Below are 72,089 nucleotides of genomic sequence, written 5' to 3'. Positions count from 1 at the left end.
TAAATTCGGAAGACCTTAAGCCCCAAGGCTATAGTTTTTCAGGGAAGAGGCAAAGAAGAAAAGTCTTCTTTCTAGCTTTAAATTCAGTGATGTGACCCTATTTTGTATGCTCCAGGAAAAGTAATGATGAAAATTATTTCTTCCTCATCAGAATATGATATCCTAGAATTAAGGATTTTTTGATTGGGAAGTAACTTCTATTAAAGATGGATACCACGTTAAAAATTAGACTTAATATATCAGAGATAAAATTAGTGTGTTTATTATTTTATTTGTCCTTATAAATGACATTTTATTATTTTGTTCTGTTTTTATTGGTATAAATTTAGTGGGGACAAGTGCAGTTTTGTTACCTGGTTACATTATATAGTGGTAAAGTCTGGGCTTTTAATATATCCATCACTCAGTGGATACATTAAATTACTTACTGCACCCATTAAGTTATTTCTCCTCTCTCCCTCCCCTTTCACCTTCCCTTCCTTCTGGCTCTCCAAGGACTGCATTAGTCCATTCTCACACTTCTATAAAGAACTACCTGAGAGTGGGTAATATATGAAGAAAAGAGGTTTAATTGGGTTTAACAGGAAGCATGGTTTTAACAGGAAGCATGACAGGGAGGCCTCAGGAAACTTACAAACATGGCGGAAGGTGAAGAAGGAGTAAGCACCTTCTTCACAAGTTGGTAAGAGAGAAAGCAAGAAAAACGGTAAGTGCCACACACTTTTAAACCATCAGATTTTATGAGAGCTCACTCACTGTCATGAGAACAGCAAGGCAAAAATCAGACCCCGGGATTCAATCACCTCCGACCAGGCCCCTCCTCCAATTTGACATGAGTTTTGGGAAGGGACACAAATTCAAACGACATCACTGTTTTTCCACATTCTATGTCCATGTCTATACTTTATTTAGCTCCCACTTATAAGTGAGAACATGCAGTAATTGACTTGTATTAACAAATTAAAAAGTTGGTTCAAAGTTTCTTGTCTTCTCAGTAATGTTTTCTGTAAGTTACCCTAAATTGCTCATCCTATCTTCCCCATATCCCATCACAGACAAAAAGCAAATTTACTGCATACACTCAGTTAAGAGAAGCTAGTAAGGGCCTACCATGTGCCACAGTCTTTAATTACATCCTTTATTGAATTCTCAATACAGCTTTATAGGGGTGATATATTCTTCCTCTTTGATAAAGAGGGATCTGATGTTAAATAGGTTGTTTAGTAATATTGAAAGCCAAAAACCACGTTTTTGCCTGAGGCAACCCATTTCCTGGTTTATGGATGATGTCTTCTGGCTGCATTCTTCCATGGTGTAAAGGGTCAGTTAGCTCTGTGTGGTCTCTTTTTTAAGGGTGTTAATCCCATGAATGAGAGAGGATCCTTTAATACCTAATTACCTCCAAAAGGGCCTGTCACCTCACATCTTTTATTGATAAATATACAGGAAAATTGATGCCATGTTATTTGTTATTTTGTAACATTATGCACAGATCAGTGAATACATAAATGCTTTGAATAATGTAAATTTCATGGGCTTTAGGGGTTTTTGTTTGTTTAATGTCATTTGGTAAAAACATTTTTCTTCTAAATTTTAATAGCATTTAAAATTTTTCATTTACTCTTAGCCTAAGGTGTAGAACAAACATAAATAATAATTGAAAATTCTAGGTAATATAGATAGATGATATAAGTATAAGGTGTAGACATAAGGGCATCTGTATGTAATAGAAATATATATCAATATAGATGTAGATGTATACAGATAGAGACAAAGATAGAGATATAGAGATCACACTAACATTTAAATTCTGCTTACTAAGTGCACGGCATTATTCTGAGTACATTATACAGACTGACCTCTTAATTGTCCTAAAAACTCTATGAAGTAAGTACTATTTTCACCCTCACTTTACAGCTGGAGAAATTAAAGTAAAACTAGGTGTTATTCATTTCCTTTGGCATCTGCAGCAAGTCATCACAAAGTGAGTCATTTAGAACAAGAGAAATTTATTCTCACAGTCTGGAAACCTGAAATCCAAAATCATTGTCATTGGGACAAATCAAGGTGTCATCAGAGTTGCACCATCTCTGGGCCCTAGGGGCACATCGTTTCTTGCCTTTTCCAGCTTCTGGCTGCTCTTCTGGCATTCCTTCTTTGGGCCTGCATCACCCCTCTCTACCTTTGTCTTCACACTGCTCTCACCTTTGTGTGTGTGCCATTTGTCTTCTGTCTGTATCAATCTTCCTCTGCCTTTCTGTTATAGGATACTTGCGATTATAGTTATTGCCCAGCTGAAAATCCAGGACAAAATTCTCATCCCAAGATTGTTAATTCAACCACATCTGCAAATATCATTGTTCCTTATTAGGTAACATTTACAGGTTCCAGAAATTAGAAATTGATATCATTGGGTGATTTTTGTTAAACCTTCTCCACAGGCTAGGTAACTTATGAAAAGATCACACAGCTTGAAGTTTGGGGAGCCTGTCAAACACACAGTGCATATATTCTGTATATCAACAATTCTTATCAATGACCACCACCTATTATTTCTTTCTAGAATATTGCTGAGTATAAAGTGATTCTAAGAGAAATGTTTTTATTTTATAGTAAGTTAGACTTAAATTGTATCCACTTCATTCATAATGGCTGTGAACAACAGGTACCAATGCCTGCCCATAGGAAGCCAGACCTAATATTTGATCATTGGGGCCAAACTGTGTCGTGAGAACCCATTGCTCAAAAATTGATATTTGAGTCCTTCTGTGATGCCACAACAGAGTAATAAAAAGTAATCAGAATTTATTTCAGTCTTTTAAAGTTTATCTCAAAGGCACATTTTGATTCTAACAGCAAGCTCTTTCTTGCTTGCTTTATAAGTAATTATATCATGTGGTTTAAACATTTTCATAATTTTTATCTCATGGCAATATGAGGAAAACTTACAAAATAATCAGGTTTCTCAAAATAATCCAGTTCATTAGACCCCAAATCATCAATGCCACATTGAAAATAGTGTGTTTATGCTTTAATTTGTCCTTACAAATGATGTTTTTATTATATTGTTTTACTTTTATTGGTATATATTTAGAGGTGACAAATGCAATTTTGTCATGTGGATACATTATATAGTGGTGAAGTCTGCCATTATTATTATTTATTTTGTGCTATGGTGTTATCTTTGTGCTATGGCATTAAAAAATCATTGAGGATATTTTAATATTGATTTTCCCCAAGACCAGTGAAACCACCTCAAACACTGGATGCGTCCATCAACACTTTGCAATATAGGAGGATTACAAAGAACCTTCTGTTGAAGTTATTTAAATTCCTTAGTGACAGTGCTGCAATGGAAATTACTCAAGAGTACAAACGTAGTTAATTTTATTCTGTGTAGGCCGTCTGATATTAATTGTAAGGTATGGTATAACTACCACTTTCTGGATGGGTTGCATAATCAACTGAATAATATGTGTTTATACTCAAGAATACAGTTGTTTCATAGGTTTTCATTGAATATTACGACAAATTATGAATGTAAGAATATAATATAAAATAATATATATATATGTTTTGTTATATATAATATTATATTCTCATCTACCTTCTTACGAAACGTCAGTGAAGATTTGAATACAACTTAGAGAAAACTTGTCATTAGCACAGCATGAGCTGAGTGACACCGCAGAGCCATGGATATAGGATGGACTACAGTTCTAAATGTAAGATTGATTTCCTGGCTCTCTATTAATTACTGGGTATAGAGTCTTGGACACCTTGGTTGATCTCTCTTAGGCTCAGTTGCCCCGTGCCACCTATCTCATAAGATGGTTGCTTTGGTTGGAATTGAATAGGGTGTGTTTTACAGACTGCATGTCACCTTCAAGTGTTTTCTGCCTACACTGTTAATGCATCCTGGCATTTGGGGAGGGGAACCCTTTACATATGTGAAAGTTCCAAGGCTAAACCGGATGGAACTGTTGCTGTAGCAGGATGCCTAAGACCCATCCTCTATCCTCACTTATTACTGCTCACCTAACCCCTACATCTGGCACCTGCATAATGGAGACCCAGGGATCGGGGGAGTAAACCTATACACATACACTATATTATCTGCCCTTAAAGATAAATATTTTAATTCCTCTCTCTCTCCCTCCCCTATCTCTCTGTTGAACATATATTTGACTAAGTGTCTCCTCCCACTCTAGGGGCAAGGGGCAAAGTACAAATGGATGCCCACATTATCATATGTCTAAATAATTACCACACAAGCTAATATTTATTCTGTTAAATTAAAAAAAAAAAAATCTTCCCTCCTGTATTGAGACACATGCCTCTAAATAACCTAGAAAGTCAGGTTCAAACTGAAAATTTTCAGGTCCCTTGGAGTTCTGACCTCTGGTCCTTTACCCCCAGAATGTTCTCCCTCTCTTCCCATCTCCAGGTTCATCCATACCATGACAGGTGTTGTACACACACAAGTGGGCATTCCAACCAATGTGTCAAAACTTTATCCACTCGACACAGCAAAAAAGCTCATTCTATTCTTGATGACCGCTGTGGCCTACGGATGCCTATATTGGCAGAATGATCATTCCTTAGGACTGATCTGGGAAACAGGCTCAGACAGACCATGAGAGAGGGTACAAAGCCTTTGGAGCTTGGACTCCCAAAGCTGCAGGTCCTTGATGCATATGGTAGAAGGAGAGTATTGCCTATTAAATGAACATGTGTTCTTAGGCCCTGTGACTCCTTATCACATGGGAAAGGTAATAAGGAAAGGATTTTTTTTCCTCTTTACAAATCTAAAGAGAGAAGAGGGTTCCCAATTTTGACATAATTTTTCAGATGTAATATTGTTACAGTTGAGAGTTACTCTGTTGATCCAGGCATCTTTCCCTATTCACTTGCTCCTAGTAACTGAAATCATGTATTTGACCAGCCTATCATAAGGAAATAAAATTCTGAAGGCAAATTAGAGACAATTCTTGTTTTCAGCTTTGATAGTAGGTGATGAATTTGGGTGAATATATTAGTCTGCTAGGAATGCCATAACACAATATCACAGACTGAGTGGGTGGCTTAAATAACAGAAATTAATTTTTCACAGTACTGAAGCCTGAGAGCCCAAGATGAAGGTGCTGGCAGGATTGTTTTTTTCGGTGATCTTCTTTCCTGGATTGCAATCTTCTTGTTATGTCCTCACATGTCCTTTTCTCTATGCATGTGCATACCTGATGTCTCTGTGTCCCCTTATAAGGCCATCATTCCTATTATATTATGTCCCCATTCTTAAAACCTAATTTAAACTTAGTTGCCCTATCTCCAAATACAGTCACATTGGGGGTTAGGGCTTCAATATAGGATTTTATGGAAGGGAGACAAAATTCAGTCCATAACAGTGGGTCATATAGATTCCCATTAACAGCTTTAAATATCAGATACAAAGAACTGTGCTAGGTAATCTGGAGAATAAAAAGACCCAAGGGTTTTAGCTTCATCCTCTTACTTCCCTACACACTCACTCCCAAAACTTTGCAAGCTGGACAATCATAAAATTTGTGTTAACTAAAAAAGTTGGTCCAAAGTTTCTTGACTTTCCAGTATTGTTTTCTTGTAAAGTTAGCCTAAATTGTTCATCCTGTCTGCCTTATAACCTATGAAAGAGAAAAATCAAATTTATTACATGTTCTCAATTAAGAGAAGCTAGTAAGGGCCCACCATGTGCCAGGGTCTTTAATTCCATCATTTAATGAATTCTCGGTACTACTCAATACAATATAAAGGTGATATGTATCTTCCCTATAAAGAAGGAATCTGAAGGTCTTCCTTTAAATTCTTTAAATATTGCTAAATAAGTGTTTAGTAATCTTCGAAGCCAAAAACAATGTATCTTCATGTGTTTGAGATTCTATAACAAAATACCACAGACTGGGTAGCTTATAAGCAATAGAAATTTATTTCTCACTGTTCCAGAGGCTGGGAAGTCCAAGATATAGGTGCTGGCAGATTATCTGTCTGATAAGGGCCCATTTTCTGAGTTATAGATGCTGTCTTCTAGCTGCATCCTAACTTGGTGGAAATGACTAGTTAGTTCTGTGAGGTCTCCTTTCTACAGATGCCATTCATAAGAGAAGATCCCTTACAACCTAATAATCTTCAAAAGGGCCTGCCCCTTTTAATGCCATGACTTTTGGGGTTAGAATTGGATATTAATCATGAGAGGACAGAAATATTCAGGCCATAGCACTGTGTGATACCATCACTTTGTCCTGTCGCAGTAACTCTGCCGCAAGTATACTGAGATCTTCCTTCCTACCCAGCTCATAGTTTCCTGAGGCAAAGCAGAAAAAAAAAAAATGCTGCGCTACACAATTTATATCACCACTAATTCTTTAAATCAATGGTAGTAGAAGCATAGCTCCAAATCTGGATATCTCTATATTCTTGAGTTGACAATAAGAAAGACCTTTGTATGAAAAAAATAATTGATATAAATTTAAGGTAATTTTTAAACCATATGATTCCATAAAGTAAAACTTATCACAAAGTAATTTATCCTATTGTCTTTGTTTTATTTGTTTACTTTTTTTTCCTTCATCAATTCCTGCTAAGATATTATCCTTGATGAGAATGTGAAGCCTTCCTTGAAGGTAGTAAGGAAAATTTAACTCCCAATAATGGTAATCACAATAATGAACAAAGGAGGAACCCTAAAAATAGATTGAATTGAGAATATTACTTTGTTATTTTCTGGCAGTATTTTGATCACAATATCCCATCATTGCTCATTTGTGAGAAAAAGGGAGGAATTTAAGGCTTTTCTTTTAAATCCTTCTCTTCTTTGGAAGATAGTCACAGAGCAAAGCACAAAGCATTGGCTGCAGGAGACATTACTTGCCATAGCATTTATCTCTCCTCATGGCTCCAGATGCGGTTTTACTGACTATATTGGAATTGCCTCTGGTCCTGGGTTTTTGGAAGAGGATGTTCTGATTTAACTAGAAAACCTTTCTTCCTAGAAGCTGTTCTCCTTTGAATAACCTTCCATTTTCATTTGTAAACTAGGAAAAATATAAGTGAAAATTTTGGGGGTCTATTTTCATATAATAGAAATATAAATCAAGTCAAATAGGCAAAAACAATTTCATTTGACTCAGTTAAAATTGTGCAATTATAAATAATACTATAAATTATTGTTTCAGCAACTTTGGAATAATTCACTAAATACAATTGCTTCTTTTTTTATTTTTATTTTATTTTATTGCCTTTTGTGAAACAGATTCTTGCTCTGTGACCCAGGCTGGAGTGCAATGGTGTGATCTTGGCTCACTACGGCCTCTGCCTCCAGGGTTCAAGCTATTCTCAATGCCTCAGCCTCCCGAGTAGCTGGGACTACAGGCATGCGCCACCAGGTCTGGCTAATTTTTGTGTTTTTTTAGTAGAGATAGGGTTTCACTATGTGGGCCAGGCCGGTCTCAAACTCCTGACCTCAAGTGATCCACCCACCTTGGCCTCCCAAAGTGCTGGGATTACAGGCATGAGCCACAGCCCCTGGCCCGATTGCTTCTTTAAGGATAGATTTAGTAATGGGAAAATATATGTTTTGCAGGTATTAATTTTATGATCATTATTATTATTAACCAATTATAATGTTATGATATCAGAAACCTTTTTACTACTCTGTTATATAACAAGTTGTGCTTTTTATTTTTTCTATTTTTAAAATACCTATCAGGATAATTTTCACAGAAAAGACCAAGAAATGCAAGCATTCTCCAGAACAAGAATGATAGGAAGTTGAATGACGATAATAATGGGAATTAGATTGATCCAATATGGACATGTTTCATAGATCTTTAAACTATATTAAATTATCATAATAAATAAACTATTTAAATTTTTTTTTAATTGTCCATTTAAAATGTTTATATATGGGACAAGGATGTGAGACAAATGTGCAGAGCATGGAGCATAAAATGTAAATAGTTTGATACATAGTATGGAAACAATAGTGCCACAGAACTAGTCTTTAAGCCTACCTAGATGGCATAAATAATAGAATCTTCTGATTATTTTCCTAAAGAGATTTTTTATGCCTAAGGAATAATATTCAAATGAGATTGAGCTACCAAGTCATAAAAAGACCTGAAAAAATTTAAAAGCATATTGCTAAGTGAAAGAAGCCAATCTAAAATGGCTACATCTTTATTTTTCTAACTACATGACATTTTAGAAAAGGCAAGACTATTAAGAGAGTAAAAAGATCAGTGTTTGCCTGGGGTATTGGAGGAGGGTGGATGTATAGGTGAAGTCTAGGAGAGTTTATGAGCCGTGAAACTACTTTGTATGATACTATAATGGTAAATATATGTCATTATACATTTGTCAAAATCCAGAAACTGTACAATATGAAGAGTGAATTCTAATGTAAATTATGAACTCTAGTCACAAAGTGTCAGTATTGGATGATCAATTAAAATGAATATACCACACTAATGCAAAACGTTAATAACGGGGGAAATGGGGAGGGGGGATTTGTGAGGTGGTTGTGAAAACTTTTTCTACTGTCAGGTCATTTTTCTGAAAACTTACAACTGTTCTAAAATATAAAGTCTGTTAACTCAAAAAATAAAATCAGCTCCACTCTAATAAAAGCAATGATGGAGTATGCTGTTGGCATTCATATGTCCCTTCATACCACAAGAACATAAAGATGAGCATAAAGATGACAGCTCTGACAGATGTCAAAAGACAGCTGTGAGGGACAGGGAAATTGACAGGTAATATTCCACTACTGAATTCCAGTTGTTACTGAAGTCCAAATTTCTCTCTGATTTTCTTACATTTTTATTGCTCAGCTCTTCTTATGTGTGTTCTGGGATCAGCATACTATTCTTCCTTCTCAATGTTCTCACTAAAATCACTAAAATTAAGTTGTTTGTTTGTTTGTTATCTATAGCTAAGAGTGCTAGTACTGCCAGGGACACGCAGAGTGAATCGTACCTAATCAGCAAGCTTATCTATCATTGCATTTCAAGATTCAAATAGGCAGTTGTGTACTATTGTGCCAGCTTTTACCCTTACATTGATTATGTAAGTTAATTTTTAATCTTGCCGTAGCCCCAGAGAGAGCAATTGAAGACAGCACATCTTTAACAATTGAGTGCTTGCAAAATCACAGGAAACACAAGCAAAGTGTGGGCTTCCCAGTCATCTGCATACATTTACTTCCTAAATATGATCAACAATTTATGAAGATAGAAGTGCAGTAAAAATTTTAAAAATTAAACAGCTGCCTGTACCTAATATGTGAAACATGGGGTTGGGAAATAGAGTGATTGTAAAGATTTAGAAATCACTCTAATTGTACATGAGCACCCCCTGGATTTTTTTTTTTTTTTTTTTTTTTTTAACATCCAGTAGGACAAAGTCATTCACTTTTCTATTTTCTAGGCCTAAGAAAGTTAAATGCATGGTCCCAGTATTTCCATCATAGTGCTTTGAAATTTCGGCCTTGGGGGTTGGGCACAGTGGCTCACACCTGTAATCTCAGCACTTTGGGAGGCCGAGATGGGTGGATCACCTGAAGTCAGGAGTTCGAAACCAGCCTGACCAACAAGGGGAAACCCCGTCTCTGCTAAATACAAAAAAATTAACTAGGTGTGGTGGTGCATGCCTGTAATCCTAGCTACTTGAGAGGCTGAGGCAGGAGAATCATTTGAACCCAGGAGGCAGAGGTTGTAGTGTGCCGAGATGGTGCCATTGCACTCAAGCCTGGCCAACAAGAGTGAAACTTCATCTAAAAAAAAAAAAAAAAAAAAAAAAAGGAAAGGAAATTTAGGCCTTGGATAATTGTTGTAATTAGGTGTTCCCCAGAGTTGTCAATCTTTGATGTCATTGGTTTCAATGTTAGAAAAATGCTAGATTTTTGCAGAAAATCACTCATAAATACTGAAAGATATTGCCTACTGGTTTCAAAAGTTTAAAGTCTGGGATATATTGATAGGGTTCATAGACTCTATTCTACATATAGATAGAAAAATGCATGCAACATATTATCCTCTTCAGGTATTAAATCAGCTGACCAAAGAGTATCTGTGTTTCTTCTTTTAGCTTATATTTTTAAATGATTATCTCCACATGACTGTGTTTCCAGACCTAACAATGAGGAGATAAGTTGTACAGATTTGAAAGCATTTTATCCTACTTATGCAGTTGCAATAAATTATCTTTTTAAATTATTTATCTTCTCATATATATTTCAAACTGTATTATTATGTAGATTTTTCACAGCATTTCACATAATTAGTGTAACCGCGACCCTGATGTTCAGAAAAATTTGCAACCAAAAAATAATATTTTGATTTCTTAAGAATACTTTGCTGTACTTGGTGTAAATGAATAGAACCAGAATTCATTATTTTTACAAGGAAGCAATTCTAAAATATACTTAAAAATAGTATGTGATATCACACCACAATACATATGCATTTAAAACATGCTGGAAAAAACTGTTTTCAAATGAATAATGGTTAAAAATTGACTATAATATGTTAGTACCTTTATAGCATTTCAGATTGTCATTATATAATTTACTTATTTGTTCATCACAATAGGGTGTTTCTCCCCTTCCTTTTTATACATAAAAGAACAATGAACCTCAGGAACTTAAGTGACTAAAGTGCCCAGAAGTCAGGCAGACAAGCTGGGTCATGTTTCTGCTTGGACTTGAACCACTGTGTTCTACCCTTATATTCATTGCATAATCTGCTGGCCCACAAGAACAATGACCCATTCATTCACCAAGTATTTTGAAAGTACACTATGTAAGCCACATTCTGAGGATTTCTTTGTAATGTGCAAAAGTTATACTTTTCTCCATGGTTGTTTCAATTTAATGAGTAAAAGAGTGATCCAAGTAACAATTGAAAATGTAATCAAGGGGATCTTCAAGAGAGCTGACTTGAAGCATCTGCTACTCACGCCCTTCACAAGGAAGAACTAAAATAGAAAGTAGATAGCCACACTAGAATAGATTATTTAAGAAAGAACATTGGAATTCAACAGAGAAGTGAGAGGAAATACCTAAAGCAAGAAAGGAGAGGGAAATGAGCCAGCCTACTTGGACATGATAAGCTCAGAGCCTTGAGAGTCTCCCAAATGCAGTGAAAGCATAAGTAAATGACCCCCAGCAGACCATATTTGCACTGCAGACTTCTGGAAGTCTGCAGCCATGAGAAAAGCCTTAGACTCATGTGAACCCTAAGACTGATGTAGGGAGCTGCCTGGGGACTGTGGGAAGATATTGCTCCAAAGAGGAAGATCATCCTGGGTCCCATACACCCCCCGACTCGTGCTCCAAGCAACTACAGCAAGATGCCATTTGGAGAGCCCAGGCCCCATCAACTGCCATCCTACCTGGGGGCCAATAGCTTCTGTATCTCCACATCTCTGGAGTCACTTTGACATTTCCTGCCCTCAGCTGTTGTTGTCAGGGTTGAAGCATAAGCCATTGGCAAAGACCTTCCTATGCCTGGCAGTGACACCTCAGTGCATATTTACACACTTGTAGGGCAAGCTCCTTTGACCACAGCAACTGCTGCTGTGGGCTGCCATTGCCAGGGAGGAAATGCAAGAGAAGTGTGTGCTTCCCAGTCACTTGCATACAGCTGTTGCCACTGAAAGCAACCCCTCTCACTTGGAGCAGGGCTGCAGTGCAGCCACTGCCAACATGACCTGATCATTACAGCATAGGTCTAGTATCACCTCCCACCCGCACCTACTGCATGCAGCACGTGCACACGTCACCAGAGGCCCTGAGAACAGGTCTGACTGGTCTGGCTCCAACCCCCAAATGCCCAAGCACACCTTCTAGGGGCCAGATAATTGCCTAGCCCAGTCCACGACAATTGACACCTGAGAATTCCTCCCAGGTGCCTGAGTTTGGGCCCACCAAACCTGCTGCTACAAGCTACCTGTGGAACTGAGATTGGCCTGCCAAAAGCCAATCACAGTCACTGTCAGTACCAGGATGGACAACTTGGAAGCCATATTACTGGAAGTCATATTTAACATATCACTGGAAGTCCTAGCCAGAGCAATTAGACAAAAGAAAGAAACAAAAGTCATTCAAACTGGAAAAGAGAAAGTCAAATTTCCTCTGTTCAATGACAACATGATCTTATACACAGAAAATCCTAAACACTTCTCCAAGATACTATAATTGATAAATCACTTCAGTAAAGTTTCAGTTACAAAGTCAACCTTAAAATATTAGTAACAATTATATACACCAATAACATTCAAGCTAAAAGTCAAATCAAGAACTCAATCCCTTTTACAATAGCCACACACAAACACACAGATATGTAGAGATACATTTAACTAAAGAGATTGGTGAAAGAAATCTCTACACAAATACTACAAAACACCAATTAAAGAAAATAAAGGTAACACAAACAGATAAATATCTCATGCTCATGGAATGGAATAATTAATAGTATTAGAATATTAATACTGCTCAAAGCAGTCTACAGATTCAGTACAATTCCTATAAAAAATCAACACAATTTTTCACAGAATTCGAAAATAACAATTTTAAAATTTACATGAAATCAAAAGTGCCTGAATAGCCAAATCAATCCTAAGCAAAAATAACAAAGCTGTATGCATCACATTTTCCAACTTCAAATTATAATCCAGGGATATATTAACCAAAACAGTATAATACTAGCATAAAAATAGGCACATAGATGAATGAAATAGAATAGAAAGCCCAGAAATAAGTTATTTACCTACAAGCAACTGATCTTCAGCAAAGCTGACAAAATATACAATAAGGAAAGGATATCCTCCTATTCAATGAATGACACTGGGAAAATTCGCTAGCCATATTCAAAATAATGAAGCTAAACCTGTAGCTCTCACCAGTTACAAAAAAGTGATTCATGATGGAGTAAATGTAATGTAAGTAAGATGGAGTAAATGTAAGACCTGGCACTATAAAAATTATAGAAGATAACCTAGGAAAAAGTTTTCAGGATAGTGTCTTAGGCAAATAATTTATGACTAAGATCTCAAAAGCAAATGCAGTGTACACAAAAATAGACACACAAATTCAATCAAACTGAAAAACTTCACAGCAATAGTAATAATAATCAGCAGAGTAAACATATAACCTACAGAATGGGAAAAATATTTGCAAACTGTGCATCCAACAGAGGGCTAATATCTAGAACCTAGAAGAAACTCACACAACCCAAAAATGTAACAAATAACCTCATTACAAAATGGGCAAATGATATGAACAGACGTTTCTCAAGAAAAAGACATATCAACAGCCAACAAACATACTACACAATGTCCAACATCAGAGGACTGCTAATTAAAACCACCATAAGTTAGCATCTCACCCAGTCAGAAAGGGTGTTACAAAAAATGAAAAAATAATGTGGACAAGGATGAAGAAAAAAGGAAACACATTCTGATGGTGGGAATGTAAATTAGTACAAACTCTCTGGAGGACAGTATGAAGATATTTCAATCAACTGAAAACAGAAATACCATTTTATGCAACAACCCCACTATAGGATATATATAGAAAGAAAAATAAATTATTACCTCAAAAACACACCTGCACTTGCATGTTTATTGCAGCACCATTTACAATAGCAAAATCATAGAATCAACTGAATTGTCCATCAATGGATGACTGAAACTGGATGAAGAAAATGTACATATACAGAACACCATACGATCATTATGAAGAATAAAATCATGTCTTTTGCAGCAACATGGAACTGGAGGCCCTTATCCTAAGTGAGATAATTCAGAAGCAAAAAATCAAATACCACATGTTCTCACTTATAAGAGGGAGCTCAAAAATGGGTGTGCCATATGGACATACAGAGGGGTGTATTAGACACTGGGGACTACAAAACTGAAGAGTGGGAGGGGGGTGAGAATTGAAAAATTAGCTATTGGGTATAATGTTCACTATTGAGTTGATGGGAACACTAGATGCCCAAGCCCCACTACTACACAGTCTGTCCATGTAGCAAACCTGTACATGTACTCCTTGAATCTATAAAAATTAAAAACAAATACATAAATAATTAAATATAACTCATACAAATGACGAACAGATATAAGACCAAATGTTCAGCATCACTAATCATCAGATTAATACAAATCAAAACCTCAAAGAGACATTATCTTACCCACTTATAATGGCTATTATTAAAAGGAAAAAAATACTGGGGAGGATATGCAAAAGAAGGAATTATTGATGGTGGGAATGTAAATCAGGCCATCCACTATGGAAAACAGTATAAAGATTTCTCTAAAATAACAAAACAGAGCTTTCATGTGATCCAGCAATCCACTACTGGATTAATACGATTTGCCTCTGCCCCATCCAAATCTCATCTTGTAGCTTCCATAATTCCCACAAGTGGTGGGAGGGACCCAGTGGGAGATCACTGAATTATAGGGGTGGGTCTTTCCCATACTGTTCTCATGATAGTAAATAAGTCTTAGAAAATTTGATGGTTTTAAAAATGGTAGTTTCCCTGCAGAAATTGTTTTTGCCTGCTGTCTGTGTAAGATGTGACTTGCTCCTCCTTGCCTTCCACCATGATTGTGAGGCCTCCCCAGCCATGTGGAACTATAAGTCCATTAAACCTCTTTTCCTTTCCAGTTTTGGATCCAGTCTTTATCAGTAGCATAAAAACAGACTAAAACATGGATATTTATCCAAAGAAAAATAAATAGTATTTCAAAGGCATACCTGCACTGCATTTATTACAGCATTATTCACAATTGCAAAGATATAGAAGCAATGTAAAGTTCATTAACAGGTGAATGGATAAATAAAATGTTGAATGTATATGCCCAATGAAATACTATTTGGCCTTAGTGAATAATGAAATCATGTTATTTGCAGCAAAATTAATGGAACTGCTGGTCATTGTGTTAAGTGAAGTAAGCCAGGCACAGAAGGGCAAATATTGCCAGCTCTCATTCATATGTGGGAGTAGGATCACTATACCTTACAACAGTGTATTGTATATTGCAAAATAGCTAGGACAGAGGACTAGAAATGATTCCAATGCATAGAAGTGACAAATACTCAAGGACACCTCAAATACCCTGACTTCATCATTGCACAGGCTATGCATGTAATAAAATGTCACTTGTACCCTATAAATGTGTACAAATATGTGTATGTATTATGTATTTTATACATAATAATATTTTCTCAAAAACTTATATATGAAACTGTCATGCAATCTAGCATTTCCCCTTCAGGGTATAAACCCAAAGGAGTTCAAAGCAGGGACTCAAATATTTGTACACTGGTGTTCATAGAAACATTATTCATAATAGCCGAATGAGAGAAAAAATCCAAATGCCCATTGAATGGTGAATGGATAAGCATATGTAGTATATATGTACAATGAAATATTCAAGCTCATAAAGGAAGGGAATACTAACGGATGCCACAAAATAGATGTGCCTTAAGATGTTATGCTAAGTGAAACAGGTCACTCACAAAAGACAAATATTTATGTGGTTCCATTTTATATGAATAAGAATGTAAACTTGTGAGACTCTAAAAAACATTTTTTACAAATTTCAGATAAGCACAGAAACTTTTACAAGACCATCATTTAAAAATTTGCATATCAAGCATTATCTACGTCCCCAGTATTCCCAAGTGAAAAATAATTTGCACATTTCATTTAGAGAAAGACAGATGCTAGAGTTTAGGGTTTCAAGAATTATTCAGAAATGTCCATTTAGTATGAATACTTTATGTTTTTAGTAGACCACATGTAAAGAATGTGTCTTTTTTTTTTTTTATGAAATGCATTCTGGATTGCAAATTTCTTTTGTTTATCAATGGTCTGTAATCCCACCAGTAGCAGGAAACAATCATGGAGGCATTTAAATATATTTATGATAAATCCAGGTGATTTTTTTCATTCTAGCTGACAGTTCAGGAGGAAAGTTTCTTGGCTCTGACAGATAGCCCACTCCTCTGACTCCACGAAACACTGAGATACACACTGGGGAACAATGCATATTTTCTTGTTTTTTGTTTTGTTTTGTTTTGTTTTGTTTTTGAATTTGGAATTTTAGTTGGGTCATGAGCTTGATACCAAAAAGCAACCTTAGAGGAAAATACCTTTTATTGATTGCAATAGTATTGTGAAAAGTTTCAATCATGTGGATGCATGTAGACCCTACATTTGAAAATAAACATTCAATTGCAGTGATCTTATTTTGGTATTGGGTGTCCTATTAGGAAATGGCATAACTCACTGCTCAGTGAGTCATGTAAGTGGGTCAAAAGAGATGAATGCAAGTTTATGGTTTGGGACCAACCAATTTGATAGTGATTAATTTGATATTTCTTGAGATCAAGTTGACCATTTATGGTCAAAATAATAATAGAAAAACACAGTATGTCATTGTTCCTTGGCTTAAAAAATACATGGGCATTCTTTTCTTTTACCTGGCTTGTAAAGTAGGTAGAGCAAATCTGGAAACAAAGACACAAGAACGTGTCTGAGAACCTAAAATTAAAAGTATAAATATAGGGCATTAGATTTATCTTTGTTTTGGTTTTATTTTTAAATTATACTTAGAAATTGATAGATAAAATTTTATGTATTTACTATATATAACTAGTGTTTTCAAGCATATATCTATTGTGAAATGACAAACTCTAACCAATCAAAATCTACGTTACCTCACATTGTCATCATTTTTGTGTTGGAAACATTTTGCATAGGAGCATCAGATCTGAAATTTAAAACAAGTCTTCCATTGATCATTCCTAATCCTTACACATATTTTGAATGTATACATCTACTTGTCTTCACAAAACTTTTCTCTTTTACTCTAAAGTTTCCTTTTGGCTTATGAGTATGCTCCATAACAACTACTTCAGTGCCAAATCTATTCATTTTTCTATTTATTTTTTAAACTTTAAGTTCAGAGTACATGTGCAGGCTTGTTATATAGGTAAACTCGTGTCGTGGGGGTTTGTTGTAGAGTTATTTCATAATCCAAGTATTAAACCTAGTACACATTAGTTATTTTTCCTGATTCTTTCCCACCTTCTCCTACTCTTCCCCTTCCAGTAGGCTCCAGTGTCTGTGTGTGTCCCCTCTGTATGTCCATGTATTCTCCTCATTTAGCTCCCATTTACAAGTGAGAAGGTGGTATTTGGTTTCTGTTCCTTCATTAGTTTGCTGAGAATAATGGTCTCTAGCTTCAGCCGTGTTACTGAAAAGGACATTATCTTGTTCTTTTCTATGGCTACACAGTACTCTATGGCGTATATGTACCACATGTTCTTTATTTAGGAAACCATTGATGAACATTTAAGTTGATACCATATCTTTGCTATTGTGAATAGTGCTGCGACAAACATACATGTGCATGTATCCTTATGACAGATTGATTTATATTCCTTTGGTTATACCCAGTGATATGGTTTGGCTCTATGTTCCCATCCAAGTCTCATCTCAAATTGTAATCTCCATGCATCAAGGGAGTGACTTGGTAGGAGGTGATTGGCTCACGGAAGTGGTTTCCCCCGTGCTGTGAGAATGAGGGAGTTCTCATGAAATCTAATGGTTTTAAACTTCCTTGCTCTCTCTTGCTCTTGTCTGACACATGTAAGTGTCAGACCTTCCGCCATAATTGTAAGTTTCCTGAGGCTTCTCCAGCCATGCAGAGCTGTGAGTCAGTTAAACCTCTTTTGTTTACAAATTACCCAGTCTCAGGTAGTATCTTTATAGCAGTATGAAAATGGACTAATACGCCCAGTAATGGGATTGGATTGCTGAGTTGAATGGTAGTTCTGTTTTTAGCTTGTATAGGAACCACCTGCACTGCTTTCCACAATGACTAAACTAAGTTACACTCCCACAAACTGTGTATAAGCATTTCTTTTTCTCTGCGACCTCACCAGCATCCATTATTTTTCACTTCTTAATCATAGCCATTCTGACTGGTGTTAGATGGTATCTCATTCTGGTTTTTATTTTCATTTATCTAAAGATCAGTGATGGTGAGTTTTTTTTGTTTGTTTGTTTGTTTGTTTGTTTGTTTTAATATGCTTGTTGGCCACATGTATGTCTTCTTCTGAAAAAAATGTCTGTTCATGTCCTCTTCCCACTTTTTTGTGGGGTTGTTTTCTTGTAAATTCATTTAACTTCCTTATAGATACTGTCTATTAGACATTTGTCAGATGTATAGTTTGCAAAATTTTCTCTCATTCTGTAGATTATCTGTTTATGCTGCTTATAGTTTCTTTTGCTGTGCAGAAACTCTTTAGTTTAATTAGATAACATTTGTCAATTTTTGCTTTTGTTGCAATTGCTTTTGGCATCTTCTTCATGATATCTTCACCCTTCCATATGTCCAGAATGGTATTTCCTAGGTTGTCTTTCAGGGCTTTTGCAGTTTTAGGTTTTACATTTAAATCTTTAACCCATCTCGAGTTGACAATTTTTATATGGTGTAAGGAAAAGGTTCAGTTTGAATCTTCAGCATATGGCTTACCCCAGCACTATCTGTTGACTATGGAGTCCTTTTCCTATTGCTTGTTTTTGTCAGCTTTGTCAAATATCTGTTGGTTTTAGGTGTGTGGCCCTATTTCTTGGCCTCTAGGCCTCTATTCTGTTCCACTGGGCTATGTATCTGTTTTTGTACCAGTACCATGATGTTTTGGTTACTGTAGCCCTGTATCATAGTTTGAAGTTGAGTAATGTGATGCCTCCAGCTTTGTTCTGTTTGCTTAGAATTGCCTTGGCTATTCGGACTCTTCCGTGGTTCTACACGAATTTTTAAATAGCTTTTTTTCCTTTTCTAGTTCTGTGAAGAATATCATTGGTAATTTGGTAGGAATAGCATTGAATCTATAAATTGCTTTGGAGAGGATGACAGCCCTAAATTTAAATAAGCTTTTCTTCATAGACCTTTATTTCATGTTTGCCTATTCTATGGTTTCTCAATCATGGCACTACACACATTTTGGGCCATATAATTCATTGTTCTGGAGGTTGTCCTCTGCACTGTAGGATGTTTAGCAGTATCCCTGGCCCCTCTGCCCACCAGATGCCAGAATTATCCTTGCTTTCCCAGTTGTGACAACCGAAGATGTCTTCAAATATTGCAAAATGTCATCTGGGGTTTTAAATACCACCCAACTAAGAACAACCAATTTACGCAAAATGTTTATATAACTTCAGTTACTATTTGGATATGTTTGGATACTGGTAAGCCTAAAGATGCTTCCTTTAGTTCAGTTGCTTGCTCCTTGCTTAAGTCTTTGGGCTGGCTCACAAGGAATGAAGTAAAAGCCATTGTCCCACAACAGGTCTTATGGTGGGTATATTTTTCCTTTTAGGAAGATTTACAGGCTGGTTGACATAAGTACCAACAACTCTAGCACTGGCTGAATGTGTTTTGCCAACTGATAATCCAGGTTGATAAGCTAAACACAGTTGGCAGGAGGATATCTTTCTCACCAGAAGCCTTGGCATTGAAGTGATTCCAGTTGTGGATACACAATTTTATCTTTGTGAACTTCTTGTTATGGATTATAATATTGATAATTATCATCAACTAATAATCAACAAGAAGAAGGGTATTTAAGGTAAACCCAAGGCAGAAGTTGATTTTTCCCCTTTTTTTAGTAAAGGAAATAACAATTCCAGGTTTTAATGATCCTGGTGGTACTGAGTCCCACACCCTGACCAGCTCTTTAGGAATTATCAAGGAGAAATCTGGATTACATTTTAACAATAGGAAATCCAGCTTAATACCCTTAAATTCAAACCAGTGTGCTAAGTGTATCCATTTTCCCAAATTTTAATTATACAAGCAACAGAATACGGCATACTAGAAATCTACAGAAAGCAGGTAGCATCTTTTTGGCTCCTTCTAATTCCGTATACTCAGTAAGAACTTTAACTTATCACGTTATTTTAATATTTACAATGTTTATTTCCTAATCTTACCATCACACCCTCAATGAGTTTACATAACTTACCCAATGTCGAACAGCTAGGAACAAGTAGCACCATGGTTCAAATTCAAGTATTTCTGTTATCAGAGCCCCCTCTTTCTAAACTACTCTGCCTTTAGTGACAATGAATCATTTTTCCTTAAGAAAGAGATGATGTTTCATGCTACATTTGAGAGTAGCACAGCACATCTGATGTAGAGAAAATAATTGCTTCTTTGTTTATCTATAGAGATGCATACTTTATATACTTCCGCTGAGAGGAACAGGACATAAAGATTCCTACCACAATAAACTGCTACTGGTTTGAATACTGAGCCTTAATAAGTCCATTCAAGAGCCTTATTTATGAGGCATGGAGTAAAATAATTCTGATATAGTGCATGAAGTGTGCAGGGAAACTTATAAACTCATAAAAAGTGAGAATTTATACTTTTGATTCCGAAATATTATCATCTATTTTATGCTTGTCTTCCACATGCTGACTTTATGCTAGGTATTTGGGGTAAAAAGTTATATAAGCATAGTCTCTCTTTGCTTAGTTCCTAGGGCTGCTATAACAAATCACCACAAATGTGGTGGCTTAATATGACATAAATTTTATTCTATCACAGTTCTTCAGGTCAGAAACAGAAATCAAGGTATCAGTAGTACCATGGCCACTCTGAAGGTTATGGGGGAAAGATTCCTCCTTGCCTCTTTGAGATTGTGAATATGGCTCCCAGAATTCCTTGGCCTTTAGCTGTATCATGCTAATCTCTGCCTCTGTCTTCACATGCTCTTATTCTGTGTCTGTGCTTTTCTCCTTTGTCTGTTTTAAGGACATGTATCATTGGATTTAGGGCCCTTACAATCCCTGCCCTTACAACTTAGATCTGGGAGGCTTTATTGTTAAGCAGAAGATTTCTAATATAGAAAGTGTGATCTATTTTAGTCCTCACTATGATGTCATATTAAACTTGAAACTTATGTTTAGGAAGAAACTGGACATGTTGACTAGGGGCCAGGACATTTTCTGGGCACTGGCTATTTCCGTTCCTTCAAAGGCCTGGCCTGCTAACCAAAAAGAACTCATCTGATACCCACATCACTCTATATGTGGCCCCAAATCCCATAATATTCTTACACAGCATGATAAATAATGGCAACACTAAATCATACATTGCTATAGCTCAAATAATATTTGGGCTCTTCGCATGACTGTAGATTTGGAGACGTTTGGACTTACTTGTTTTCAGATGACAAATGTCCATCTAAAACTGATAATTGGCTTATTATGTAATTTATTGGTTTTATTATAGTAGAGATTGGTAACCTACAGCAAGATTTTCAGATAACCTGGTAATCAGATAACTCATAATCCAGGATGATGTTATTTTGATATTCCCGACTTAATTACATTTGCAAAGATCCCTTTTCCAAAGAGAGTCACATTCAAAAGACCTGGGATGTAGGGCATGGCATACTTTTGAGGGCCACTGGTCAACCCACTACAATTTCTTCTCCGGAGGAATTCACAATTTAACATGAGAAATTGACAGGCAAACAAATACATGCTAGAATTTTACAGATCCTGTGACAGAAGTCTGTACATGGCATAGTGGGGGCACAAAGGAGTAAAACACATACCATCTGGAGGGAATTCAAGAAAGACTGCATTTAAAAAAAGATACTCCTTCAGCTTGTTCTTGAAACCAAAGAGTGAAAATATAGGAGAAAGAAATGGTTTGGGCTTCCTAAGCAGAAGTAATGCGCTGTATTTCATTGCCTGCAGATGTGTTTTGTTTGGCCCATAACATATTTGCCTACACAGTGTTTAAAAATTAATTGAATTAGTTGTCAACGTTTAAATCCTGAAACATTTTACACAATATTCTGGATTTCCTGCTTCTTTTTAAAAAGTGGAAGATCTAGCATTATTAGTCCTATATTAATTTTTGACAAAAATCACCTGGAGCTGAGTGGAAATACTCCCTTTGAATGAACCTGCACTTTGCAGTTCTAAAATATCCATAAAACTCCCTCTCCTTTATGACATAATTAGGCCAAGTGTCAAGTGGCATTTGTTGGTGTTGCTGCTGTCATACTTGTGCTGTTTTCCGCATGATAGTTAGGAGTAAAGATAAACATTAACTCTGTCTCTATGAAAAAAAGCTAAGTAAATGATAGAGAGGACTTTGTTATTTTAGAAAATATGAGAATGCATACTAGTATGTAGAAGGAAATAACTTTTTTTGTCTTTAATACGCAAAGTATGTCTGGGCTGAAAATAGAAATGTTCTTATCCTTGCTCACTTGATTCACTTGATTTGTTGATGTTCCCTGTGCATTTCGCTTCTGTGGGCATCGGAATTGCAACCCCTGCCCTTACAACTTAGATCTGGGAGGCTTTATTGTAAAGCAGAAGATTTCTAATATAGAAAATGTGATCTATTTTAGTCCTCACTGTGATGTCATATTAAACTTGAAACTTATGTTTAGGAAGAAACTGGACATGTTGACTGGGGACCAGGACATTTTCTGGGCACTGGCTATTTCCGTTCCTTCAAAGGCCTGGCCTGCTAACCAAAAAGAACTCATCTGATATCCACATCACTCTATATGTGGCCCCAAATCCCATAATATTCCTGCACAGCACGATAACTAATGGCAACAACAAATCATACATTGCTGTGGTCCAAAGAATATTTGGGCTCTTTGCGTGGCTGTAGATTCGGAGACGTTTGGACTTGCTTGTTTTCAGATGACAAATGTCCACCTAAATCTGATGATTGGCTTATTATGTAATTTATTGGTTTTATTGTAGTAGAGATTAGTAACCTACAGTAAGATTTTCAGCTAGGATTTGAGATTATGATAATAACTAATAGAATATTTCTAAATTGGAATTAGAAGATTGTTGTTTGACAGAGATTCAGGACTTGCCATTTGGCAAACATCAAAGTCGTTGTTTGGTGTGTAATAGTACAAAATCATCTTGCTTAACAGAGAAAGGATATCTGTTGCTCCCGAATAAAACAATTTTTCTGAAATAGAAGGCCCAGAATTGGTCTCTGACTAATTGTCATCAATAGTCATCAATAAAGACATCAAAGATAGCAAAATAATTTTTATATCTTAGGACCAAAACTTCCAATTTAATAATTAAAACAAGTTCTGGTGAGCTCTGAACATGGCAGAATTGGTGGCAGCATATACTTTGGATTTTCCAAATTCCCCACGTAAAACAAAGGGGATCAACTAGATAGGAAAACCAGAAGCCTTTGGAAATATCTGTTAAAAAAAGAAAAAAAAAAACTTGCAGTAAGCAATTGCAAAAACAAAAACAAAACAAACAACAACAAAAACACCAACAGTTGCAAAACTCTTATATAATCACTGGAAATCACGGAAGGGTACTTGACAACAGCTGAATCTGAGGAGGTCTTTGTTCACTCAAAAAATTAGTTAATACAAGGGGTTATTGTCAGGAATTTTAGGGGCTGAAATTGTCTATTCCCTATGAATTCTAGCAATGGACTATCTGGGAAGCTATTTTAAAAGAGAACCTAACACTGGAAACAGTGCTGTAAATGGAAGAAGAATTGAGAAGAATAAAATAAAAATAGGTGAAGAATAGATATGATTAAAATGCAAGTGGAAGTGGAAAACAATGCCAAGGAATCTCAGAAAATCAAGCCATTATATTTTAGAGTATACCATGAAAACAACAGAAAAGGAAAAAAATAGAAATATATAACTTTAGAAAAATATAATTTCTTCTAAAAGTTAAAAAGCTAAATTTATATAAAAATAAGCAACGGAAATTTATAAAGCCAAAATCTGATGCAATGCTACTACAAAATGTAAAAAGAATAAAAAGCAAAATAACATCCCTGGAAATCATGAAAGCACACTACACAGACATGCTCACAAAATCAAAGCTGTAATACACAGTATCAAAGCAAGCTAGAAGATATTAGAAAATGATGTCAGAGTGAAACAATATAAAACATAATTTTAAAAAACTAATAAAATACTTGAAAATAGTCAAAAAAGAATTAAAAATGAAACCTTTTTCAGAATTAAACACAAAACATGAATAAAATTAAGAACTAATGAACACAGCAAATAGTGATTCAAAAGAAATAAATGCTGAAAAGCATAAAACTTTATAACAAAATAAAAAAGAACTAAAAGGATTCAAGAGAGAAAGAATATTAAAAACAAGTAAAGAAGATCCAACTTACAAACAATAGAAGTCCCTGAAGAATAAAACCAAAGCAAGAGAATAGAAGAAATACTAAATGCTACCATAAAGAAAACTTTCTTAAAATTAGGGAAAAAGAGAGAAAGAGAGACAGAGAGAGAGAGAGTACTACATATCAAACTTATATGTCAAATCAGGAAAATCAACACCAAAACATATTCTAGTAAAGTTATGTGAAAGCAAAACAAATCATTTAAACAATGAGCCAAAAATAGCACACAATATAAAATTAGACTTTTATCTGACTTCTTGACAGCAACACTTTATCCCAGGAGATAATGGAGTAAATTTTTTAGGAAAAGGAAAATAATGTGAACCAAAGAGTTTATATTTAGCAAAGCTGAATGAAGAGCATAAATAAAATGTGGTCAGCATGCAATAGTTCAATAAAAACCTAAGTTATTCTTAAATCTACTAGTGAATGATGTCAGACAACCAAAATGACTAGAGACACATGTATATTAAGACTAGTAAAGATAGTTAAATATATAAGTTTTTATAGAATTGCTATTGAGGATTAAAGTAAGATACTATCCTGTGTAATAGCTATGTGATCTGACAGTATGGACCCAGACAAACTCTAAAAAGGGACACTGGAGACAGTATGCATGAAAATATTTAATTGTTTTTGGTCATCACAAATGAGTACTTTTTTTTTATTCTTTATACCCTTGATGACCTGGATTCTCCATTTGGAGACAAGGACATAATAATGTAATAGAGAAGAAATTACAATATGGTAAAAACACCATATTTATGAATTTAAATTGGAAATTATATATGAACTCAGTGTACATCATATATCTATAAACAATAAATAACTCAATATCAGTGAGTATCTCGAGCACCCAGATTTTGGTCCTAAAATACTATCTATTATTAAAAATGTTGGCACTTTTGCAGAAAAGATGACTGATTTTAAGTCTGAAGAAAAATTACACACTAAAACTGGAACATTTTATACATCACAAATGAGACTACTAGTATCATATTAATAGACTCAGAGGCAAACATGAAGAGCTCACCACTGACTTCAAATAGGAAATTTTGAGCTCCAATAAGGATAACAATATCAGTGGATTGAAACTCATCAAATATATTTAAACTCATGAGTTTATAAAAAATTAAAAAAACTAATTGGTAGTTTTGAAAGATGATGAGGAACCAACTTATTATCTTGAAAACGGGATATGTAATGAAAGAAGTCAAGCATTTATCTTTCTTTTCTACATGAACTGCACAACTGAGTAACCAAATATTGTGTAAATAAAATGACTACCTTATAAAATTATCTCTGTTAAAATAAAAGCCAAATTACAAAATTTAAATCTAGACATTCAACGTCAATGGCTGCTGACAACACAAAAGAGAAAGCAGGTACTACGATAACAGAACAAAGCTATCTAAAAGTTTATCATAGGGCTATAACTCAAGTCTGATCGAGACTCCACCAGTCCATTTACACTAAATACAGAGTTAAGAAGAACATGTTGGAACACAGTACAATATACAGTCAACCAAATCCAGATTGTAGGGAACTCTGTGGGTCAAATTTTCTGGGTCTTTGAGAGATAAATTGTTAAGGAAAAAAAAAATAAAGAGAGAGAGAGATGGAGTGGAAACTATAGCTTTAAAGAAAATACATTGTCAAGTTGAAAGAAAATGTGCTGGTCATGTTCTGCCTAAGTTTGAAAATATGGTCTGGAATTTCTACCTTCAAGTCACATGACATCTAGACTGTTACTAATCACAGTTTGACATTCTTCTAAGCAGTTCAATAAACGTGCAACTTTCTGGAATTTGAAGGAAATTTTCCAACTGGAATAGTTGTTTATAAAACATATTGAGAATTTTTAGGACAAAAAGGAAGAATATGTATTGGTTTTAACTTAATTTTGTCCACTTTCCCTACTCAGTGCTTTCAAATATGCCATTTTCTGTGTCTGAAATTGTATCTGATAGCTCATTTCTGGGTCTAACATGTCAAATTTTGAGATAAGATCCTCTGATCACTCTTTAAACCAACTACTGTTCCTTATGAAAACAAATTCTTGTTTTATTCACTCTGCCCATGTTGTGTAGAGTTGCCCATGTGAGAAGTGTTACCCATATCTCAATCAGTAGCAATTTTGGGGATCTCATTAGAAACCACCCCTCATTTTCTCTATCCATGGCAACCGAGTATCTGTTAAATGTTTCTCACAGGCCTCTTATTACACTTTATACTTTGCAGCTCTGGAAAATGCTTTTCTTTAACATTTCCCACCACACACACAGAATCTCAAAAAAGCAAATTTATTACATGCTCTGTAGCTTATAATCATACCTTCTTATGTATATCCTTGAATTTCGTGATCATTTTTAGTCAACTTTTTTTAAAATGTGGCAACATACATGCAAACAATTTTGCATACATATGTATACATTGGATTTTTTATATATTTATTGGCTAGTGTCCCCACACACTAGCCAATAAATATAAATATTTACAATATGGTAAAAACACCATATTTATGAATTATATATTATATAGAAATGATGATTCATGAAAGCATTAAGTGTATATCTATATATTTTTTCATCACAATTTCCAATTCCTAGCATTATAAATGAAAGAGAATCCTGTTGATATCTATTAAGTAAATGCCTGCCTAAACAAATTTAATTTGTTAATATCTTTCTTTATGTGCATTACCCAGCATAAATACGTTTCCAAATGTGATCTATTGCAGAGTGCAGTGATTCCACACGTTCTGTTAATGAGTGTCCTCCAACCAACTTTTATTATTGATATTTTTAATAATAGTGCAATTTGATTGTCATTTATCTTTGTTAAATTTTCTTTTACATTTGCTAATCTAGGAGTCCAACCTGTTGAGATCATTTTGGATATTCCAAAATATGAGCTCTGTTTCCCAGATTTATAGAAGCAACAAATTTGCCTTCATACAAGGCATTGATAAAAATATTGCCCAATGAAGCCCACTATAAAGCACTGAGGGCCCAAATGGCCTTTTCTATTATAGGCGTGGGTCTCAAAATCAACTACATTTATAGTATTCTTCCTCAGAATTGTAATCCAACTCTACTTTACTCTGTTTCCAAAGGTGGCTTGAGGAAATTTCTCAAATGATGGGATGCAAAGTGAGACTGAAACTTAAAGAGAGAAACAGAGGAAATGGGAAAGAGACAACTCTTGATTAAATAATCCATTCATGTGATCAAGATGAAAATGAGGATCATTTGGCATAGTTTATTTTTAATAAAAGTATTTTGAATTCCTGTGATACCACCTTTATTTCTGAGTCCTAAAATATTATTAAGTTATCATTGCTTTCCCAGAAATTTGTGGAATTCATTCATTGTTTCCCTAGTTTAGTTTTTAAAATATATACCTTCTTTCCTTTGGAAATTAGAGAAAATATTTGCATAAACACCAGCCTTTAGCAACACTTAAACATTTTGTAAAATTATGCTTGATGGATTTTAATAGGCTTTATAGTAAAATATACATATCAAGTTTATAATAAATATTTATCAGACATTAATTTTGTCAGAGTGTTGGGAATCTGGCCATACTCTAATAGATACTACAAATTGGTGCATTTATTGGTTGAAAAATATTTGAACAGATGCTACCTATTGCAGCATCTGATAAAGATTAAGATTTAGTTTTTACATCTAATTTATTTTATGTGTCTTAAACACTAATTTAAAAAAGTTTATTGAATTAGCAAAATAGTCAATTTGTGGAAGACTGGTGGGTGGACTAGACGGTTCTAAGAAAAAAAAATTGTTAATGTTGTCCCTAGAATACTTATAGAAAAATAAGTTGGTTATAAACATCAGAAACTTTCTTCATCAATTCTGATGGCTCAGACTTTAACTTCACTTCTAACCATTGCTACTGCCCCTTACTAGACAGGTAAACTTTTCCCCATTTGTTAAACTTGCCAGCCTTTCTCCTATCTGTATTATGAGATAACAGTCCTTTACATAATACATTTTTGAAAAATGAAAGTAAAGTGGTAGATTCAAGGCAATTTTCATAGTACTTAATACCTAAAAATATCTCAATAAATGTTTATTTTCATAATAACTTCCATAATGAATAAGACTGCAACTGCTCATTAATGTGCATTTGTGCAATTCATCTGTTAATACATTATAAATGAACTAGAATAGAACATAAATCCATAACATGTATTTTTCTGTATGCATATGTTTATAATCTCTTCATTTTGGATCACCCAGCCTAATGCAATCCACATTGGACAGAGGACAGAGAAAAATTAGGTTGGGTGGAGCCTTATAAACTTCATAACATAACAGTAGGGAGCTGTTTTTGGAGAAGATTGTTTTTTAGCCAAACAACAACAACAACAACAACAATTCTGAGGAAGTAATGGTATATATTCTGAAACTTGGCCTGAAAGACACCAAGCAATGCAGTTCCCTGACCAAAAATAGTTTTTGTTATTTCTTTGCCACAAAAGTCAGAACAGTCTGTAACGTGCTTTTGGGAAATGAAAAGATACCAAAGTTCAAATGAGGAAAATATATGGAAATATGAGAAATGAAAGACTTGAACCAATTTTGCTTTATCTGCATTTTATAATAAAGAGCTTTAAATCATTGGGATTTTTTTCTGACTATCAGGCTTAGAAACATTGTCATTAAAAATAAAACATATGGTGGCCATATTAAAAATGAGAACAACTAGTTTCTTCATTCTTAAGAAAATGCATCATCAGGCTTGATTTTGCCTCTGAACTCTGAAATATGGAATGAAAAGGAAAACCCATGAAAGAACTAAACTTGGGCTTATTTTGTTTTGAAATTAGTATTCTCTTTCGAAAAAAGGAACAAAAAGAGTCATGTTCCTCCTTATTAGTAAATTAGAAGGCCCTTAAGAATTTTCTGAGAAACTTCTGTAAGTCTACCCAACAATACTCTGAAGAATATTTGCAAACTATTCTCACTTAAGATTACAGGTTATCCTGGCAAAATATAATTTTTCTTGATCACAATAAGTAGGTTTGATTCTCAGCTACCTCACCTCTTATGTCATTGTGGAGAAATTACTTAATCTCTGTAAAGCTCAATGTCGTCATCTGTAGTAAGGTGACAACAGTTTTGAAGATTGAACATGATAGAGTATAAAGTACTTAGCACAGTACTAAGTACATGTAGGGTCATTAATAATAAAAATAACATAAAATGTATATTAATATATAAATATATGTTATTTTTATAAATGTTATTAATTATATTCTACTAATTATAAATGTATAATATATTTGTAATATAGTATAATCTTATACTAAATATAATATAATAAAATTATTAGTATCATTGTTTTATTTGAAGTCAAACTTCTTAATTCTAAATCATCCCAGCTTTATTAGTTATGGCATCTAGAACAAGTGAGAATCATTTTGTGACTTAGATGTTCATCTGTAAAATGGGAATAACAGAACACTTACCTCTTAAAATTGTTTTTAAGGATTTATTGAGTTAGGGTATGAAAAGTACTCACATATAAAAAACTTGCACACAGACACAGCCAGCTACCTAAAAGTCAGTGTTATTATTTTTTCCTTCCTTCCTTCCTTCCTTCCTTCCTTCCTTCCTTCCTTCCTTCCTTCCTTCTTTCTCTCTCTCTCTCTTTCTTTCTCTCTCTTTCTTTCTTTCTGTCTTTCTTTTTCTTTCTTTCTTTCTCTTTCTTTTATTTCCATCTTTCTTCCTTCCCTTCCCTTCCCTTCCCTTCCCTTCCCTTTCATTCCCTTCCCTTCCCTTCCCTTATTTTTTTTTCTTTATTTTTCGAGACAGGGTCTCAGTCTGCTGTCATCCATGCTGGAGTGCAGTGGTGCCATCATAGCTCACTGTATCCTCAACCTCCCAGGCTCAAGTGATTCTCCTGCCTCAGCCTCCTGAGTAGCTGGGACTACAGGCACGTCCAACCATGTCTGGCTAATTTTTTGTATTTTTTGTAGAGGTGGGGGGTGGTATCCCTACATTGCCTATGCTGCTCTCAAACTCCTGGGTTTAAGTGATCCACTTGCCTTGGCCTCCCAAATTGCTGGGATTACAGGTGTGAGCCCCCATGCCTGGTCTATCTTCTGTTCACTATAGATAGTTGCTTTTTGTGTTTTTCATCTTTCCCTACCAAACTGGAGTCTGTGGCAGTGCCAAAGAAAGCATTAGTGGATGAAAAGAATGGAACATATTATCTTCTACCTACATATAAGTGAATATTTTTGTTTTTTCTCTTAAAGAGAAAGCTATTTTCAGCATCCAGGGCTTTGCCATGATTTCCCATTTGTCCAGTGGCTGTATATTACTCCTCTCTTGCCTCTTTGTACTCATCCTTCAGGTCTTCATTTAGACAGCTACACTAGAAAGCCTTCCCTGAACCTCCTCTAAGAGTGGACTCTCATGTACTCCAGTGATGTGCTGTATTGTATTCCCCATTGACTTACACCACATTGACTTACAATTGCCTGTGCAGTCACTACCTTTTCTTGCAAAACAATAACCTCCTTGATGGCAGGGCCCATATTTATTTTTTCCTCATTATATCCTCAGCAACATAATCAGTTGCCTGGTATGGCATAATATATTGTCTTCATATTTATCAATTTAATTAACAAGCAGATGAATCTGTACAGACCAGCATGTAACATTTGCATGGCTTGGGGCAAAAGTGTACATTGAAGCCCAAATCAACAGATGTCCAAATATTTAAAAGTTATATGCCACTTTAACAAGGTGTTTTTTTTTTTTTTTTTAAATAAATTTAAGGGGTACAACTGCAATTTAGTTACACTGATAAAGTGTATAGTGGCGAAGTCTGGGCTTTCAGTGTATCCATCACCTAAATAATGTACGTTGTACCTATTAAGTAATTTCTCATCATCTAACCCCCTGATCCCAATGCTCTTTTGAGTCTTCAATGTCTATCATTACACACTCTATGTCCATGTATATGTAAAGGTAAACTGAGGCTGGAGCCGAACCGGGAACGAAGACACAAGGCAAATGGCAGTGAGAATAGCCTTTATTAGGACTCGCGGGCGAGGTTCCTCGGTCCAAAGGTGCGGGCCTAGGAAGTTGCGCTGAGGGAGGAGGGTAGGGGCTTTTTTATAGCCGGAGAGGTAGGGAAGCTGGCTGTACAAACAGGGCCTGGGGGGTCTTGAAACTACTAGGGCTGGAGTCGAGTAAGGGTCATGAGGAAGGGGTCTTTGGAAACTGTTAACCGAAACTGCTGTTTAGGAACTTATGGAATGCAGGTGAGCTGCAGGTCATGGGGGAGTGTGGTTGCCCTGCCAGAACCTCTGACATATGCAAGTCTGCGGGTGTGTTCAAAGAGGAACGGAAGTCTCGAAACAAAGGGCCTGCTAAGCAGGGTGGCACCGCCATGTCGGGTCTAGATCCCTGCCTAACAGTATACATATTATTTTGCTCCCATTGTACCTGAAAACATACAGTGTTTTTGTTTCTGTTTCTGAGTTGTTTCACTTAAGAAAATGTCCTCCAATTCCATCCATGTTTCTACAGAAGACATGATTGTATTCATTTTATGGATGATTTGTATTCCATTGTGTATATATACCAAATTTTCTTTATTCAATCATCTGTTGATGGACAGTTAAGTTGCTTCCAAATCTTTGCTATTGTGAATAGTGCTACAATAAACATACAAATGCAGGTATCTTTTGGATATGATGATTTTTTTTTTCCTTTGTGTAGATTCTCAGTAGTGGAATTGTTGGATTGAATGGTAGGTGGTACCATACTGTTTTCTGCAAAAATTATACTGATTTACAACCCCACAAACAGTAGGAAATGTAAATCTCCACACTGTTTTCCATAAAGAATATACTAATTTACAATCCCACAAACAGTGTATAAGTGTTCCCTTTTCCCTGCATCCTTACCAACAACATCTGTTATTTTTTGTCTTTTTAATAATAGCCATTCTGACTGGTATAAGATGATAGCTCATTGTGGTTTTAATTTGCATTTCACTGATGATTAGTGATGCTGAACATTTTTACCATGTGTTTATCGGCCAATTTTATGTCTTCTTTTGAAAAATGTTTATTCATGTCCTTTGCCCACTTTTTAAGGGGTTATTTCTTGTTTTTGTTGTTGTCGTTGTTGACTTGTTTTACTTCCTCATGTACTTCAGTTATTAGTACCCAGTCAGATGCACAGTTTGCAAATATTTCTCCCATTTTGCAAGTTGTCTGTTCACTTTGTTGATTATGTGTTTTGCTGTGCAGAGCTTTTTAGTTTAATTGAGTCCAACTTGTCTATTTTTGGTTTTGTGGCGTGTGCTTTTGATGTCTTAGTTATAAATTATGTGCTTAAACCAACGTCCATAAGAATTTTTCTAGGTTTTTCCTAGGATTTTATAGAATCAGGTCTATCATCTAAGTCTTTAATTCACCTTAAGTTTGTTTTTTTATCTGGTGAGACATAGGGGGTCCACTTGCATTCTTCTGCAGATGACAGTCTTATTTTCCCAGCACCATTTATTGAAACGGTTGCACTTTCCTTAATGTATATTCTTATCGACTTTGTCCAAGATCTTTTTGCTAAAGATATGTGGCTTTATTTGTGGGTTCTCTATTCTGTTCTATTAATCTATATGTCTATTTTTATTCTGTTACCATGTTGCGTTGGTTACTATAGTATTGTAGTATAATTTGAGGTCAAGTAATGTGATGCCTCCAGCTTTCTTCTTTGTGCTTAGTATTTCTTTGGCTATTCAAATTCCTGTTTTTATTCCATACAAATTTTAGGGATTTTTTTTTTCCTAGTTCTGTGAAAAATGATGTTGGTATTTTGATAGGGTTTACATAGTATCTGTAGATTGCTTTGGACAATATGGTCATTTAAACAATATGAATTATTCTTATACATGGCCATGAGATGCTTTTCAGTTTGTTTGTTTCATCTAAAATTTCTTTCATTAGCGTTTTGTAGTTTTTGATGTAGAGATGTTTTACCTTTTTGGTTAAATATATTCCTAGGTATTTTAATTTTTTGGAGTCTTTGCTACTGGAATTGAATTCTTTTTTTTATTCTTTATTAGATTCTCTGATAGATCATTATTGGTGTATAGAAATGCAACTGATTCTTGTATATTGATTTTATATTCCAAAACTATACTGAATTTATTTATCAAATCTGAGCTTTTTTGGTAGAATTTTAGGATTTTCTAAATATAAGATTATGTCATCAGTGAGAGAGATCATTTGTCGGCCTCTCTTCCAATTTGTGTGCCTTTTTCTTCTCTTTCCTGATTGCTCTGGCTATCATTTCATGTACTAATGTTGAAATGTGAAAGTGGGCATTCTTTCCTTGTTCCAGTTCTTACAGGGAATATTTTAACTTTTTCTCATTCAGTATGATGTTGGCTGTGGGTTTGTTGTATGTGGCTTTTATCAGGTTGAGATGTTTTCCTTCCATTCCTACTTTGTTGAGGCTTTTTATCATGAAAGAATGCTAAATTTTATCAAATGCTTTTTCTGCATATATTAAGATAATCATGTTATTTTTGTACTTGGGTTTTTGTGATGAATCAAATATATTGATTTGTATATATGAACCATTCTTGCATCCCTGGTATAAAATTCACTTGATCATGGTGTATTATCGATGTGCTGTTGGATTTTCTTTGCTAGTATTTTGTTGAAGATATTTGCATGTATATTTATCAGGGATATTGGTGTGTAGTTTTACTTTTTGTTGAGTTTTGTCTGGTTTTGGTGTCAGGGTGATACTGTCTTTGTAGAACGAGTTAAGGAGAATTACCTTCTTATTTTGGGGGGAACAGTTTCGGGAGGATTTGTATCAGTTCATCATTGTGTGTTTAGTAGAATTTGGCTGTGAATTCATCTGGTTCTATGTGTTTTCCATTGAGAGATTTTTATTTATTACTGGTTCAATCACACTACTCATTATTAGTAATATCTATTATCTTATTTCAATATGCTTAAGGCTATGATTTTTTATATAACTAAAATTTAGAAAAAATGTTAAAAATGAATAAATTAAAGTATTACAAGTGTCTGGGAGTTCTACTGATGGTCTGGAGATATCTGGAAGAGTAATTTTTAAAAAGAGTGGAAATATATGACATGGTTTGACTGTGTCCCCATCCAGATTTCTTCTTGAATTCCCACATGGTATGAGAGGGAACTGCTGGGAGGTAATTGAATTGTGGGGGCAGGTCTTTCCCATGCTGTTCTCATGATAGTGAATAAGTATCAGGAGATCTGATGGCTTTAAAAGGGGGAGTTTTTTTCACAAACTTTCTTTGCCTGCTGCCATCCATGTAAGATGTGACTAGCTCCTCCTTCACTTCCACCATGATTGTGAGGCCTCCCCAGCCCCTTGGAACTTAAATCCATTAAGCTTCTTTCTTCTGTAAATTGCCCAGTCTCAGATATGTCTTTATTGGCAGTGTGAAAATGAATTAAATAAATATATATGTATATAATAGCTCATTATTTTGTTCTTGCAAAATTATGTTATGTACTAAAATTAAGATATTCATATATTTATTCAAATAATGATAATCAAATGAATTAACATAAAATGTAATTGTATTAAAACTATTCACAATCTGAATATACATTCACAAAATAAAAAGCAGCTTAAAAATAAAACATTAAGATTTCATGTTTTTCAAAACGTAGTTTTCTTCTCAAATATTAAATAACTTTAAAATTAAAAATTAAGTACAAAGAATAATAAATTAGTATAAATTTTTAAATTGAATAAAACAAGCCTGACATTTCATTTAATTTTTAATTTGAAATAATTTGCCGTATAGTATATTACACCTAATATAGATATAATATGATGATATTCATATTATATTATGTAGTATATATGTATGTATTTTAATACATCAACCACACATTGGAACCCTAGAACTATGTAAGAAATTAGACATATTTTGATATATAAGAATATATTGTATCCATGCTATGTCAGATAAAGAAACTGACAATTTGGCCAAGTTGTCTTTGCTTTTATTTATGCACTGCACTGTCAAATTCTTTCTCAACTCCAAAATAGCATTCTTCTCCAATATCAGAAGCAGAGCAACCACAAACGTTTAGAGAACTCAGATGCACTTACCTTTTGTTTCAAGGACATAGGCACTGAGAAGTAAGTCATGAGATCACATATTTAAGGTTACTGTTTTGTGCTGCAATACTAATGAACACTGTACCTCAAGTCACAGAGGCATCCATGAATTGTTTAATACATTTATTTACTTTTTCCCTATGTGAAGTCCTCTAAAGCAAGGGGCTGTGGGAAAAGACCCTTCTTACCTTCATGATACTAAATCTGCATCACTGTGTATATTGTAAAAGTCTTTATGAATTGCCTGAATAGTTAATTCCAAACAAAAGTCAGCCTATTGAAGGCAGAGACTGAAATTTTTCATTTTTGTTAAGTAACAAGTACAGTGTCTGCTACAAGAACTCACTTAATACAAATGCTTTAAAAAATAAATGAATAATTGAATGAATATGTTAATATTATTGTGGTAAGTACCATCTAACTTCCATAAAGACTTAGAAAGATTTCTTCTAGGACTTTAAATCTCTAAAGCATCATATCTTTCCTATTTAGTTCCCAGTTGTTATAATTTACATCATTGACATTGAAAAGTAAAAATGTGATTTTTTTATCCATCTTCACTCAGTAATGACAAGAAAAAAATATTTTCTTGGTTTGGGCTAGCACATCTTTTATGTTCTATTTCCATCCATAAATATTAAGACATTCTCCTTTATCTACCTATATGTAATCTTTTTGCTTAAAATCTGTTTATTATTTTATAGAAAAATATCGTTTTTGTTTTTTTTTATGTTTACAGCTCAAACATGTACTGCAAGACTACTAGAGGGCTTGCAATTTTAATTTAAGATGGACATTGGAACTACTGCAGTATCTATCTCAATGACATTTTGAATTTTTTTGAAAAAGATCAGTGATTTTTCTATGCAAATGTATATGAAACACACAAGTACACAAGTCCCTATGATGAAGAAGTACTAGGAATGTTCATAATGGAAAGCCTTTCTGTGTATGTCTGTGCATGTCCTGTATTATCAATAGGGCTTCTCAAGAGAATTAAATGATACCAGGCAAATTTTGTCTGCATTTTAGAAAAGTTTTCTTCTTAGATATTCAAAGAAAGCAGTTGTCAAAAGTCCTCTTGCAAGTTCACCTAATATATTGTTTCCACGTGTGTTAAACTTATAGCTTACTGCTAACTTGGAGACAAGAGGGTATCTGGTTGCCAAAGCTTTCAATAATAGGCTGTTCAATTCATTTTACTATGGTGATGTTTGGGAAACATTTTTATTCAACAAATTATACAAGGTCACTTTACACAAACTTGTAGTTTAACATTAGAGAATCTTTCCACTAAATAAACTCTAGATATTTCATGTCTGTGCTTGTGATGAAATTTTAGAGCACATTCTTTATCTTCATTTCTCAGTAAAATTTACAGACTTCTACATCTTTCAGTTTGGTCACAGACAAAAAAAACTAGGTGAATACACACAGCATAAAATCCAGTACATGCTTGTGTGTTGCCTACTCAGTGAAAAACTTTTACTGTTTAGCTCGTCACCTGTATTAGGGTTTTCTAGAGGGACAGAACTAATAGGATAGATATATATATATAAATGGGAGTTTATTGGGATAATTAACTCACACGATCACAAGGTGAAGTCCCACAATAGGCCTTCGGCAAGCTGAGAAGCCAGGAAGCCAGTCCAAGTCCCCAAATCTCAAAAATAAGGAAGTCAAGAGGGCAATCTTTAGCTGTGTTCAAAGCCCCAAGAACCCCGTAGCAAATTACTACTGTAAGTCCAGGAGTCCAAAAGCTGAAGAACTTGGAGTCTAATGTTCAAGGGCAGAAAGCATCCAGCACAGGAGAAAGATGGAGGCCAGAAGACTCAGCCAGTCTAGTCTTTCCATGTTCTTCGGCCTGCTTTTATTCTGGCTGTGCTGGCAGCTTGTTAGATTGTGCCTACCCAGATTGAGGGTGAGTCTGCCTTTCCCAGTCCACTGACTCAAGTGTTAATCTCCTTTGGCAACACCCCCCACAGACACACCCAGGAATAATACTTTGCATCCTTCAGTCCAATGAAGTTGACAACATTAACCATCACAAGTCTACCCTGTGTCAACTTGAACCCATAAACATCTCCTCAAAATATTGGTTTTTCTTTTCTAACATATCATCAGGTTGCAAATTTTCTGAACTTTTATGCTCTGCTTCCCTTTTAAACATAAGGTCCAATCCCCAACCACATTGTTGTGAATACACAAAACATAATGCTTTTAACAGCACCCAAGTCATCTCTCGAATGCTTTGCTGCTTAAAAATTCCTTTCACCGGATACTCTAAATCATCTCTCTCAAGTTCAAAATTCCATAGATCACTAGGACAGGGGCAAAATGCTGCCAATCTCTTTGCTAAAGCATGATAAGAGTCACCTTTGCTCCAGTTCCCAACAAGTTCCTCATCTCCATCTGAGACCACCTCAACCTGGACTTCATTGTCCATGTCACAATCAGCATTTTTGTAAAAGCCATTCAACAAGTCTCTAGAAAGTTTCCCACATTTTCCTGTCTTTTGAGCCCTCCAAACTCTTCCAACCTCTACCTCTTACCCAGTTCCAAAGTCCCTTCCACATTTTAAGGTATCTTTACAGCAGCAGCCAGTCATGGTTCCAATTTACTGTGTTAGTCAGTTCTCACACTGCTAATGAAGACATACCTGAGACTGGGTGATCTATAAAGGAGACAATGTTTAATGGACTCACAGTTCCACATGGTGGGGGAGGCCTCACAATCATGGTGGAAGGCAAAGGAAGAGCAAAGGCATGTCTTCCATGGTGGCAGGCAAGAGAGCATGTGCAGGAGAACTCCCCTTTATAATACCTTCAGATCTCAAGTGACACATTCACTGTCACGAGAACAGCACAGGAAAAACCCACCCCCATGATTTAAGTACATCCTACTGGATACCTCCCACAACACATGGGGATCGTTACAATTCAAGTTGAGATTTGGTTTTGGACAGAGTCACCCTTGATACTTTGTATCTGATGATACAAAAAATTTAAATCAAAAAATGGTCCAGGTATATACACGCTTGTCATTGTGGTACCTGTTTGTCATTAAAAAAAAAAAAATGGTCTGTAGTTATAGCCAGAAGAAGATGTCTTATGCATTCTCATGTTTCTCTCTCTCTCTCTCTTTCTCTCTCTCTCTCTCTCTCTCTTTCTCCTTTAACTTGACAAATTTTTCAGTTTTAAGTATGTGCTAGGTGCTATTGTAGACTTCAAATGGTGGGGTTTGAATCAGAAAGAAGGCAGTTTCTTATATGATGGATCTTGTATTTGAAAGACCAACAAGCTGGGCTATTAAGTAAGAAAATCTGTAGGAAAGATAAAGAAGCAGAATAATAGGTGTTAGGAAAAGAACTCAAGAGAGTAGAGAATGGCCAAGTTTCTTCAGAGATGTGATGATGTCAGGTGGGTAAACAGGAAGGGCTTCTCTCTGAAGTGACAGAAGGGATGTGCAGCTTCCTGTCTAAAACTGACCCTTCTACCAGTTCTCTGAATCTCATTCAGTTTTCTTGGAAATCTTACTCTATTAATTTATTATTTCTCTGACTGGTATCTTTCAACTCCTCCTCTGTACTGAACACCAATGTATTTTTGCTTTTAGGCCTCCTTTTTCCCTTTTACTGGAAACATCAGCCATTCTAAAGAGAACAATCCCTCCACCATCTCTAATTGTTTCTACGGCATTCTAAGTCATAGTTTTCCGCCCCCTTTGGATTGTAGTAGGATGGTGCCTACTACGAGCCTGGCCAATTATATTTTATTGTCCTCTACTCATAGCTAATGTCTCAGAAGTGGACAGATGAGCCTAATTGATCAAAGTTCTCTAAGATTATATACGTGCTGATGCTGTGAGAGTGATATTTTCTTATTTCTATGGAATGTGAAACAACATCATTTAGAGCCCTAGATTCTCAGTCAGTCCCATTCCTGAATATCACTGATTTTTGAATCAGTACTTATTTTTTCATTTTCTTTAATTATTTGATATAAGTCTCTGCAACCAGAAGAATTCTGAATATGTGTCCACTGCTCTGATTTCTTCTTTCCATTATGTAGATATGCTCAATCCTTTCCTGTTAAAAGCAAAATAAATTACCTTTTCTGACACCATGTTCTTATCCAGATACTGTTACTCTCTCTCTCTCATTCTCTCACTCTCCCTCTTTTTCTTCTTTTACACTAAGTACTTAATAAAGTTGTATGCCCTTAATGTCTCTATTCCCTTACTTCACCATTTTATTTCTTATTGTATTAACTAGTCATTTTTCAGTCTGAGTTCTGTTCCCACCACAGAACTCTGAAATAATTTGTAACAAAATTATTACTAATGACCTTGTTGCAAAATTGAATGAACACCGCTCAGATCTTGCTCCACTTGATGTGCAATACAGAAATATTTTGTGCTATTGCTGGTGAAGGCATCAGTCCTGACTTGGTTTTCCACTTACCTCTCTATTGACTCTCTCTCCTGGTTATTGTTCACATTTATGTCTCTTACATATTTGGTGTTTCTGTGGTGCTCTCTTTGTATCTCTTCTCTTGTGGTTCCTTCTCTCTAGACTGTCTCAAGATTTCTTAGGGTTCCAATTGCCACATATTCTTCATGAATACAAAATCAATATTTCCTGCCACTAACCTGAACTCAAAGAACCAGACGCATATACATATTAAGGCTTTAAATATTTTCTATATTTCAACAGGACCTTAAATGCAATAGGTGCAAAACTGAGCTCATCATATTCTTTCTGTATCTCCATCCTGAATTTGCCATCTCATTAAAGAGTACTACAGACCACCTGTGTTTCAAGCCAGACACTGGCATTTAAAGGGCAATTTAACTTAAGGGCTGTTCGGAGACTTAAAATAACATAGAAATTACCTAACAGTTATCCTAGCCTAACATGCTCAATTAAGAGCATGAATGCAGAAAACATGCTCTGAAACAATAAAGAGAATATTACACATTTTATAAGTATTTTTATAATACTTACGAAATTGTCACTTTCGGTACAAATATCCATTTTAAGAACAGCCCTATTTTAAGAAATTGTGACGTACCTAATATTCACCTTTCACTCAGATAAATAGGATCAAGGTCATTCCATCTCATTTTTGCAGTGTTTCATTAAAAGAAAATCTCAACTTCCTCAGCACAAAACCCTTTCTACTTCCTAACACAGGCTGTAGTTGTGTCTGAAAAATCCCTGCTTTTTCTTAAGATTGCATGCCAACCATTGCCTTCTCAGATAAGCCTCTGAACATTGATTCCTTCCCACTGAGGGCTCCCCCAGCTTCTGGTGCATTACTCTGTAAGAACACTTATCATGTTGTACAGCTTTTGTTTGTTTATGAGTCAGTCCCCTTCTGTATGCCTGGAACTTCTTGAATATGAGGGCTTTGTCTTCACCACCACTACATCTCTAAGTTTAAATTGATGAGAACTTTCTGTGAAACATGCACATTTTACACGGACTATAAAATCCTCCCTTCCCTAATTACAAACTTGTGAGCTGTGAGACATTCCCAGAAAAGCAGAGTGACTACAGCACTCAAAGAGATGCCTCCCTTGTATTTCACAGTGGTATAGTAAACCAACATTTTTTCCTGTGTACCTCCTGCCATATAAGAGATATACGTTAAATGGCATTTAACAATTGGGTCTTCATTTTGAATACCCACAAAACTGTACATGGGATTTTCCTGACCATCTTCTTAGATGTAGAAAGTTTGTTGTGAAGAACATTTGCTTATCTCAGCTGTCTTTGATTTACTCTGTAGCTTAACTTTCAAATGGAATCTTCTGATTTTAGTTTATTTCATGACTAATGCTGTAAAATGCTGATTGCTTGAATTAAATCCTCTTTGCTCCTACAGCTGCTTACATGCAATCACTAACAAAAGAACAAAACAATGTGAGCTTTCCAAGATTCAAAAGCACGCTGTGCAGTGTTTCCAGGTAGGCTAAATAAGAAACGATGGAAAGTGTGGTAGAAAGGTACTTAATCTCAGCATGTACCCACGAAGGGTGATTTCTAGGTCTTGGTTTATATTTTTGAATGTCTTTTATAAAATTATCAAAAATGTGTGATTCAGGAAATCCAGTCTACCCTTACAGCTCAATGACCTTCAATACATTTATAAAAATATCTGTATGTTTCCTATAGATAACATAAAAATTACCATAAATTTATTATCTTAACACAATGTGTTACATCATAGTTCTAGAGGTCAGAAGTCCAACAATGGTCCTCTTAAGCTTAAATCAAGATGTCAGAAGTGATGCATTCCTTACTAGAGGTTCAAGGGGAGAATTCATTTTCTGGTCTTTTCCAGCTTCTAGAGGCCAGTCACTTCCTTGGCTCACAGCACCCTCCTCCATCTTCAAAGCCGGCAATGTTGGGCTGAGTGCTTCTTACACCACTATCTCTCTAGTTTGCTCTTCTGCCTCCGTCTCTCATTTAAAAATCTCTGGTGATCACACTGGGCCCACCTAGATTATCGAGGATGATCTTCCCATATCAGCATCAGTGCAGTAGCAAACTTGATTTAATCTGCAACATTATTTTCCTTTGCGATGTAACCCGGATTCTGGTGGTTAAGACATCAACATCTTCCACGGCTATTATTCTGCTTACCATAACATATGAGAAACATCTTGGCTGAAAGCTACCAGACACAGGATACCCAAATAAATTTGAATTTCTGATAAATAGTATTTTCAGTGTAACTATGTCCAATGTAGTATTAGTAGATCTTAAATACGAGATATTTAAATATGTGAATATGAAAAAATTATTTGTCATTCATCTAAAATTCAAATTTAACTGGATGTTTTGTATTTTTACTCATTAAATTCTAGCAATTGTACCAGGAATAAGTGAAGTAATCTTGGACTATAATCCAGACACAAAAGGACCTAAAATAGTTTCTTGACTGCTTTTGATACTTACTACACTGTTGTATTTAAAAGTAAAATTTATGAATCCAACCCTGTGGGGATTGTTAATAAAATGTAAAATATCTTTTTCATGAAATAATATGTGCCCAAAATGTTATTTTATTAATTCTGTTGACAGAAAAAATTCATTTGACTTAATGTTATGAGAAAGCAAGATACACAATAACACACTAAGTGTGTGTGTGTGTGTGTGTGTGTATATATATGTGTGTGTATATATATATATATATATATTTTGAGACAGAGTCTCACTCTGTCACCAGATTGAAGTTCAGTGGCACGATCTCTGCTCCCTGCAACCTCTGCCTCACGGGTTCAAGCCATTCTCCTGCCTCAGCCTCCCGAGTAGCTGGGACTACCAGCACCCACCACCATGCTCAGCTAATGTTTGTATTTTTAGTAGAGACAGGGTTTCACCATATTGGCCAGGCTGGTCTCGAACTCCTGACTTTGTGGTCTGCCCACCTCAGCCTTCCAAAGTGTTTGGATTATAGGCGTGAGCCATCACGCCCAGCATAGTATAACTATAGCAACATAAGCAAAAGAGGTTAGGCCCATAAAGGTAATAGAAGCAAATCGGCCAGGTGTGGTGGCTCATGCCTGTAATCACAGCCCTTTGGGAGGCCAAGGTGGGCGGATCACCTAAGGTTGGGAGTTCGAGAGCAGCCTGAGCAACATGGAGAAACCCTGTCTCTACTAAAAGTACAAAATTAGCCGGGCGTGGTGGCACATGCCTGAATTCCCAGCTACTCAGTAGGCTGAGGCAGGAGAATCGCTTGAACCCAGGAGGTGGAGGTTGCTGTGAACTAAGATCGCGCATTGCACTCCAGCCTGGGCAACAAGAGCAAAACTGTGTCTCCAAAAAAATAAAATAATAATAATAATAATAATGATAGAAGCAAATACTTCAACATGTGGAGAGTTTGGTCTTTCTTGATGGGAACAGGGGTGATTATTTTAAAATTTCTTTTTTAATGATACATAATAACTGTACATATTTATAGGAACATGGAAAATATTGATAAAAACATACAATGTGTAATGATCAAATCAAGGTAATTGGGATATCAATTCCCTTTTATATATTTTTCCCTTAATTTCTTTAATGTATAGCATTCATTGTCTAAAAATATAATAAGATGTCCTATGAGTAGATAATGGTAGTGTTTAACCTGCTTCTCAGAGTAATATTGTTTTTATGACCGAGCTAGTTAGCCTACATTGGTTTAATAAAAGAAATATTAGCATATGTTCCATTTATTCACCATTTGTGAAAATATTATATATTGTGTATTGCCATCATTTCACGAATATTTTACACTCTCTTCCGTCCAAAAGTAAACAGTAAAAATGTAGATTTTGTTTCCTTTAAAGTAAGTTTATTGAAATGCCTATTGGTTTAATAACACTTGAGAAAGCACGTCACATTATGGGTATTTAAAGTTGTGATACAATCATGCAGATAACAGTGGCAAGAATCAGTGTCATACAACTTCAATGCCTTTGCTAATTAGCAACATTTGTGAGAACCTGGTCATTTCCAGACACTTGCTCTTTTGATTAATGCCTTGAAACTAAAGCCAGCTGTTAATTACGTTAACCACCAATTCCTTAGGAATCATCATAATCCATTTTAATGGACTGACAATTATTATTAATAAAATCCAGAGACCTGAAGTGTCACAAACTTGAAAATTCAGCTTTGTTGTGCATTGGGGTATAAGATGTGTGTGAAGGCAAAGAATAACAAAATTGTCCTTATTTTTTTTAATGAAGAAAGTAGGTTTTTTTCCTGAATCTGTGAGTAGTTCTTACATTGTACTGTTTAATTAAGCTTCCTTACATGATGCAAAACAGCCAGCTACAGAGTGGAAAAACTAATTCAAAATTAGTGGCTTGGCATATTTCAGAAAAGAAAAGGGATGTTAGACTTCAGTGAGAAACAGAAAACAAACAAAATCTGACATTGTGAGCATAAATTTGAGAGAAAGGTCATTGAAAGGGGAAAGAAGCTAGAAGAGTCTTAGAAGAGGATGTAGGAGAACTCGATGCTTCTTTCTTCCCTCGCCTTTCCTCACCTTCTGTCATTTGCCACTTCTAGTTATTTGTTTTTTGTAAATGCATCAAGGGCCCAATGACATGCAAACCACCGATATCATGGACAACGTCACATGCATTAGTTCTTTTTCCTGAAATTACTGGCTTTAATTATAAATATTTTGATACATCTGAAAAAGACTGAAGTAAAGTAATTAATTTATCCCATTTTGCATTTCCAGTTAACAGATCTATATCAATGGCATTAAATCATCCATTTATTCATTCGTTTATGTATTTTTTACAATTTTAGACCATGTCTCATTCTGTGGCCCAGGCTGGAATGCAGTGGGACAATCTCTGCTCACGGCAACCTCCACCTCAGAATCTTCAAGTGATTCTTCTGCCTCAGCCTCCCAATTAACTGGGATTACAGGCACGCGCTACCACGCCTGGCTAATTTTTGTATTTTTAGTAGAGATGGGGTTTCATCATGTTAGCCAGGCTGGTCTCGAACTCCTGACCTCAGGTGATCCACCCACCTTGGCCTCCCAAAGTGCTGGGATTACAGGCGTGAGCCACTGCCCCCGGATTTGTTCATGTATTTATTAAGTCATTTGTTTATCCGACATTAATTACTGAACTCCTACAAAGGCACTGTTGTAAGTGCTGCAGATACAGAGATGTCAAGAAAGATATGGCCTTGGCTGTAGGGAGCTTATGGTGCGCTGAGTGTAGGATAGCAGACACAAAAGTAAGTGAACGCACACATAATTCAGGTGATGCTAATTTGGTAGTAAGAATTGCAAAGGAAAAAAGGACAATGTGATAGAGAATCAAGAGGGGATGGGAAAGAAATCTTAATTTAGATGGAATAAACAGTGGGAGATTCTCTGAGGATGTCACATTTGTACAGAAACCTGGACAACTAGAAGGAATTAGCTAGGCAAAATCCTGGCAGAACAATATTCTGGGCTGAGGGTGCAAGGACACCACCTCTAATGTGGAAAGGCATTTAAGTTGTTTGAGAGACGAAAAGAGACCCATGGACTCCACTTATAGTGAGCAGTGAAGTGGAGAATGACAAAATTGGAGCTGTAGATCAAGGACCAGATATCAACGTGCCTCATAGGCCATATGAAGAGTTTGTTTCAGATTGCAGTGGAAAGTGATTGACAATGTTAAGCAGGTCAGTGGCATCTGAAATTAACACATTCCTAAGAGCAAAGGTTTTTCAGATTGATAATGGCAGAAATAATTGATGGAATATACACAACAGTAGGTTTTGAAAGCAAATCAAATGTTTTCCTCAGCTTTGTTTTTCAACAAAACACCTCTAACATCTACCAAAAAAGGATTTTGATATTGCATTAATACACATATAATTTGTCTAATACTCTTTTTTGTGAAGCTCATTGATTTTTCAAAAATATCTCTTCAGTTACAGACACTCAGTCATATACGGTGATAATCATCTATCCTAACCACTCTGTCTCTGATGAAAAAGGGAAGTTTCCCAGTAAGGATCTTCAAGGCGGTCAATACAAATGGGGTGTTAGAATATGGCAAAGATGAGGGGGTTTCCGATATTAGGCAAAAACTGTGCCTGAAGTCTCACTATAGGCCTATTTTCTATTTACGCTGTCTCCTTGATGAATTTGGCTTCCAACCTTACTTGCTGTCTTTGCATCACTTTTTTTTTTTTTTTTTTTTTTTTTTGAGAGGGAGTGTCCCTCTGTAGCCCAGGCTGGAGTGCAGTGACGCGACCTGGGCACACTGCAAGCTCCGCCTCCCGGGTTCACGCCATTCTCCTTTGCATCACTTTTCTTTTTGGGCTCACTGCAAACCCCGCCTTCCAGGTTCATGCCATTCTCCGCGCCCGGCCTTTGCATCACTTTTTTAAGATTCAAAGGCCTTTGATAAGCATCTAGCTATTCGAAAGAGCCCCGGCCAGGCGCGGTGGCTCAAGCCTATAATCCCAGCACTTTGGGAGGCCGAGTCGGGCGGATCACAAGGTCAGAAGATCAAGACCATCCTGGCTAACACGGTGAAGCCCCGTCTCTATTAAAAATACAAAAAGTTAGCCGGGCGTGATGGTGGGCACCTGTATTCCCAGCTACTCAGAAGGCTGAGACAGGAGAATGGCTTGAACCCGAGAGGCAGAGCTTGCAGTTAGCCAAGATGCCGCCACTGACTCCAGCCTTGGCAACAGAGCTAGACCCCCGTTGCAAAAAAAAAGAAAGAAAGAAAGAAAGAGCCCCAGTGGGAGTTTGGCTATATTATTAGGAGTTAAAAAAAAACTTCCTACGAAATCCTTTATTGAACACATGAAACAGGAACATAACTAGAACCCAAATTCTCTATTTCTTATAGCACATACTTTCCGTTACACCAAGAGGTCTATTTTGCCTTATATTTTTGGAAACCCAGGCACATTCACTTGTCAGAGCTTGGCACAGACAAGTGGCACATTGTCTTTTCTTATTAATGTGAAGAATGAGTCAAATGGCTACCTTAGCCTATGTATCCTTAGCTATGTATAGCCTATCTATCGCGATTTAAAACAGGCATAAAATACTGTAACTTTTGTAGCTCTAAAGAGCTTAGGAAAATATTTTGTGTGGTACACACACACATACATATATTCAATGCTATATATGAATTAGCGTTTTCAAATCTTTCACTGAATTTGTCATAGATCATTGTTTCATGGAAGAAATAAAAAGGATAAGAATCTCAGATAAATTCTGGAGAAATTGTTAAGCCCAATTAATAAATGATATGCTATTATATTTGATATGTGGTTGTTTCTTTTGCCATGGTTGGAACAAAACTAGACTTCAATTTGGTGTTTGAATAGTATGTAAGTATTGGGGCAAGTTTTTCTTCAATGCTATTTGTGATAAGTGTGGTGTAGGTGAGAGTAAGACCAATGTCTTGCTTTTGCAGGAAAAAAGGAAAAACACTGACTGGGATATGGCAGTCCTGAATGCCAATTTGAGACAAATTCCAGCAAGCAGTGTGATCTAGGAGAATGGATAGCTGTAAGCCCTCAGTTATCCTTCTGTATAATGAGGCAGTAATAGGAAAGTCTTTCTAAAATCCCTTTGTTTCCACAATTCCATGATGTTTCATAAGTGGGAGGAGCCACGGATTGTCAAACTGGCCCTAATTGTGCCACCAACTAATTGTGTGACTTTATTCCCTAACTCCTCCCTTTCTGAGCTCAAGTCATTTTCTCTACACACATGAAGGACTATGACTGGCAATTTCCCTTGCAGATTAAAATTCCGTTTAATGACCCGAAAAAGGATAAGGCTTTCTGCATTATATTGTTTGTATACTGGCAAGATTACTTTGTGCTGCCTGTTTTCTCAGACCTCTCGCCCATCAAATGTGTGGGTTTATAGGTTGAGCATCTGGCATTTGCCTTGTTCATAATGACATAAGAAAAGATATCATACTCAGGAGAGTGTATAGATAGTATAAAGGAGATGGATGTATATTGTTTTAGGTTTGAAAAAATTTCCTGAAAACATTTAAATCTCTAATTATTCACACAATGATACCAATGCATTTCAAATTGTATAGCATTGTCTAAGTATAAAAAAGTATATAAGTGTTCTCTACTTATAAAAATAATACATTATTTTTTACAGATTTTGAAACTAGAAAAACCACAAGTATAACTCACTTATAATTCTGTGATCTGTGGCAATCTGTATTATAGTGGTACACTTCTGTTCTGTATTTTGTATTTGTGTGTACTTTGGATTACAATATAAATGTTTAGTATTAAATTCAGCAAAAATATTTTAAATATTTTCGGCACATCAATGTTCTTTTAAATATCTTTTTAAGTATCTTTCTCGGCATTAAAGAAACTTACCCTTACATCATTTTTTCCTAATTTACTTTCTACGATTCTAAATTATCACCTTATTATTTCTAAATTCTTTTCATTATTTTCTATTTTAGCATTGCTATATTATATTATACACAATTTATTTCTGCATCAGATATTTAATGAACACTTTCTAGCTTTCAATGTTCCTGGTAGTGTTAGGTTCTGGGATATCTGATGATGAGTATATAGTAGCTGTGTTTGAAAAATTTACACCTTAGCTAGAGGAAAAACATGCAAAGAATATAACAGATATCATTGTAAAAATAATAAAAATAGAGCCGTAGGAGAACAGAAAATAGAGAGAACTTATATCTATCCAGTCATGTTTGAGGATGCAAGCAAAGAAATAAAGTTAGAACTCCATCTGAAATAAAAAGTGGGAATTGATTAGACCAAATATGTTGAAAATGCACATATGCAAATACATAAGAGAAGGCCCATTAAGACCAGGGAAATGTCTAGAATTACCCAGACCAGCTGAACCAAAGGCTTAGAAGGAGATAACTAGTAATGAGCTAATAAAATAAACCTGAACCAACCAGAGACCATAGGTATCATGGGAATGATTTTGAAAAAAAATTCTAATCATAAAATTAATGACTAAGATAACATTTACCGCCTGTTTTCTTTGGGCCAAATACTGTGCTAACCACTGAATCCTCTGAGATCACCACTATTACTACACTTCTGCTAAACATGAGGAAACAGAGTCATAGAGACAATACTTAACTCAGCAGTACACAGGTAATGGTGAAGCTGTGTGGAGCTTAACCTCAGTGCCACCTGACACCATTGCAGTGTTCTCACCAATCCGCTTAGCTACAGCTCCTTGATGCCTCTCCATAGGTCACAGCACAGCATCAAAGAAGTGTAAAATTAGAAGTGCAAACCCATGATTTACAGAGATTTCTTTATTAGGAAGAAAATATTTGTTTCTTCCTCTGGCAATCTCCCTTGCCTCCAATAGTGTAGTATCTTTGAATTACAATAAAGATAACTCCTTTGATTTATATTTAGCTGAATTTCGTTCCTAGAACACGACGAAGAAAGTTTCCTACAATTGTTTAAAGCTTCAGTTTTTGGCCACAGGCCAAGAAAAGTGCTTTTCTTACCAACTTCTCTCATCATTTTTTCACTGGGTCATCAAACAGATACCCTCATTTCTCCTGTGATATTCATTTATTTGTACTGATACTACTGTTCAGTGGCTTTATCTATGGATATCATGGAGTATTTAAATAATATTGAGCAGGAGTGAAATGCCATAATTTCAGGGCCAGGCCTGTTTTTACTTGTGGACCTTGACTAGTTACAGGAGCCAATAGGAAATTCATTAGCACTCAGTGCCATGGCAGGCAGGCAGGCAGGAGACAAGCTCTGGGTGAGTTTCTTGGAATCTCTAGCTAATCATCTATTTACCAGAAACCAGGACATGTGGGTAAAGCTTTGTAAATCTTGTTAAACTTAACCTCAACGTTAAGTCTTCTTACTCTTCGTCTGTTTTAACCAACTGGATTATTTCGAAAGCACTAGGTGGATTTGTTACTTTGCTTATTGTAGATATAGACATCTGAATAACCTGGAAAAGGCCCAAGAGAAGGCGATGGAAGTGATTAAAGAGTTGGGAAGTAGATCATAAAGAAAAACTAGAGAAGCCAAGGAGAAATGAGGAGGAAAAGGGGCTTAATATATCTTGATGTTCTGGGGGGATGTTGTACAGGTGGAGGCAATGAATTTGTTTCCATCCTTCTCATTTTGATCAAGGGAACATGAGCCATGCTAATGTAGAAGTATGAGGCATTAGGATGTGAGTTTATAAATGTGTACATAAAGCAAATATTATAATCAAAGCACAAAGGAAACATATTCTAGTATCTTTCCCTGAAGTTTGGTTTTTCTTAACATGGTAATTTATTACATTTAATTAATACAACATCAAATACATGCCTCAAGAACTCAAGTACCATAGAGATAGAGATAAGCCATTCAGTAGTTTGTAGAAAATAGTAGAGGAAAACATGTATAGAAATAGTAGAGGAAAATATGTATAGGATTATGTATAGGAACAGTAGAGGAAAATATGCTTTGGATAAGTGCTAAAATAAAGATAACTAGGAGACAAGATGGCAGCACCAATATATCCAGTACACAGTTGGAAACTGAAGGTTAGAATCATCATCTAAAAATAAATATGTGGCAGTCATCAGATTAGAGGTGATATCTTGAAAAAATCTCCAAAGAATAGTCAATAAGCACCAAATCTAGTTTTAGTGATGTTATGATCACACACTAATTTGTGATTATAAAAATATTTTTCCCAGCAAATCCATATATGTAAATATTATAGATATGCATTTTATTTGTAATGTATGTTGTCTCAGTTTTTTGTGCATTAATAGGTATTGAAAAGGAAAAAAACAGTGTTGGAAATTCCAAGTAGGAACAGCCAGGCAGCACATGTTGAGATCCTTCTAAAGCTGAGCCCATGTAACAGGTGGAACCATAATGAAGAGTGTGAGGTGCAATTCTTTCACTTCCAGGAGCTGGTAATCCACCTGGGAGAGAAAACAAGCATTTATAAAGTTCGAAGTGGTAAAATACAGCTTATTCTAACACATGGCACCAGAATTCATAAGGTGGAAGGGGCATATCATCTACATGGTTTTAAAAAATGAAACATCTCCCTTTCAAATGTTGAGGAAGATTTTGCTACAGTAGAGTATTTGAGATCTGCTAGAGGAGAATTTTGCTTTTTTCTTTGACAGAAAAATGTAGCGTGGGAGGAGGTTGAGAATAAAGGTTCAAAAAAGGGATAGAAATTGTATATAATCTATCTTAATAAAAGGAAAAGCCAAGTCATATGATGGTTATTGTTAATAATGAGATGCTTAGTCAATTCAAAATTATCTGTTTATAATTCCCACATCTTTCTTCCAACTAGAAAGAGATAAGCATTCTCAATGTAATTTTCAAGCATTGTCAGTGACAAAATAGGAAATTCAGATTAAACCTCTTGTTGAGAATTTTTTTTAGACAGGCAAATGAGTGTCATTTCTACTCAAAGACATCCAGAGGCTAACAAGGCAGTAAGGATAACAGGGCCAGGATTCGGGAAAAGGTTGTTCCATGCTTGTCCTAGTGGTACTTGCCAATTGCAGAAGAAACTACTGAGAGCCTAAAGAGATCTTGATAGTCTTATGAGCTAAGAGATCTAAAATGTGGAGTCCAAGGCCAACCATAGGTAGGTGCATGATAAAACCCACACACGTTAGGTTGGGGCCCTGAAAGACTATGTTTTTAAAGAAGGGATGAACAGCAAGTAGACAAATTCTAGCATGGATGAAACCAGCTTTAACTCTTACCAATCCCTAAAATTGGGCTTAGGTCATATGGTATCACCAGTACCCCTAGCCTCCTTGCAGAAGACAGGGGAAATGCATCTATTCTGGAGAAATATAACATCGTCTTAAGTTTCAAATTATTTGTACAATTTGTTCACATACAATGCACAGTGGTCAATAAAAATATCACCAGACACATATATACCCCAGAAAAATACAGACGGGGATTCCAGGTAATGGAATTATTTGGCATAGAGGTTAAAGTAACTATGCTCAGTACATTAAGTAATAAAAGATAGGATGGATTATTTGGGCATAGAACTGAAATTGTTTAAGGCATAAAAGAACCAAATAGCAATCCTGGAGCTGAAATATATAATATCAGAAACCAATAATTCAATGGACTGACTTAACGGAGTACTTGGCACTGAAGAAGTTACAATACGTTAGGTAATAGGTCAGAAAAAAATTCTGAAATGATGGAGAAATGCAAAAGAGAGACTAAAGGACATAGTGAATAAAGTAGAAAAAAAGCACATGTTTAGTTGGAGTCCTAGAAGGAGAGGAGAGGAAAAAAAAAGAATATATTAGGAAATTATAACAGAAAAATTGACAAGCTTTCAAAGACCTCAAATCATAGGATGAAAAGACTGCTACAGAACTTCCAGCTTTGACATAATAAGTACATTCCAACACCATCATTTCACAAACAACAACAAAAACCATAGACGATTTACTAAAACAACTCACCAAATGCTATAATAGTTGGAGAAAAGGAAGTCTGCCTAGGAGTCACAGGACTTGAGGAACAACAAGATGGAATTTCTGTTCTGCAGCTGCGGATGCTATGGGCAATACCCAGTCTTTATTGACAATTCTGCAATAACAAGGAAATGCACCCCCTCATAACAATAGAGTTGGGGGATGAATTCAGAGAGGATAAAGTTGCAGGAAAGGATTGTCAAACTCTGTATGGGCCTGAACTCCCCAGCAGACCTCTGAGTGACCCAAGCATAAAAATGAAACAGCAAAGCAAGCAGCAAAGCAAAAGAGTAGAGAACTGAGCCCTGGTCTGGAATGTCACCCAGGATTCAGGTAAGCTTCTGGCAAACACAAATGAGGCAGTCCAAATTAGACTGCAAAGGCTTTGAAAATCAAACTGACATTTGGACCACAACCCACAAAAGTAGATAAGTGTATGCATTTTGGAGCTAAATAGGCTTACTGCCTGCTAAATAGAAGATGCAAATCAGAGCCACAGTGTGGTAACATAATTGTTATAATGTATAGCATAATTTAAAATTATTCATTTTAGCAAGAGCCAATATAATATTAATATCAACTTAAAAGACAATTAGTAGATACTAAAACTGAGGTGACATAAGTGTTAAAATTATCTGACAATGATGTTATAGCACTGTTGTGGACTTCATGATTGTGTCACACAAATTTATTGTTTTAAGCCATAACTAACCCCTAATGTGATGGTATTTGGAGACGGGGCCTTTGGGAGGTAATTAGCAACAGAAGATATCATGAGGATGAGGTCTTGCTATGACAGAATTAGTGTCCTTGTAAAAAGAGACACCAGAGAGCTCCTCTCTTTCTCTCTGCCCTGTGACTATATAGCCAGAAAGCGGACACCTACAAGGGAGTAAGAAAGCCCTCTTTAGAACCCTCAGACTGGCACCCTGAGCTCAAACTCCCAGCCTCCACAACCATGAAAAATAAATTTCCATTGTTTAAGCCATTCAGTCCATGGTGTTCTCTTATGGTAGCCCGCTGTGACTAAGACAAGCAACTAGCTTACAAATGTTCCAAAACGCAATTACAAACCCTCTTGCAACAAGCTTTTTAAAATGAGTAGTCTTGGTTAAAAAAATAGAAGGTATAAAGTAGAACTAAAGTAGAATTTTAAACTAAAAAATGCAATTAAAAAAACTACAAAAAAAAAACCCTCTCAATTATGCTCAATAACAGAATGGAGATGAAAGGAGAAAATGTAATAAATAGGAAAATCTATCAAAATAAATTGTCCAATCTGAAAAATAGAAGGTAGATGGAAGCAAAAATTTACAGAAAATTGCAGACAACAGAGAGCTCAGGAACAATAACAAAGGAGCGAACGTTAATGTAATCAAAGTCCCAGAAAGAAAAAAAAAAGTATAGGATAGAAAAATTATCTGTGCAATATTGGCACAAGGAAAGATGTACAGAATAATAAAACAGAATAGATTCTACACATAGAGCACACATATAAAGTCAATTCATTTTTGTCAAAAGTACCAAAGTCTTTTAATGACGAAATAAAATTATTTTCAATAAATGGTACTGGAACTACATAACCACATTTTAAAAAATTAGTAACCTTAATCTTTACCACCTACCAAATGAAAAAATTAATGTGAAATGAAACATAGAAACAAAAGTAAACATCAAAGGAAACCTTTATAATCATGTGGTAAGCAAAGTTTGTGTTTTTCTTTAAGACAGAGATTCTAAACCAGTAACTGTAAAGAAAAAAAATAGTAACTTGTGTTTCATCAAAATTTTTAAAAATTCTGCTTTTAAAGAAACAGTATGAAGAAAATGAAATGACAAGCTTATAAGACAAACACACTGGGTGAAAATATTTGTAAAATAATTTTTCTAAGAATATACTTTATGCAGATTACGTAAACAATTAATAATAAAAAGAGAAGACAACACAATTTTTAAAATGGGCAAAAATGTGAACACTCCAGCAAAAAAAGAAACACAAATAGCTAATCAGCACATGAAAAAGTACTCAACATTAGTTATCAAAGAAATGAAAATTAAAACTACAGGATGCATCAATATTCACTCAAAGAGCTAAAATTAAAAAAGACTGACACTAGCAAATTTTGCCAGAGATACAAAGACACTTAAATGATTATGCATTGCAAGGGAAGTATAAAATGTGAAAAAGACATTGGAGAACTTAAGAACTACTATGGGTGTTTTTCATAAATTTAAATGTACAATTTTGGAATGACAGAAATTTCCCTCCTAGATACCTATTAATAGAAAGGCAAACATATATGGACACAAATATCTATACAACAATGGTTGTCGCAGCTTTTTTTATAATAGTTCCAGGTTGGAAACAACTCAGTTGTCCATCAATAGGTGAATAGATAAACAAACTTGAATTCATTCAATCAAATTACTAATCACCAAAAAAGAAATAGCATGTATGGATCTTAAAGGCTTTATGATGGGTGAATGCAGAAAGATACAAAAGGGGCCTGCTGTATTTTCCTATATAGAGAAATATTAGAACAGGTTAAACTAATTGCTAGTGGTAGAAAGCAGACCTGTGTTTGCTTCATCTGTAATGAGATTATGGAGACTGATATAAAAGAGAACAAGAAACTCAACGGGATGATGAAGTGTTGGCTCTCTTGATTATGGTGGTAGATACATTTTTCAAAATTCATCAACTTGTATGCTTAAGTGGATACATTTCATCGAATAAAAATTATATCTCAACCAAGTTATACATGCATATTTATGTATATATATGCTTAAATATATATAATGCATATGACTTGGGGTGTGTGTGTGTGTGTGTGTGTTTGTGTGTAGTTTTCCAGAAAGAAAGAAATGAAAACTTTGTCAGTGTGCCCTAAAGAAAGATTTATTTTTAGGAACAAATTATTCTAGAATGTCCAATACTACAACTCACCACCCAAAATAAGAAAACAGAAAATGCTCATAGAATTGAAAACAATTAAAATCACAAAAATAATTATTGCATTACATTATTTTAAGTTATGCATTATTTGGCCTCCATAACTTTTTATCTTAAAACAAAATTATTAAATGCAGTCAGGAACACACTATTTAGGGGCCTTTATAGTAGCAAATGATGAAGTGGTGTTTTATTTTCTAAGGCAACCAATTTTCTCCTGATGTGACAATTTTGTAAAGCTGAATTGTTATTTTAAGGTGTTCTTAAAAGTTAAATATATTTGTATGTGTCATAGACTCATATGGAAATAATATATTTCATTTTCTTCTGCAGTCAGAAAGATGGTTATCAATGCTAATATCCTTTTGCTGAAAAAATAAATCAGAATGAGCTTCTAGATTTCATAAAGTTGTTGCTTCGCTATTAACCTGCCTGTAATATTATTTAACAAGCACATTTTTACATCTTAATTGGCTATTAAATATTTGGGGAGAAAGAAACTGCAAATTTGATGTAAATGATATTTGAGAAATGTGTCCTTTAGTGGCAATTAATTATTTCAGTCCTTGGTAATTTTCATAAGTCTCTAGAGAGAAGTGGGGAAAAGTCTATTTCCTTTTCTTCTCCCTTTTTTTTTTTTAACATCTGTGTTTGGGGTAATGTTCCCTTCTAAGTGAAATTGTATTGCTGATTTCACAATCCCTGAAGTTTTGATATTTTTTTTTTAAAAAAACTTTTATTTCAAAGATACTTTGAGATTTCCATGTCATTACATTTCCCCCTTGTTTCCTTTGGTATAAATGGAGTAAATACCCTGAGAATACTAAAGAACAAACACAAAATATGTACACAAAATTAAGCTCCATTTTTCGTTTGTAGCGAACAATGGCATATACTCCGCAACTCACATTTTTACTTCAAACAGATTTATTAACAAAATTTGAAAGGCTTAATAATTTTCAAAGAAAAATATTGCCTCTGGGAGTCAAGGGCCTTTTGTGTTGTGAGCCAAACCTGTCTTCTGTGTTCCAGATACCTCTCAGCTTTCTGGTGGGAGTTTTGCAACATGCCGTTTTTATTAAGGATAAGAATTATTGGATCAAATATGGATGTAAACCCTCATTTAAAAAAAATAATTAACAATACTTACTTGAAAAACATTTATTTTATTTCTCAAGTACCATTTGTTCTTTATTTGAAGAGTTTTAAATTTCCTGTAGTTGTGCAGAGAGCAAATTATATGCTGGTCACCAGTCATGGTAGCATACCCAATGAGTTTAGCCAGTTATACTGTGTTTGACGCATACAAATCAGAATTATTTGTTTTTCTTTTCCCCCAGTCACTCAGGAAAAAATAATAACAAAAGGTAAAAAAATGAATAAATGTATTCTTCCCCAACCCATATTCTTTCCTCACCTAATGCAGCCCCATCACAAATGTCACAAATCTTAGCATATGTTGAATATCTTGGCCTTTTTCTAATTAAAGGTGGCTGCCCAATTCCCAAGGCAGTGCAAAAACCCTTCAGGCCCTAAAAAGAAATGACTTCCAAATCAAAAAGCTAGTAAATAAGTAAGTTTGGACCCAAAGCAATTATCACTACAAGGAAGTATCTTGTTAAAAGTCTATCTTGAGTTAGCTAGTTTTGGTCTTCTAGTAATTTGGAGGCAGATAGCAATTTCAATCCCAAACATATACAAATGCAATTTCTCCATATTGTGATGATGTTTAGTTGAAAGTACTTGTGTTAGAAAGGCCTAAACAGCAACTTGTATTCGTTACTTGCAAAAAATCTGAGAATAATGAAACAATTTTATTCTAAACTGCATATAAATAATTCTAATTATACTTTCATTGCCAGGCATTTTAACTGGTTATATAATACTATTCAATTGATGATCTGAGTGTTTATTGGATGCAAAGTACTGTGTTAAACTTCAGAAGGGAAAGTATTATCAAGGTGGTTAAAATACACAGAACTTGAAATTTGCAAAAGAAGGAGACAAAATTCCAGAGCATAAGGCCTAAGAGAAATTCTACAAATGAAATGCACAGGGCCTTGGGGATATTAGCAGGAGAAACAAGAGCATATGGACCCGAGGAAAGGGAGAGGTGATGAGGAAAGATTTCATGGAGAACATAATGTTTGAGAAGGTCTTTGTGAGCCAACATTATTTCCATAAGCAAAGTTGAGAAAAGAGGGCTTTCTGGGAAGTGAAAAGAGCATGGTTAAAGCCTGGAGATGGAAGAGCTTGGGGATATGTTGTGAAAGTACAAACCATACGGTTTCAAAGGAGGAGAGAAAATGAACAAGGTAAAAATAGACAATGTTTCTCCACTCAAACTGTGACGAATATGTGAAATTTCCTATTTTCAAGACCTGGGCAGCCAATAACGTATTTTTAGCAGAGAATACTAGGAATATGTCTCCATGGAGATTAGTAGAGTGAAGGTGGTAGGGGCAGAGGTAGGAGGAGTTGTGAATCACTAGCGATGACTGAAGCAAGAGAATTAGAGAAAATGAATGACAGATTAACTCTCAAGCCCTTGGAATGGCAGAAGGGGAGTATTGTGAATTATGAAATTCATATTTGAATTACATAAAAGGCATAATATGAAAAACTCACAAAATGCTTAAGACGGTAAAAGAGAAGAAGGAAGTTCTTATAACTTAAAGTTTAAAAATTTGGCAAGATGGGGACTGAAGCAGGGTGGGATGTTGCCTCACCCAGGAAGTGCAAGGGGTTGGGGGAGTTCCCTCTCCTAGCCAAGAGAAGCCACGAGGAACTCTACCAGGAGGAACTGTGCATTCTGGCCCAGATACTGTGTTTTTCACAGGGTCTTCACAACCAGCAAACCAGGAGGTTCTCTTTGGCGCCTGGCTCAGCTGGCTCAGCTGGTCCCACCCCCACAGAGCCCAGCAAGCTAAGATCCACTGGCTTGAAATTCTCCTTGTTAGTACAGCAGTCTGCGGTCGACCTGGGAAGGTGTCAGGGGAGGGGCATCCGCTATTGCTGAGGCTTGAATAGGCGGTTTTACCCTCATAGGATAAACAAAGCCGCCAGGAAGGTGTAACTGGGTGGAGCCCATAGCACCTCCCTGGGACAGAGCCCTTGGGGGAAGGGGCAGCTGACTTCAGCAGACTTAAAGGTCCTTGCCTGACAGCTCTGAAGAGAGCAGTGGCTCTCCCAGCACAGTGTACAAGCTCTGATAAGGGCAGACCGCCAGCTTCCTCAAGTGGGTCCCTGACCCTCTTGTATCCTGACTGGGAGACACCTCCTGGCAAGAGTCGACAGACACCTCATACAGGAGAAGTCTGGCTGGCATCTGGTGGGTGCCCTTCTGGGATAAAGCTTCCAGAGGTAGGAACAGGCAGCAATCTTTGCTGTTCTGCAGCCTCCGCTGGTGATACCCAGGCAAACAGGGTCTGGAATGGACCTCTAGCAAACTCCAGCAGACCTGCAGGACAGAGGCCTGACTGTTAGAAGGAAAACTAACAAACAGAAAGGAGTAGTATCAACACTACCAACATCAAAGACCAAAGGTAGATCAATCCGTGAACATGGGGAGAAACCAGTGCAAAAAGACTGAAAATTCCAAAAACCAGAGTGCCTCTTCTCCTCCAAAAGATCACAACTCCTCACCAGCAAGGAAACAAAACTAGACGGAGAATGAGTTTGATGAATTGACAGAAGTAGGCTTCAGAAGGTGGATAACCACAAACTCCTCTGAGCTAAAGAAGCATGTTCTAACCCAATGAAAGGAAGCTAAAAACCTGGAAAAAATGTTTGACAAATTGCAAACTAGAATAAACAGCTTAGAGAAGAACATAAATGACCTGATGGAGCTGAAAAACACAACATGAGAACTTCTGACACATATACAAGTATCAATAGCCAAATCGATCAAGTGGAAGAAAGGATACCAGATATTGAAGATAAACTCAATGAAATAAAGCGAGAAGACAAGATTAGAGAAAAAAGAGTGAAAAGAAATGAACAAAGCCTCCAAGAATTATGGGACTATGTGAAAAGACCAAATCTACGTTTGATTGGTGTACCTGAAAGTGATGGGGAGAATGGAACCAAGTTGGAAAATACTCTTCAGGATATTATCCAGGAAAACTTCCCCAACCTAGCAAGGCAGGCCAACATATAAATTCAGGAAATATAGAGACCACCACAAAGATATTCCTCGAGAAGAGCAACGCAGGACACATAATCGTCAGATTCACCAAGGTTGAAATGAAGGAAAAATGTTAAGGGCAGCCAGAGAGAAAGGTCAGGTTACTCACAAAGGGAAGCCCATCAGACTAACAGCAGATCTCTTGGCAGAAACCCTACAAGCCAGAAGACAGTGAGGGCCAATATTCAACATTCTTAAAGAAAAGAATTTTCAACCCAGAATTTCATATCCAGCCTAACTAAATTTGACAAGCAAAGGAGAAATAAAACCCTTTACCGGCAGGCAAATGTGGAGAGACTTTGTCACCACGAGGCTTACCTTACAAGAGCTCCTGAAGGAAGCACTGAACATGGAAAGGAACAACCAGTACCAGCCACTGCAAAAACATACCAAATTGTAAAGACCATTGATGCTATGAAGAAACTGCATCGACTAACAGGCAAAATAACCAACTAGCATCATAATGACAGGATCAAATTCACACATAACAATATGGAACTTAAATGTAAATGGGCTAAATGCCCCAAATTAAAAGATACAGACTTTCAAATTGGATAAAGAGTCAAGACCCCATTGGTGTGCTGTATTCAGGATACCCATCTCATGTGCAAAGACACACATAGGCTCAACATAAAGGGATTGAGGAAGATTTACCAAGCAAATATAAAGCAAAATAAAAATAAAAATAAAAAATAAGCAGGGATTGCAATCCTAGTCTCTGATAAAACAGACTTTAAACCAACAATGATCAAAATAGAAAAAGACAGGCATTACATAATGGTAAAGGGATCAATGCAACAAGAAGAGCTAACTATCCTAAATATATATGGATAGTCTAGTCCAATACAGGTGGACCCAGATTCATAAAGCAAGCTCTTAAAGACCTACAAAGAGACATAGACTCCCACACAATAATAGTGGGAGATTTTAACACCACACTGTCAATATTAGACAGCTAATTCCTGTACACCAATAATAGACAAACAGGGAGCCAAATCATGAGTGAACTCCCATTCACAATTGCTACAAAGCACATTACCTAGGAATACAATTTAACAAGGGGTGTGAAGAAATTCTTCAAGGATAACTACAAACCACTGCTCAAGGAAGTAAGAGAGGACACAAACAAATGGAAAAACAGTCCATGCTCATGGATAGGAAGAACCAATATCATGAAAATGGCCATACTGCCCAAAGTAATTTATAGATTCAATGCCTTCCCCATCAACCTACCACTGACTTTCTTCGCAGAAGTGGAAAAAAATTACTTTAAATTTCACATGGAACCAAAAAAGAGCCTGCATAGCCAAGATAATCGTAAACAAAAAGAGCAAAGCTGGAGGCATCATGTTACCTGACTTCAAACCATACTACAAGGCTACAGTAAAGAAAACAGCATGGTACTGTTACCAAAACAGATATATAGACCAATGGAACAGAACAGAGGCCTCAGAAAAAAACACCACACATCTACAACCATCTGATCTTTGACAAATGTGACAAAAGTAAGCAATGGGGAAAGGATTCCCTATTTAATAAATGGTGTTGGGAAAACTGGTCAGCCATATGCAGAAAGCTGAAACTGGATCCCTTCCTTACACCTTATACAAAAATTAACTCAAGATGGATTAAAGACTTAAGCGTAAGACCTAAAACTATAAAAACTCTAGAAGAAAACTTGGACAATACCATTCAGGACATAGGCATGGGCAAAGACTTCATGACTAAACCCCCAAAGCAATGGCAGCAAAAGCCAAAATAGATAAATGGGACCTAATTAAAATAAAGAGCAGATGTACAGCAAAAGAAACTATCATCAGAGTGAAGAGGCAACCTACAGAATGGGAGAAAATTTTTGCAATCTATCCATCTGGCAAAGGGCTATTATCCAGAATCTACAAGGAACATAAACAAATTTACTAGAAAAAAACAAACAACCCCATCAAAAAGCGGGCAAAGTATATGAACAGACACTTCTCAAAATGAGACATTTATGCAGCCAACAAGCATATGAAAAAATGCTCATCATCACTGGTCATTACAGAAATGCAAATCAAAACCACAATTAAATACCATCTCACACCCATTAGAATGGTGATCATTAAAAAGTCAGGAAACAACAGATGCTAGAGAGGATGTGGAGAATTAGCAACGATTTTACACGGTTGGTGGGGGTGTAAATTAATTCAACCATTGTGGACGACACTGGTGATTCCTCAAGGATCTAGAACTAGAAATACTATTTGACCCAGAAATCCCATTACTGTGTATATACCCAAAGGATTATAAATCATTCTACTATAAAGACACATTCACATTGTATGTTTATTGCAGCACTGTTCACAATAGCAAAGATGTGGAACCAACCCAAATGCCCATCAATGATAGACTGGATAAAGAAAATATGACACATGTTATACACAGAGGAAATACTATGCAGCCATAAAAAAGGATGAGGATGAGGATGAGTTCACATCCTTTGCAGGAACATGGATGAAGCTGGAAATCATCATTCTCAGCAAACTAACACAAGAACAGAAAACCAAACACCACATGTTCTCACTCATAAGTGGGAACTGAACAATGAGAACACATGGACACAGGGATGGAAACATTACACACCAGGGCCTGTCAGGGGTGGGTGAAAGGGGGAGGGATAGCATTAGGAGAAATACCTAAAGTAGATGACAGGTTGATGGGTGGAGCAAACCACTATGGCACATGTATACCTATGTAACAAACCTGCCAGTTCTGCACATGTATCCAGAACTTAAAATATAATTAAAAAATAAATATATAAATATAACAAAATGCATTTACAATAAAAAAACAGTTACAATTTTGAAAAAATTGGCAAGATGATTTGGATAAAAACAAGTATAGCTAATTTGTTTGGGGCTATATTTTAAATGGAGAGCCAATAGGGAGAAATGAGTATTTCTCTCATTCTTTCACAATCAGCCATCACTGCTGTAAAGACAAAAATAACATAAATACATTTGTTCATTCAAAAAGTATTTATTCTAAAACAGAGAGCGTTTTGAGAGTTTTGAATTGACTGTGATATGTACTGAAGACATTATAAATGATAGCTAACATATACTTAAGACCTATGCAGGAATCATTCTCAATAATATAATCATTTAATCCTCACAATTACATTATCTTCATTTGATAGAAGATCAAGGTATAGAGAGGAGGGTTGAAAAAAATTACCCAAGGACACAAAGCTAGTATATATCACAAGTTTGATGAAATCAAGGTTTACTTGTTTCCAAAAAACATTCTTTAGTCTACATTATGCTATGTAAATTGCTGTTGAAGCCCAAGGGATAACTGTTGGTAAAATGACAGCAAGAAGCTTCCTTAGAAGATATTGACCATGTAGCTGAGTCTTGAAGAAGAAAATGGAGGTGGCTAAATTTAAGATAGAGTGAGAGAGAATGCCAGGGGAGAAGTGGCTTTCCAGGCAGTGGAGGCTGCCTATGAAAAGTCTGGAAGTGAGAAGCAAGGCACATTTGGGGAATAGCAATTCATCATGAACCTTATTATACTGTCGTAAGCAGTGCCTCTGGGGAAATGGGCACTATTATGTCACACTGTCATTACTCTTTGAAAAGATTAGAAAGTTATTAAATCAGATCTCAATTAAGCAGAGACTTCAATTAGTCAGATTGTGTCTCCCAAAATATTATTTTTAATACGAAAAGAAAAATGACAAGCATTCAACTGTCAGTCTCTTGGGCTGAGGCAGAACAGATCCTGAATCTCTGATGTGTTAAGTGAGGTTTGATGAGAACATCTCTGAGGTTCGTCAACAAAGAAGAAAAAGTGAATGGTATTTTCTAGGTCATCATGCAGGTTTTTATAGTTTTAGGTTTTTCATTTAAGTCTTTAATTCATCCTGAATTGATTTTTGTATATGCTCTAAGGAAAAGGTCCAGTTTTAGTCTTCTGCATATGGCTAGCCAGTTATTACAGCATCATTTATTGATTGAGTCCTTTCCCAATTGCTTGTTTTTGTCAACTTCTTCCAAGATCAAATTGTCATAGGGAACATTTATACACTACTGGTGAAAATGTGAATTAGGTCAGCCATTATGAAAAGCAGTTTAGTTAATTTTTTTTTTTTGAGACAGAGTGAGACTCTGTCGTCAGGCTGGAGTGCAGTGGCGTGATCTCGGTTCACTGCAACCTCTGCCTCCTAGGTTCAAGCGATTCTCCTGCCTCAGCCTCCAAGTAGCCAGGATTACAGGCACGTGCCACCATACCCAGATAATATTTGTATTTTTAGTAGAGATAGGGTTTCAACATGTTGGCCAGGATGGTCTCTATCTCCTGGTCTCGTGATCCACCCACCTCAGCCTCCCAAAGTGCTGGCTGCAATTACAGGCTTGAACCACCATGCCCGGCTGCAATTTGGTCATTTTTCAAAGAAATTAAGACAGATTTACCATTTGACCCAGCAGCCCCATTACTGGGTATATACCCAAAGGAATATAAAATCACACTATCATAAAGACACATACACACATATGTCCATTGCAGCACTATTCACAATAGCAAAGACATGAAATCAACCTGAATGCCCATCAATACTAGACTGGATAAAGAAAATGTGGTACATATATACTATGGAACACTATATAATCATAAGAAAGAATGAGATCATGTTGTTTTGCAGCAACTGGGATAGACCTGGAGGCCATTATCCTAAATGAACTGACATAGGAACAGAAGAGCAAACACCATATGCTCTCGCTTGTAAGTAGGAGCTAAGCATTGAGAACACATGGACACAGGAAAGGGAGTAACAGATACTGGAACCTACTTGAAGGTAGATGGAGGGAGGAGAGAGAGGATCAAAAAACTACCTATTGGGGGCCGGGCACGGTGGCTCATGCCTGTAATCCCAGCACTTTACGAAGCCAAAGACAAGAAATGTCATTTCTTTTGTTTATTTATTTTATTCCTAAAGATCCATAAACCCTAGCTGTGGAGCTATGAAGGTCATGGCTTCCTGTGATATCAGGGTTGCTTTGGGATGGGGATAGTAATGGTAGGTTTGTGGTCTGTGACACTGTGTCATCAAGAGAGACAATAAGAAGTACTGGGTAAAATCATTGACTTTGCAGAACACTGCTTGGGCCTGGGCTTGGGTCCTGGTTCCTGTGTAACCTTTGGCAAATGCATTTGTTATCTATTGCTATGTAACAAATTATCCTGAAGTTGGCAGCTTAAAACAACAAACATTTATCACACACCACATCTGAAAGTGAGGAATCTAGGAGAGGCTTAGCTAGCTGGTTTTGGCTCAGGATCAGGCCTGAGAATCCAAGCTAACTGCTGTGCCTGTTGGCAGGAGGTTTCAGTTCCTCACTGCGCAGTTGTTTTCGTAGAGCTGCTTACAGACATAGTAGCTGGCTTTCCCTGGTGCAAGGGACCTGAGAAAGAGAGAGAAAGGCAGAGAGAAGTGGAGAGAGGGTGCTCAAGACAAAAGCCATTGTGTTTTTACAACTTAGTCTTAAGAAATACAACTATTGCCGCTACCCTGTATCATTCATTAGAATTTAATTATTATGCCCGGCCCAAAATCAAGGAGAAGAATTAAGCTTGACCTCTTCAGAATATCAAATAATCTATGAACATACATTTATACCACCAAAGAAAAATTATTTAACTTCTTAGTGTGTGTTTCTCTATCTTTAAACTGAAGATATCAATAGTATCTACAACATAGGGTTAGTATCAGTCAGAGTTCTCCAGAGAAACAGAACCAACAGAATGTGTTGTGTGTGTTTGTGTATACGTATATGCACAGTATTTATTATGAAGAATTGCCTTACACAATTAGAATTGCCTGAGATTGGCAATCGTCAAGCTATAAACCCAGGAGATCCAATATGTAGTACCAGTTTGAGTTTGAAGGCCTGAGAACCAGGAAAGTCCATAGTATGAGTTCCAGTCCAAAAGCCAGCAGGCTTGAAAGTCAAGAAGAGTGGATGTTTCAATCCTAGTCAGAAGCCTGGTAAAATACAAATGTCCCAGCTCAAGACAGTTAAGCAGAAAAAAATTCCACCTCATTCAGCCTTTAGTATCCAGGTCTTCAAGTCCTGGATTAGGTCCACCCATATCAAGGACTGCAATCTGCTTTATTCAGTATACTGATTCAAATGTTAATCTCATCCAGAAACACCCTCACAGACACACCCAGAATAATGTTTGGTCAAATGTCTGGGCACCCTGTGGCCCAGTCAAGTTGACACATTAATTGTTACAGTGTTGTAACATAAACTTAATTACTTCACATTTGATAAATGCTTAGAACAGTGCATAAGAAGGATTTCTTAAAGTTAATATTACTTTCAGATGAAATTGATATCTAGAGAAATAAAATGATTTGTTGTTTAGTAATAACATATGAACTATCAGATCTGTATTTTTCTTTGTATTGTCATTCTCTTTAATGTGACTTTGGGGACAGCCAGAAAACTACCATCCCCTCACTCTAAAATCAAAATACCTCCTGCATCCATCAATGGTGATATCAGATGTTGATTATTTTTATGCTTTTCTGTGTTAATTATTATGTTCCCTAGGTAATTTCCTTATAAAATGAAAATTTCCCTATTAAAATTTTTTCTTGTAAAGCTCATTAAATTAACTTAATAAATAAACACAATGTTAAAGTATTTCAATAAACGAGGCTGGCAGCCTGGGAGGGAAATATAGTAGATGAGGTTCACCATAGAATGTATCAACTTCGTTGGGTTATTTTTTTTTTCTTCTTCTTCTTAAAAGCACTGAGATTTTCAGACAGAGGAAGCAGAAATAATATAGGATACAGAGAAAGAAGATGCTGCACAAAAGTTCTTCAATTTATTTCCCACAAATCAACTCTCTATCAGAGAGCATGGAGAAATGACTGTGATGTAAATTAAAGAAACACTTGCAGCTCAGCTCAGATGTTCTAAGCACTGCTCTGACGTCTTCCTCTCCGAAAAGTTTGTGTGGGACCAATGAAAGGAACCTGAAAGATCTACCTCAACAACTTCCATTGCACAGCTTTTTCTAAATGCCTTGGTTCTGGTCTCTGAAGAAGATATAATCAAGGGAGTATTCCTCCTAATACATAACATTTCCCCAAATCCCAAAGTGCAGGTCCTTCTTGCTTTTGGCAAGCAGTAAGATATTTCAGCTTTCAAGCTAGAATTGCCTCTTCAAGGTTGCCAGGTTATTATAGGATTGCAGTAAAACAAAGACTTTCTTTCCATGGAGAGTTTTCAATAAGACCTTCTTGTATACGAGGAAAATGCATCAACATATTAGCCTCCATTGTCTTCTCTGGCTCTTTATTGAAGGAGAAAGACAACGAAATAAAATAAGAGAGAGGAAAAAGAAAATGCATCTTTGAAAACAAAGTTATCTTCCAGGTCTGAAGAGCAATATCAGAATATTCCTTTTTAAAATATTTTTAAATGTATCATGTCATTTGTAAAGAGCAGAGCCACATAAGAAATAGAGAGCTAAGAAAAAAAATTAAGTATAATGTTTGGTACATAATATGTGTTTAGTAAATGTCTGGTGAATGAAATTGTTAACCAATGAAAGACGAAGCCATGTACAGTTACCATTTGTGTAAATCAGACTTTCCTTAAATATTCATATCATCTCAGACCCAAACTCTGCACCTGAAGTTACCTTTGAAATACTGCTGGCCAAAATTATACTAACCTCAGAAAGGCATGATGGTTTGGCTGGCTACAATACTAGTCCTCTGTGACTTGCCTATAAGCAGGAGCAGGACTTCCTAAAACACAGATTGCTCATTCACATCCTCAGAGTTCTTGATTAGTTAGGTCTGGGTGGGGCCAGAGAATTCACATTTCTGATAATTTGCATTTCTAATAAGTTGTCAGGAGATACCAGCACTGCTGGTCCAGGGAATACCCTTGAAGAATCACTGTTGTAAGGGGCAAAACAATGATCTGAAAGTTCTGAGAGGTGTTTTGTTGTTATTTATTTTATATAGAAGTTCTACTTTGGATACCTCACCCTTTGAAAATTACTTGAAAGTAATAATCTATATAAATCTACCAGATATACAATCTTTTGCAATTAATATTTTCCAAGTGTCTCAACAGATTAGATTCTTACAATAGCTCAGTAAGTTAGAAAGAAGAGTGATTATTATAATGATATTTTAATAGATAATACATTAAACTTAGATGGCATAAAAATAAATATCTTGAAGACAGTGATCATGTCTCACTTATATTAGTATCCTTGAAACTTAACAATGTAAACAAAATATACACAGTGTTTAAGAAATATTTAATTAGTTAATTTTGCACAAGGACATTACTTGTAAGTGATTGAACCAGGGATCAAATAGTCATATGACTCCAAATTCAGTGCTCTGTCCAATTCTCCATAATACTCTCATAATAGAGTACCTTGGCCCCTAATTGTCCTTCTCTATATATGGAGAGGGGTAAATTGATAGCAACATAGAATTAGCGTCAAACAATAAGCTACTTAGATAAAGAAACCATGGCATCTCCATTTCCTGTTGCATAGGATGATGCCTGACACATAGGAGACACATCACCTGTATTTGTGGGATTGACTTGCATGTTTATCTTCACCCCCACTTACATAACCGTGACTGTATGTATATGTCATCCCAGAATTGTTAGCAGGTCTCAGGCTTGGGGAATAAAGTTCAAGGAAACCACAAGCCGTGAAGGAGAGGCACCTGGGGTTTGGGCTATATGGTTCTGACTTCTTTCTCATGAGAGGAAAGCGGCCTCCTTAGACCAAAAAGCTTGGGATGGGTGACTGCCAATTCTGTTAACTGGCAGCTCCAGACTCTAACCCTTGACCTTGCTCTGCTATGCTTCCAAATCCTCAAATGTGTTCCAATCAAGGGAATGCTGCCGAATTGAAAAGGATTTACCTATCGCTGCGAGGAAACAAGGCAAGCCTTAACTTAGACTTCCAAGCAGAGTCCCAGAGGGAGGATGCCTAATTAGACCAAGGACCAAACTCCTTCATGCCCTGCCAGAGAGGCCCACTGAGTTTCTGTAGGATGATGGCCACAGAATCTGTGTTCTGCTCATAGTGGCCTGGCTTCCCACAGTGGGAGGGGGGAATCTTTTTTTTTTTTTTTTTTTTGAGACGGAGTCTCGCTCTGTCTCCCAGGCTACAGCGCGGTGGCCTGATCTTGGCTCACTGCAACATCGGCCCAGGTTCAAGCGATTCTCCTGCCTCAGCCTCTCTAGTAGCTGGGACTAGAGGCTCATGCCGCCACACCTGGCTAATTTGTTTGTATTTTTAGTAGAGACGGGGTTTCTTCGTGTTAGCCAGGATGTTCTCGATCTCCTGACCTTGTGATCCACCCACCTCAGCCTCCCAAAGTGTTGGGATTACAGGCCTGAGCCACCGCACCCGGCCTTGTGGGGGGTAAAATCTTAATGCATATTATCTTATCCAAAGAATTTATAACATTAGAAGATGTTTGTTAAAGCATTAATGGACTAAACTTTGTGTTTCTGGCAATTTCACAAAAAGAAACAGCTCTCATAAATTCCCCCAGTGATCACATCTATGCACTTCATTTTTTTTTTTTTAATTATTATACTTTAAGTTCTGGGATACATGTGCAGAACGTGCAGGTTTGTCACATAGGCATACATGTACCATGTGATTTGCTGCACCCATCAACCCGTCATCTATATTAGGTATTTATCCTAATGCTATCCCTCCCCCTTCCGCCACCCCCTGACAGGCCTCAGTGTGTGATGTTCCCCTCCTGTGTCCATGCATCCTCATTGTTCAGCTCCCACTTATGAGTGAGAACATGCAGTGTTTGGTTTTCTGTTCTTGTGTTAATTTGCTTATCTAGTCTATCACTGATGGGCATTTGGGTTGGTTCCAAATGTTTGCTATTGTAAACAGTGCTGCAAAAAACTTATGTGTACATGTATCTTTATAGCAGAATGATTTCTAATCCTTTGGGTGTGTATCCAGTAATGGGATGGCTGAGTCAAATGTTATTTGTGGTTCTAGATCCTCGAGGAATTGCCACACTGTCTTCCATAGTGGTTGAATTCATTTACACTCCCACCAACAGTGTAAAAGCATTCCTATTTCTCCACATCCTCTTCAGCATCTGTTGTTTCCTGAGTTCATTTCATTATCTGAATAATTACATGACAAATAAAATTAGACTTTCGTTACAAATTATGAGCAACTTTAAAACCATTTTCATAAAATCGACATCATTTTTCTTTGTTTTCAAAATTAACTTTAAAATTAATATGAGCCACGATTACCACAAAAACTGAGTTTACCGAAAACATTTAAAAACCAAGAATCAGATGTGCTTCCTTAAAGAACTCATTTTAAGTGGACGTATTATCTTTTGTTAAATAGGTGACACAACTGCACAAATATTTGCTTTCTGGTGCTCTTAGTAACTAAACAATGTATTTACAAATCAAAGGATCACACTTGAGTGTTCTGTGTTTTTATTATTCAACTCCACACAATGGTGCCAGGAGGTTCATCTTTATATCCTATCAAACTTATAAGTTACCAGTTGACAAGAGAAGGGCCTGCGATCTTGGGGAAGCCTGCTAGGGCCAGGTGCATTGAGCCATGAGGAGAATAAGCAAGAGAGAATACTAGAAGTGAAGGTTAGAGGTGGTTTGTAAAGGCTAGCTATAGTGGATGCAACGGCAAACTATGAGAAACTAGAAAAAAATAATTTACCAGGGGAACAGGAAGAGACAGAAGCCAGATGAGAGAAAGGCAGCAGGTTGGGACAAGGGATAAGACTAGCATCAGGGTGCTCAAGTGCTGTCTGACAGAGTGACAGATTTTAACTGCTACATCTTCTTTTTTGTGGTCTCATCTCCACTGATATAAAGAGACAGTAACCACAGGCTATTTCCTGACATCTATGTAGTTTCTAAAAATCTGTCTTATAAGAGAAGTCTAATTTATGCAATGAATATTTATTAAGCATTAATATATACCAGATGACACACTATATGCTATTTATACATTGTGTTCACACTCTTGAAACTCACAACTCAGTGGGAGAGGCAAGCATTTCATATTATTTGAATTCAAGAAAATGTTTTCTGAATTATTGATAAAATGTGTGTGTGCATGCACACATATAGATGCAACAATTAAAGACACCTATAATTGGAATAATTTTAAAGAAACATGCTGAAATAACTAATACCAGATTAAATATTTAGCAAAATAGATCAAACACCAAAATACCTCTAACTTGCCTAAGAAGCAAACCAGGCAATATCAGGTTAGTGTCTAAGAGTGACTAAGACTTTGAGCTAATGGAGTTTATGCCTATCTTGTTGCTATTACTTACTAGTAGAATCACCTGTGGGAGATTTCTGATCTTCTTGAAATCTCAGCTTTGTCTCGCATCACTGAATTGTAGAACTTAAACAGAAATGTGTGTCATGTAGAAAATACGTATCAAATGCTCACTATTTCTATAATAAGAAGATGCCAGTACCACTGTATGAGATGACCAACTGCCTTGCCCATTTTCAATGATGAGAGCGAAAGGATTTTCTCCTATGTTATCATCTAGGAGTTTTATAGTTTTGTATTTTAAGTTCAGGTCTACAGTTGAGATAATTTTGTGAAAGGTATAAAGTCTGCCTGGACTCATTTGTTGCATGTGGATGTCCAATTGTGCCAGCACCTTTTATTGAAGAGACTATCCTTTCTCCATTGGATTGCCTTCACTCCTGCATCAAAGAGCAGTTTACTATGTTCCCGTGGGTCTATATCTGGGCTGTCCATTTTGTTCCATTGATTTCTACATTTATTCTTCCACGAGCACCACACTTTCTTGATGATTGTAGCCTCATAGGAAGTCTCGATGTCGGGTAGAATCAGTCCTCCAATTTTCTTCTTCTCTTTCAGTATTGTGGTTGGCTGTTCTGGGTCTTTTGCCTTTCCACATAAACTGCAAAATCAGTTTGTCAATTTCTGCAAAATAACTTGCTTGGATTTTGACCATGATTGCATTGAATCTATAGGTCAAGTTAATCTTTTCATTGCCTGGACCCAGCACAGTAAACAGCACATTTTAGGAGCCTCTTTAATTTTTACTGAAGCAGACATTCACTGAGACAAATTAAAGGTGGGGAATTTTCTATTACCCCCAAATTTTAATAGATTTGAATTAGCAGCGCATATTAACTCCCTCCTTCCTTTATAATAAGAATTTGGGAGGTGGAAGAGGGGACAACGAGGATGGATCACAGAATATGCTTCATTAAGACAAGAAACTTTTTTCTCTGCTTTGCTGATGATTGTGCCCCAAACACCTGGAGCACTTCCTGCCACATCAAACCAATTTTTTGTTTTTTTGAGAGGGTCTCTCCCTCTGTCACCCAGGCTGGAGGGCAGTGCC

This window comes from Piliocolobus tephrosceles, chromosome 3 (genome assembly GCF_002776525.5).
Source record: "Piliocolobus tephrosceles isolate RC106 chromosome 3, ASM277652v3, whole genome shotgun sequence".
Taxonomy (NCBI): domain Eukaryota; kingdom Metazoa; phylum Chordata; class Mammalia; order Primates; family Cercopithecidae; genus Piliocolobus; species Piliocolobus tephrosceles.
Note: the sequence above shows the minus strand (reverse complement) of the source record.